Source organism: Pipistrellus hanaki, assembly GCF_964339955.1.
Source record: "Pipistrellus hanaki genome assembly, chromosome: 17".
Lineage (NCBI taxonomy): Eukaryota > Metazoa > Chordata > Mammalia > Chiroptera > Vespertilionidae > Pipistrellus > Pipistrellus hanaki.
In genome coordinates this window covers 10,507,869-10,568,816 of record NC_140519.1, presented here as the reverse complement: position 1 = coordinate 10,568,816, position 60,948 = coordinate 10,507,869, and the positions used below count along the sequence as shown (strand labels likewise).

The 60,948-nt window shown below is 47.5% G+C and overlaps 1 protein-coding gene across 1 annotated transcript; it reads right to left on the bottom strand.

Moving 5' to 3' along the window:
• Positions 1-240: 240 nt before the first annotated feature.
• FBXO32 (F-box protein 32) lies at positions 241-39,746 on the bottom strand. Its single transcript, XM_084864869.1, has 9 exons — positions 39,210-39,746; positions 32,249-32,361; positions 31,069-31,118; positions 29,310-29,402; positions 16,406-16,499; positions 14,135-14,319; positions 7,468-7,650; positions 6,168-6,311; positions 241-5,720 (listed from the first exon to the last, which is right to left on the bottom strand). Exons 1-9 carry the CDS (start codon positions 39,323-39,325, stop codon positions 5,631-5,633), a joined length of 1,068 nt encoding a protein of 355 aa, XP_084720995.1. The 5' UTR covers positions 39,326-39,746; the 3' UTR covers positions 241-5,630.
• Between the last annotated feature and the right edge of the window lie 21,202 nt (positions 39,747-60,948).

Below are 60,948 nucleotides of genomic sequence, written 5' to 3'. Positions count from 1 at the left end.
TCCCTAATCTTTGTACGATACACACAGCACGTAGAAATATCCCAGGCAAGCATAATGCTGTATTATTGACTCAGGTTGGCACCCAGCAGCAGGCTTTTTTTTCTATGTATTCCTAGAAATTTTACAACAACGAGAAGTTTCTGGAAGAAGGCATATAAGCCTAGCGAGACAAAAGATAAACACACTCAGTATGATAAAAAGCCAACTTGAATGGATACAAACTAAACATGCACCAGGGTGTGTTGTTGGAAAAACATTTATTGCAATTCAGTGTCAAAAAGTCTTACAAAAATATGCCACCGTCTGGTACAAACTATAAAAAAAGTCAGTTCATCATGCAAGGAAAGGGTGCAAATAATTTATACAGATGGACTCAGCTCACACGATACTAAATGAACATCTCTGCATGTAATCGATCTAACCTTATCCTTTCAGTTACAATGTTCAGCCCCCTGTACTATTTGTCATTAAAAAGGAAAAGTGTCTAAGCTCAAGACATGGACTTGCATACACCCCCTTGAGCCAGGGGATTGGCACTTGGTAGAATAAAGATGGCGCCAAGAGTTCTCGAGTGTAGAACACCGCTTGGAGCCCTCTGCGTAACAGACTTGTGTATCGTTAATTAAGCAAACGTTTCCATACTCGAAGACAGAAAAAGTCACGCTCAAACTCCAGAAGTAATGTTGTCGCAGATGGAGTTTCGGGAAGTTCAGAGTTTTGGAGCAGCCATCCATTTTTGGCCAAATGGAGCAGGGCCCAAGTTTTGAGAGGTTTTTCAGGAAGTTTTGTTTGCTGAGTTGAGTTCAAGGACACTTGGAAAAATGTCCAGCGGACAAAGACTTGACTATTGCGGTTCCTCGCTCCTTGCTGCCTCATGGAGCAATCCCCCTTGCTTAGTAGAGATGAGGTTTAGCAGAGAGCAAACTTCCACGGGGCCAGAGGCTCCCAGGATGGGCTCCACAGCAGGCACCAGAGGACAGGGAGGTGGAGGGGGGTGGACTAAAGGTACCTCTTAGTTTAAGGAGAGAGGAAACGCCTGCTTGGCAATCACCAGAACTTCAGTTTCTAGAAGGCAAGCTGACTTCTCAGCTATGATCTGTCTTAGGGCCACTTTTGCAATTAAAATATAAGTACTCAGGGACAATGAATTTACCGAAACATGCTGCTTACTCGGTGGCCAGCAGGTTGCAATCATTAGAATGCTGTACTCACAACAGAGTGAGAGGTCTGTAAAAATTTCAACCGGCTCCTGAATTTCTCCAGGAAGAACCAGGGACTTAAAATGTTTGGCAAAGTAGCGGCCAGATGCCTGACACTGGACCCTCATGCTTGCCTTCCTCAGTGAAGGTCTTGAGAAGACTCATGTTGGTCTCACGTGTCTCCAGCCACACAGAAAGGTCAAAGCCTCAGGACGACCCAGGTTCATGGTCAGGTCCACCACTGAGGACCAGGGGGCTGAGGCAAAGGGAGGACCAGACTTCCACATCTCTAACCTCCCTCCCAGCGCTGAAGTCTGGGGGAAGGCCTTCCTTCCCTTGGAAAACCATGGAGGGTTTACTTTCCTTAACAAAACAGAGAAGAGAGCATCTACAGAAACATGAATTTGGAGGGATTACAATCTTGTTTGTTGAAGACATCAAGGGCCCAAGATAAAGCAGAGTCCGGGTCTGCATTTGCCTAGAGGTCCAGGGTATCTCTGAGGTCTGTTTAAACGCTAATAGGATTTTAGGCCAGCATCCAGTCAGAGGGATGGTTCACAGACTAGGAGAGTTGGAAACAGATTAAAAACACACACAAAACAACAGATGCCGACATAGAAACCGATGAAATATAATAGTTTAGTTAGAAAAAAAAAATTCACACATAAAATTACAGTTTAAAAAATTCACACGTAAACTAGAGTATTTGCGTAGCAGGACATTTTGCCCCACAGCCTGGCAGAAAAATATAAACTCGGGTGCATATTTTATGATGAACTCTGCATTGAACGCTAAGGATGATATACTGTTGAACGCGTCTTGAAATGATTGATCTTCTTGTACATCCTATCCCTTGCTCAGACAAATAAATTCCCAACCTCTTTCTCTTCATCCACAAAAACAACGGAACAAGGAGCTGGTGTTGATAGCAAGCTCGTGAAAAAGTTTTTGAATCACAAAAGATGACAGCTGTGGTGAGAACCGGTTTGGCTCAGTGGATAGAGCATTGGTCTGCGGACTGAAAGGTCCCAGGTTTGATTCTGTTCAAGGGCGTGTACCTTGGTTGTGGGCACATCCCCAGTAGGGGGTGTGCAAGAGGCAGCTGATCGATGATTCTCTCTCATCGATGTTTCTAACTCTCTATCCCTCTCTCTTCCTCTCTGTAAAAAATCAATAAAATATATTTACAAAAAAAAAAAAAAAAAAAAGAGTACAGCTGTGGCAATAATGCAATGCACACTCGTTGCCTTACTTCACCACCGCTAAGCAAAGCCCGCGCTTGTGTTGAGTTTTGCAGTACGAACCCAGCTCATCTAAAGTACCTGCTCCGAGCCACTTCAATATAAAATGACCACCATGAAACTAATGTCACCACACAATGGACACCGGGAAATTCCTGCCACTGGCCCTGGAGACGGATCCTTCTGCTCAAAGGAACAGCGTTGAGTAAGAACCCAGTCTAGTTTCAGGTGTCATTACACTTTTTTCTGGATCTTGCTATAAAGTGAACACGCCTAAGCTTCGCAGTCTCCTCTCCTCAAATGCTGTTCTTTAGTCTCCAGAAAGCCCAGGCTCTTGCTCACAGACTTTTGAGTTGGACCAAATGATGCCATCCCTGTGGATGTGCTCACACTACTCTGACCAAAACTCTTTCCTGTTCTGCAAGCCCAAATGACTTCATATTTGCCATCAATGCCAAATGGTACTCCACAAGGTTGGGGTGTACAGCAAAGAGAGTATATTTCCATTGTCATGTCCCTTCTGGCTTTTAGGCCAGCGGTTCTGAGACAGGGATTCCTCGTTTTCGTCTTTTAGGTGGGGTTGTCCTAGGAGGGTTTGCCTAGACATTCTGTAGATGATTAGTGCCCAGGGAACACGAATGTTCTTTTTATCTCACTTTGCTTACATGTGAGGCTCTGACCACGCTTCATGCTATCAACATGTGCTCTGTGACAGCTATGCTCATTCCATTACCCTCACACAAACCACAGCTTCCAAGAGATGCCATTTCTATTCCTTTCCCTCTCCCTCTGCACCTGCCATTTCCTTTTTATTCTCCTCTTCCACTGAAAGAGAACCATGAATGTCGCGTTCTCCTTTTTTTCCTTAAAAATTTCCTCTTGACTGTCACACACCACCTCCAGTGATGCCAGAGATGGGAGAGCCCAGGGACACTTTCTAGGCAAACATCCCAGAAAACCATTTCCGTGTCACTTGTGGTAGGGGTTGCCTTGCACCCATGCACCTTGCCTTGAGCAAGCATAAGCATTGCGGACAGTCCCCTGGAGGCTGGTTCGCCAGCTTAGTGCTGGTAGTCCAGAGCAGGTGACATTTCTGGGACTGTAAACCTGAAGGTGCCCAACAGCTGCCACCTCCTGGATCAACATGGTCAGAGGTCACAAGTAGGGCATGAACACCTAACCCTAAAATTATAGACAGTCAAAGGTTGCAAAGCTCTGACCCTGCATCTTTAAGGAAGCCGTGACATTTGAGAAAAGCTGTCCAAATTATGGAAGCTCTTAAGTTCCTCAGTGTAGACCCTGAATTCTCAGTGTGACCTTGACTCAGCGGAGAAGGGAGAGCAAGCAATACCTCTCGGTTTTACAATGGTTTGTGCCACTCCAGAACTCAATATCACCCAACAAGATTTTGTTTAATGTTTAATTTTTCTCATTAAGGAGAATTTAAATTCAATTTAATTTTTTCTTCTTGGAGAGTGATCATGAAAAAATTACTGAGAAACCCTGGTGTGGGCATAAACATTGCAAAGTGAGGAGCATCAGTTAACAACTGGCTTCTCTCCCAAATGCTGGTAACGTGTGTTGCATGTTGAGGGAAGGGCATGCGATGGCCTTGCATCACTCGCGGGTCCCGGGCTTGCTTCTGTACATGCCTAGCCATCTTTCCCCTCTCAGGTCACCCCAAGTTCAACCCCTAAGGATTCGCTGATTCTCAGAGTGAATGTGAACCACGTTCCTATTTTGCTTCACTTATTTTCCAAGCACATGCAGGGTGGCAACTTTATTTACAAGAAAAAAAATAAAATAAAGGCAAAGCAAATACAATGGCAAAAATATGTTCATTATTGTAGAAAAGCAAAGTTCTATAAAAAGTAAAAAACAAAATACACTCCCCCACCCTATCCCAGGAATATCTGATAACGAACTCATGATATCCTGAGACTTTTCTCCCACGCAGTTACCTACTGGTATTGGCCTAGCAAGACCAAAGCATGCTTAGGTTGAACCCTAAGCATCTCTGTTCCCTATTTGGCTGGAACTCCAGGCTTTCTTTTATCCTCCTGCCAGAAGCCCTCGCTCAGGTCGACCACATTTAGACGTGGGGTGTAACGAAAAGAAAGCTCCTCGGCTCATCACCCTTCAAGAGGAAGGCATTTGCTGACACGTCAATCCTGCTTCACAGGCCTTTATCAGCCCTCTGGCTCCAACGAGTCCCCAGAGACACGCTGAGGCTTATCTGAGAAGATGCCCCAGGAAGCAGACATGCCGAGAAATTAAACAGGAATAAGAAAGCCTTCACAGCAGGGAGCGACTGATTCTACCTTTTCTGTGATGGGACATCCTCTGGGCTGGCTTTTCACTGGCCCTCTGTTGCCCTGAAGGAGCTATGACACAAAAGGATGAAAGGCCTGTGTGTTCTGAGGTGGTTCTAGGAGAGAGGCAACTCTGAAGACTGCCCCTTCCCCCTCCCTCCCAAGGAGCATCGTGAGGATTGTCTCCAAGACCCCTCCCTGCCCATTTCCAATCACTTTTTATCGGATGAGAAAACGAGACGAACTGACACTGCCTACTGGACGGCGCACGGTGTCAGAGAGATCGCGGTATGCTTTCCGAGGTAGACTATTGTGTGATATCTTCATAGATAAGGCCCTGCGGGTGCCCGTGAGGGGTTACGATGGGTGGGACTTCTGTTGCCTCTTCAGAGCTAACCCAAAATCTAACCCCAAAGCCCGGGGATTTCTCATCTGCAGTTTTTTCTTCTTTCTTTTTTCAAACACATTTTCACATTGTAAACAAAGCGTGTTCTACTCTTGTATTCGAGTTTTGCCCTCTTCTTCCGCCATCTCTGAGGAACTCCACCTACAGGAGTTCCCGTGACCATCAAGAGAATTCCACTTTCCCCGATGCCACGGAACTCCTGTCCTCAGAGTCCTGCTAGCAAATTGTTAGGGAAGATAAAGTTTATTTACAGTATTTCTGCTTTCCATACCAATTCTAACGAGGAGTCCATGTTCTTAAGTTCCCAGCCAGGGACTGTCTCTCTCCCCTCCAAAGTCCTCTCCGTGACTTCATCTCAGAAGCTTCGAGCCAATGTTGAACATGTACACTATTTACAAACGAAGGGTCCAGACTGTATTCCCAGCACCCACTCAGTGGGGAGCCCTCCGGAAGTGCTGTCAGGGGCTGTGATTCAGAACTTGAACAAGTTGATAAAGTCCTGGGGAGAGAGGGACACGGAGCAGCTCTCGGGGTTGTTGGCTGTGCACGGGTGGTCGGTGCCCTGCAAAGGAACAGCAAGGTCGGATTTGAGTTCTCAGAAGCATCTCGTTGGCTTGGAGCACCACAAGGCATTGCCCCACTCAAAACAACACCCCTCTGCCGAGAACGCCATAAATTCTGCAAACACTAAAGAGGTGTGTGTGTGTGTGTGTGTGCATGTATGTGTGTGTTAGTATTTGTGTGCGCATGTGTGTGAGCGAGTGCATGTGCACTTGTGTGCAGAGATGGGAGAATTTGAGGGTGGGTGGGTTGCAGAAAAAAAAATAAATAAAGGGGAGGTTAAGGAAATTATGGTCTTTGAAAATTTTTCCCCCAGGGACAGAACTGGTTTTATCTTCACCTTCAGCTGGAGGTTGCAATCAGGAAAGGAGTTGGTGTTAATGGCTGGTATTATTAGCTCTTAGGGGCTGGGCAAGGGGTCTGTGGCTGCCACCTCCGAGGAACATACCTTCCAGGAAAGAATGTGACAGTGTTTGCAAAGCTGTAGGGTGTCTCCGTACTGCTCTTTCCGTGGGTAGCATCGCACGAGTTTAAAATACATCCTCTTCCAATCCAGCTGTCCTTTGTCCGACAGGATCAACCGCTTGCGGATCTAAATATCAAATAAAAGTCATTGCAGGAGAGTTCGGCAAGGAGAGGGCTTGTGGTTTTCTGGTCCTGAAAGTCCTGCTCCCACCCACTTCCCTCCTCTTTCATCTCTATCTTATAAAAGCCAGGGGGAAATAGCCAAGATAGAAAGAAGTAGCTTTGACAAACATTAGCTTTCAATCAGTCTTTAAAGAAAACAGGTGGTTGGTGACATCTTCCTAGTGACCTCCCCTGAACTGCATTTGGCTAGTACTGGCCAGTAGCTCAGTTGGTTAGAGCCAACGTTGTGGGTTCGATCTCTGGTCAGGGCACATAAAAGGAACAACCAATGAGTGCATAAGTAGGCGAAACAATAAATCAATGTCTCTCTCTCTCTCTCTCTCTCTCTCTCTCTCTCTCTCTCTCTCTCAATAAATTAAAACAATTAAAGTTTAGGTGATTTCAATGAACAAAGTCAATCTTTTCTTTGCTCTAGCTTGAGTGATCATTTCCAGGGACATGCAGTGACTGCCTGGCACAGTGGCTCTATTTTATATAAAAATATTACAGGCTTCATGAGCAGAACTAGGTGACCTCACACTTCTATAGAAAGAAGTCGGAAAGCAAGACTGAGGCAGCATGAGGCGGGGGAAGAGCCTAGAGTTGGCGTCAGGAGGCCCAAACTCAAATCCAAGGCCAGTTTCTTCAACTAGAGAACCGCTTCACTAACATGGATGTTTCATAGCCATAGCCATTTGTGGCCGGAGCCTCCTCATCTGTTTAAAGTGGAGATCACGATACCCCCCCTTCCTGGGGTCCTTAATATAAAATGAAATAACACCTGTAAAAGTACTTCAGCTGCAATACAGTATATCAGAAAAATATAAGTTACTTTGTTCTAGAAAATAAGGACTGGGGTCAATTTGTGATTTTTTTTAGAAAGTTGTAAAATGCAGATGGTTATGAAGGTGTGTTTTCCCCCCCCCCCCCCATCAAAACCACCTAAACAATACCAAAATCTCACACAATTTAGAAAGTCCTTGGACTGTTGTTTTCCCAGTCAAACCAGGAAGCCCTGGAAGGTGGGCACCCACACTACAAGCTTGAAAAGATGCCATGGAAGCTTGAGGGCGGGGACAAAGGAGAGAGGAGAAGGAAGGCATGTCCGCGGTCGCACCCACCTGCCGCTCGGAGAAGTGGTACAGGCAGAGCCTCTTCCACAGCAGCCGGTCCTCGCTGAGCACGTGCAGGTTGGGGCCCACCAGGCCCAGGCTGACCAGGTCACGCCCGTCGCTCAGCCTCTGCATGATGTTCAGTTGCAGGCACAGAGGCAGGTCGGTGAACGTGAGGCCTTTGAAGGCAGGCTGCGGGGAGAAGAAGGGGGATGCTAAGTCTCGGGGAGGAGAGCAGCAGGTCACCAGGCGACACACCCCCTTCCAAGATGCAGCTGTCCCCTCGCCCTCCATCTTCAAGCTGGTTTATTGATCAGACATCAGAGCAGCCATTCTCCCAGTCCTGAGCACAGACACAGCACCCGTGGCTAAGACCACAAAGAAGATCCTGGACCGGCTAGAGCTGATCCAGGTGCCAGGAGATTCTCCTGCTTCACAAAGCCTCAGGCGTGGACTCAAGATTTCCCCAGCAGCACATGTTGGATTCTCCTGCTTGAGTCAGTTCACTCCATTACAAGATTCGCTACCTTCCGTAAGAACTCACTGTCCTGGACGGAGTACCCCCTGCCCCGCCCCAGCCTCCTGTTTCACTGGCCCCTGGCGACCCCTGACACCCCCCGCCTCACCAGCACCCAAACACGCTGCCCATGAGGCCTCCACTCCCTCTGCCCCCCCCCCACCCCCCCCCGGCCCATCCAAATGGTACGCCTCCTCCGAAAGGCCTTTCTGGCTCTTGCTACTCCCTCCGGCCTTACTCTCTGCATCTCTCCAGAATCCCTAGGATCTCTTTCGGGTGCTTTTGGCTGCAAGCCCCATTTTTTTTTTTTAAATATATTTTATTGATTTTTTACAGAGAGGAAGAGAGAGGGATAGAGAGTTAGAAACATCGATGAGCGAGAATCATCGATCAGTTGCCTCTTGCACACCCCCTACTGGGGATGTGCCCACAACCAAGGTACATGCCCTTGACCGGAATCGAACCTGGGACCCTTCAGTCCGCAGGCCGATGCTCTATCCACTGAGCCGAACCGGCTTTGGCTCCCCTTTGGTTTTATAATGCAGCCTTCTACAAAAGGAGGCTGGGGTACGACATTGCTGTTAGGATGGAAGCTCCAAGGAGGCAGGAAGTTTGATCCTTTTTTCTTTGCTGTGCCCCCAATGTCTAGAAGAGCGCCTAGCACATAGTAGGCACTCAAAAAATATTTGTGGAGTGAATGACACCCGAATCATTAAATAGGTCAACAACAACAGCAAAACGACCCTGCACTGGTTGGGGTGTGTGTGTGTGTGTGTGTGTGTGTGCACACATGTACTCGCACTGTGCAAATGGCATCCAGAACCCTGGTAGCCTAAATGCTACCATCCACGAAGGCATCTCTATTTAAACCTAGGGCCCCATGGAACATTTTGAAAGCTGTTTGTCTGTGGATAATGCCTTGGTAATTGATCACGACCTTCTCAACTATATTCCTGGATGTTTATTTAAGCCCCTTGCTGCTTATATTGGATGAGCTCGTGGTATTCCGCCCAGACCGCCATCCCTGAAGCCAGGGTCTAACTTAGAATTCTTTGCAGACTAGCCCAGCCAGGCAACACCTTTTGAGGGCTTACTGTGGGCTGGCCCTGGAGCTGCTGCAGTGGCTCATTAGGCAGGCGAGGGAGCCAGAAACAAGCAAGTACTTCTAGAACCATCTGTTAAACGCGACCTAGGAGGCGTGCGGAAAGTGCTCTGCGAGCCATCGCTACATAGACAGTCCTCAGTATTTGCTGGCAGGTCTTGAGCATCAACTGGATGCTGCCATCTGGATAAGAAGTCAGCACTGATCTCCGGAGACTGCGGTTCTGGATTCCTGGTGGGCTTTCTGAGAGTGTACGACTGACATCCTTAGCTCAGTGTTCTGTCACCTCTGTGGGTCACAGGAAAGAAGTACAGAAGGAAGACACCCTTCCTTAGCTCAGGGGAGAATATCCTGGGAATGGGTATCGCATTTCCTTCTTGAATTTCCAGGGAACTGGACTCCATAGGGAGCACATCAAAGCCCGACCACACAGGACTCCTGGGGGACATGCAATTAGCAACTCCATCCCGTGTCCCCTGCAAAGCAGGACAGGCGTGCGGAGGGAAGGTGGCAGTGGCGGGGGGCCTGGGAGGATGGCCTACGAAGAAGAAGGGGAAGTGACATGGGAGGGACACGGGAGGGATATGCAATAGATCGGGGTCCCAGGTACCCTTGGGAAGTCTGGGTCTCAGTCTTCCCGTGTCTATAGGAATTGGTTTAGAAGGTTCTGAAGATCCCTTCTAGCTCCAACAAGCTGAGCTCTGGAGCCGCTTCAGCCTCCTAACTCATCAGAAGTGCCTATGACTTGGCAATTTTTATGGCTCAGGCTGCGGGCTGAACTTTCGATTGTTTGTAAAACTCAGGGCTTTGCCCGGCTGCAGAGGGCCGGGACCTGTTTGCCGTTTATCATCTGCTGCTGATCATGTGAGCCAATAAAACTGCCAGGAGCTTTTCTTTTTGTTCCCAGCACTTCAAAGCATCTACTTTTTTGGTTAAAACTCCCAGGCCAATTATTACATGGACTCCTATTAAAATCTGCTTGGCAGCGTTCACCCTCAAATTTTCAAACCTGAACTTTCCCAAAATTCTTGCCCAGACCCCATGCTGAGCCCTTACTCCTGATACGCGGTTAACTGCTTGTGTGCCTTTTTCTTTCTGAATATAGACATTTAAGAGAGAAATAAGTTACTCTTGCTCCTTTGATCGAGCATTTGGCTAAAATCCTCTCGGTCCACCCTGCCCGCAGACTTCAACACGATGCCTTGCTCACAGTGATTCTATTTAACCTCCCTCCTCCAGCCCAGTTCTTCTCATTTTCCATCCTTTATTGTACTAATTAGTTTGCCAATAGAAATCTGACTCCATATTGTTAGACATAAAATTTTTATGGAAACAAAGTTAATGATAGAACTTTGACAATTAGAAAGCAATTCATATAAATGTCACCTGTTCATATTTTTGTGTAATGAAGTACTTTTCTTTTGTCCAAACAGTTAAAAAGTAAGCTTTTTAAATACAGTCCAGCCCTAACAGGTTTGGCTCAGTGGATGGAGCGTCGGCCTGCGGACTGAAAGGTCCCAGGTTAGATTCCGGTCAAGAGCATGCACCTTGGTTGCGGGCAGATCCCCAGTGGGAGGTGTGCAGGAGGCGGCTGATCGATGTTTCTCTCTCATCTATCTCTCACCCTTCCTCTCTGTAAAAAAATCAATAAAACATATTTAAAAAAAATAATTAAGTACAGTCCAGACTGAACTAATTAAACTCCTCTCTTTCTCTTCTCTCTCTCCCTCCCTCTCTCTTTCTCTATCCATTTGCATGAAAAGCTCCTCAGGACTCTGAGGGTTTCCTGCTCTCAAAATCTTGCAGCTCACAGCCACGGAAGGTCATGAAGGAGGGCCTGAGGGCAGAGAGAGCATTGAATAAAAGCACAGCCTCTGTGGACAGGCTTGGGTTCAGCCCCCATGCTCTGTCTTAAAGGTGGTGCGACCCTGGCCAGCTTGTTCCTAACTGCTCAGTCACATACAAAACGAGGAAATGTGTATCTCAGAGTGTTGCTGGGAGGAATGGATGAGAAGAAACACAGAAGTCCTTAGCACAGTGCCCAGGAACTATTTGCTATTATGATGACTCCTACTTATAGTTAGTTATTCACCAGATGGGTTAACACACAGGGCGGGGCAAACGTGGGTTTACAGCTGTTCATATAGAAAGTGATACAATGAAGAATAATACAAAAATAAACTCTGTTTCACATACAACTATAAACCTACTTCCTGCTGTATGTCAAGGACTTAGGAGAGCCTCTGCCACAGAGTGAGCTTTTAATAATAATAGCTGATGCATTTACAATACTTACTGCACAGCAGGCACAGTTCCAAGTGCTTTCCATGTATTAACTTCTTAAAAAATATATATATATTATTGATTTTTTACAGAGAGGGAGAGGGATAGAGAGTCAGAGACATTGATCAGCTGCCTCCTGCACATGCCCTTGATCGGAATCAAACCTAGGACCCTTCAGTCTGCAGGCTGACGCTCTATCCACTAAGCCAAACCGGTTTCGGCTCCATGTATTAACTTCTTAAATCTCACACCAGCGCTATTGGATACACTTTATTGCCCTATTTTCCAAATGAGGGAATTGAGACACGAAGTGGCTGAATAACTTGCCCAGAACCTTGCAGTTGGCAAATCGTCACCATCATCCATAACACAGGGCATTATTTTCCAATTGTAAACCTCTGACCTTTGACCAGGTCCTTCAGGCAGGCGGTGGGAGGAAACTTGCCTCCAATCATTCATTCATTCAACTACATTTACTGGCTGCCTTCCGCTCTGCGCCAGGTGGAGGGGGCAGAGCAGGGACCATGATGGCAACGCCCTTTCCTTGTGGAGGTGATGAGACAGTGGATGGAGACCACAGAGTGAGTCCACGGATGAGGGCACTTCAGATGGTAGTAACTGCTCTGAAGGAGGTGAGACGATAGTGGCTCCCCTGGGTGGCCGGGGAGGTGACCAGTGAAAAGGCCCACGCCAGGACCCAGCTCAGAGTGTGCAGAGAACAGCCTGGCCTAGGGGAGCACCATAAGCAGGATGAGATGAACTTCAGTGTTTAATCGGCTCTGTGTGGGATTTCATTGGACTTAAAAGATTTGCAAAAAGCTGAATCACTGAGTAAATAGTTGGAAGGAAGCTGGATGGAAAGCAAGTTTGGAAAGCACTGATGTTAAGAACGTTTTGCCATTTTAGGAATAAGGAGTCCAGGGTTCTGGCCTGGGCACTGTCTCTAATTGCTGAGTTACTTGGGGAAAGTCGCTGGACTTCTCTGGTCCTCCCCCGACCCTCCGTGAAGAAATAGTAGCTACAGTGCTACTTCCCGAGAGCGTGCGTGGGTCAAGTGAGAGGGGCCCTGGGGAGGTCGGCCCATGGAAGTGCAAGGTACGCGGGTGGATGTGGCCAAGGGGCTCCTGAGAGGTGGACAGAGGGCACAGAGGCCCGCTGTGGGCAAGGAGGACACCAATGGGTGCCCCATCGTTGCTGGAGGGAAGATGGCTTTGGGACAAATGGGACTTGATCATTTGTATCACTGGCTGGGCAATTCTCTTCTGGGCTCAGAAAAAAAAACACACAAAAACACGGAGTATGAAGTCCAGGCTAAGGAGAATGCCAGAGATTAGATAGAAAGTGTAAGTGGGTTTTCCAGAGATAAGCTGGAAACTTGGGTCTCAAATTTACATTGTCAAACTATGCCTACCCTTGAGAGATGGGAATGGAATAAATTATTAAAATAAATCAGATAAATGCTCATAAGAAAGTCTTGTATTCTCTTATAATAGTCAAAGAATTGAGATCGCTTTTGATAGATTCCTTGGGCTTGTGCTCTGCCTTGTGTGTGTGTGAGAATGTGTGTGCATGTGTGCACATGTATGTGGTTCTAAGGAAGTCACATACTATGAGGTCTCTGTTTCAGAGTTTAAGAAACTAAGGTACAGAGAGGTTTATAACAGTATCGTCAAGGGCACTGCACTGGGAAAACTTCAAATAGCAAAAGAATCCTTTAAAAGAGGTCAAAGAGGTTTTTCATGGTATTCTCTTGAGAGGTGGGGCAGGCCCAAACCTTATCAGCGTGGGTCCCGGAACCACTTAAGGCAGCCGCGGCCAGTGGTCAGATAAGCAAGCCGAGTGCTATGTGAGCCGCCTGAGTGCGCCTGTCCATTAGTGAGCTCAGGAGATGACCCCAGCATCTCTCTCCCAGCTCTTGTGGGCCTTGGTCCTCCTGCTCCCCAGACAGAGGAGGAGAGCCAAGGGCCAAGTTAAAAACCTAAAAGAAACTACTCATCATAGTTAAGCTGGTAATATAGGACTCTTCTTTCTTTTTTCAAAAATTTTTTTTGGGGGGTTTGAGTTAGAATTGCTCATGTGTTTTCTCACATGTATGTTCATAGTCTTTAACCAAACGCTTCCTTTGTCATAACCCTTGAGACTCAGAACTAGAATTTTAGCCGAAACCGGTGTGACTCAGTGGATAGAGCGTCGGCCTGCGGACTGAAAGGTCCCAGGTTCGATTCCGGTCAAGGGCATGTACCTTGGTTGCGGGCACATCCCCAGTGGGGGGTGTGCAAGAGGCAGCTGATTGATGACTCTCATCGATGCTTCTAACTCTCTATCCCTCTCTCTTCCTCTCTGTAAAAAATCAATAAAATATTAAAAAAAACACACAAAACTAGAATTTTAAAAGGTTGGGACCAGTTCTCCAAGCCACGGCCACCACAGCTCTCTTGTAACCAAGGCAGCATCCCAAAGCTGCAAACAACGCAGGCCTTAGGAAGACAAGGCCGGAGAGGAGAGACCTCTACATTGCATTGGCGATTTCAGCGGCTGAGCCAGCGTCTTCCCCAGAGCCGACCTGCCGGGTTTCCCACCGCGTTTCATCGTTCACACGCTCTGATCCTGTCTCGCCAAGCTCTTCTTCCCAGCCGCCCTGTATCAGGAAGCCCCCCTCCAGCACTCAGCAGACAGCCTCCAAGGAGAGCGGTCCAGGCTCTCCACCACCAGAGCGGCGATAAGGAGCCGCCGGCAGCTCTCCCTGCCGGGCCGGAGCGGGGCGCCCCGCTTACCCTGGTGATCTGAATGTTGTTCAGCTGCTGCTGCCAGTGCAGGATGGTCTCCATCCGGTACACCCACATGTTGATGTTCCCGACCAGCACGCACTTGCCGACCCTCTGCACCAGCGTGCACAAGGACGTGTAGAGGGTCTGGAGCAGTTCCCTGATTAGTCTAATGTTCTGCTGGTCTTCAAGGACTGGGGTGGGGAGGGGAAAAGAAAAAGAAAGAATAGTCAGGGCTACTGGAACACCCTATGTTGTATAAGTGGGCCTTTCTTTCTTTTCTTTTTTCTTTTTCTTCCTTCCTTCCTTCCTTCCTTCCTTCCTTCCTTCCTTCCTTCCTTCCTTCCTTCCTTCCTTCCTTTCTTTTCTTTTTGTTTTTAAGGATTTGCTTCTATTTTTTTTTTAAGAGTAAACCTCTAAGACTTTAAATCTGTTTAATGATTTATAGACAAGGGTAGAAAATTGGAATTCAAGGAGTACAAAGACATTAACAACATAGATAGTGGCTATTATAACCAGTGTATGCTCTGTATACTAAAGGAAGTGGGGCGTTTGGAAGGTAATTAAGTCCTGAGGACAAGGGCTCATGAGCGGAATTAGTACCCATACAAAGGAGGTTCCAGAGAGAACCCTTGCCCATTTCACCACATGAAGATATACACTTGATCTTAGCCAAAAGGCTGACCAGCGATCACCGCATGAGCTTATAAGGAACCAGGACTGATTCTTCACCAGACACCTTGATCTTGAACTTCTAAGCTTCTAGAGCAGTGAGAAGTACACTGACAAAAATAAGTGGTATTTTGTTATGAGAGCCAAAATGTGCTAAGACAATCTAAAAATTAGGTTTTAATGATCCCAAATAGATTTTTATTTATTTTTATTTTATTTTATTTTATTTTTTAATTAAATTATTATCTGTGCTCGTATTTTACCATTGCCCCCCCTTCCCATATATACCCTCCCTCCCCAGAGTTTTGTGTCCATTGGTTGTACTTATATGCATGTATACAAGTCCTTCGGTTGATCTCTTACCTCCCCCATGCTTCTATTTTAAAAAAAATATATTTTATTGATTTTTTTACAGAAGAAATAGAAGAGAGAGGGATAGAGAGTTAGAAACATCGATCAGAGAGAATCATCGATCAGCTGCTTCTTGCACACCCCCCACTGGGGATGTGACCGCAACCAAGATACATGCCCTTGACCGGAATCAAACCCGGGACCCTTCAGTCCGCAAGCCGACGCTCTATCCACTGAGCCAAACCAGTTTCGGCAGGTGGGCCTTTCTTCTTCTCTATTCTGCTTGTGTTACCAGGGCCTGGCCTCCGGGGATATGGCTTTCTTTCTACTTGGCCACGCTTCTGCACTCGAGGTTACGGGGTAGAGTTTCCATTATCTAGGTCCCTCTTTGTTCCTGTCTCCCTAGTTTCCCACAAAGACTCTTTCTTTTGCATTGTTCCGCCCGCACCAGTGGTGCACCTGACCCGAAAGCAGCTGCTTTGGCCTGGCTGTGCCATCCCTTTTAGGCGGTTGTTGGTAGGATCGTGTTGGCGTTAGAGCACGGGTTTTAATCCTGTATGGATGATTCTTGGTGTGATACGGATAAATCACTCCTCCTCATGGGCCTCCGTTTCCCCGTTATGGACAGTGACTCAGTGGATCCAAAAACCTAAGATTCCTTTTAGGGCCAGGAGCCCAGGAATCTCTTCTGCCCTGCGCACTGCTCAATTTCCCAAGGAGCTGGGCTCCAGAGGCTTGGGATCCAAGCTGGGGACATGGGTTGACCCTGAGAAAACCGGGAGGCTGATGGCAGGACGGATGCTTTCAGTAAAAGGACAGGCGGGTTCTGAAACCGGCTTGGCTCAGTGGATAGAGTATCAATCTGTGGACTGAAGGGTCCCAGGTTCGATTCCGGTCAAGGGCATGTACCTTGGTTGTGGGCACATCCCCAGTGGGGAGTGTGCAAGAGGCAGCTGTTCGATGTTTCTCTCTCATTTATGTTTCTAGCTCTCTATCTCTCTCCCTTCCTCTCTGTAAAAAAAATCAATAAAATATATATTTTTTTTTTAAAAAAAGGACAGGAGGGTGATGCTCTTACTCTCTGCCATGGCCACGAGGGGTGTCTTTTTCTCATTTGGGATCTGAGCCGTATCCAGAGTTATTCATGTCCATCCACTCACATTCCCCTGAACCTAACGACAGGTCCGCTCTGCTGGAAAATCCACCCGTCCATCCCCAGGCCTATAAAAAGGGGTGAGAGAGTGCGAGAGAGCTCACCTTTCAGTACCACTTTTTCCAAAATGTTCATGAAGTTCTTCTGGGCAATGCCACTCAGGGACGTGAGCTGTGACTTCGCTATCAGCTCCAACAGCTGTGGGTAAAAATAGAAGTTGCCAGGCTTAGAATACAGAGATAATTTTCTCCTCTAATCTCTGCCTTTGAGTCACATGACACGCAGATACAGACCGACGGGAGAGATAAACGGCGGGCAGGGCCACGGCGCAGTAAAAAGCAGATGCTCAGAGGGAAAGACAAACGGGGGTAATTCAAAACCGGAGAATCAGACTGAATATTTAATTGCTCTTTTTTCTTTTACATATAAAGAGTTTGGCTGCCGCCGGCGATAACTCATTCTGCGTGTCCTACTTCAGCAAGTGGAGCTGAGGTACTCTGAAGGGAACACAACCTCCTTTGACCCGCGAATGTCTGAGCTCCGCCTCATCCCTCCACGCAGGAATTCTCTGCCCGCACTTGAACTTCCTCCCTCCTGGCACTGACTGCTCGCGAGGCACCTACATGCTCGTGTCCACCTTTCCCGGGCACTTTCCACGGAAGTGTCCATCTTACCGGGATATCTCCTGCGTATGCAGCATCCAATGAAAATGCCTATTAATTAGGCTCTTTCATTGCACTTAACTTTTAAACAATATATTTTACTGATTTTTTTACAGAGAGGAAGGGAAAGGGATAGAGAGTTAGAAACATCGATGAGAGAGAAACATCAACCAGCTGCCTCCTGCACATCCCATGGATGTGCCCGCAACCAATGTACATGCCCTTGACCGGAATTGAACCTGGGACCTTTCAGTCCGCAGACCGACGCTCTACCACTGAGCCAAACCGGTTTCGGCTGCACTTAACTTTTTGTAGAAAGAGCCCAATCACTGGAAGAGAGGGAAATTCGGGGATATAGAGTATCTGTTGCTAAGCGGCTAGGATCTTTGCAGCTCTGGGTTTAGGTTCAAGTCTTGGTTTGACTCCTTATTGTCTCTGTGACTGTGAGAAAATTACTGAATTTCTTGGTGCCTCAGTTTCCTCATCTCTTCTACTAATACTTAGACCCCCCAAGGTTGTTGAGAGCTTTTCACGAGGGCATGCACATACAGCTCCGAGCAGAGTGGCTGGCATTATTAGGTGGGAAGTAAAGGTGAGTTTGTTCATTGAAGAAGTATGTCTCATTTCCAACCAATTAAGAATAGAGATAATAACTTAAATTGGCCCACCCTCAGCACAATCTTCCTTCCTTTCCATAGCAAGATTCTTTACAGATGTGGAAAGATTTAAAAAATATATATTGTATGGATTTTTTGCAGAGAGGAAGGGAGAGGGATAGAGAGCTAGAAACATCGATGAGAGAGAAACAATGAGAGTTAGAAACATCAGTGAGAGAGAATCAGCTGCCTCTTGCACACCTCCTACTGGGGATATGCCCTCAACCAAGGTACATGCCCCTGACTGGAATCGAACCTAGGACCCTTCAGTCCGCAGGCTGACGCTCTATCCACTGAGCCAAACCGGTTAGGGCTGGAAAGATTTTTTTTGAAAATTCAAAGATTTTATTGTTGAAAAGTGAAACTGCAGACTGGAGTGACCCATTTCACAGATGAGCAAAGGGAGGCTTGAGAAACTAAACCTTACCAATTACTCTACACGCAGTGAGAGGCGCTGGCAGAATCGTCGTCACACTTCGTGCTTTCACAGAGCCATCCACAAAGGAGGTCGATGTAGAGTGAAAATAATTTTACCGGAACCCAACAGGCCTCAGGAAAAACTAACCAGCCTTAGTCTTAAAAAGTAAACTAGACCCAGAGAACCAAGATCTCGGCTTTATTTGAAAGCTGGAATCTCTGCTCCTCGGAGACTTTCCAGGGGAGTCTCATCTCCTGGCCGGGCCCCAGCCGAACTTTCCTTCAGACCAGTAAACACTGGCTGTGACACGGCGCTGGGTGCTGGAGTCGAGGCTGAGGAACCAGCTCAGTGACATCCTAAAAACCGGGCCGCAGAGGAGAACTGAAACACTTGGATCCGAGCCCCCGGGGGAGCCAAAGAACCTCTGCTTCCAAAGCATTTGTTTAAAAATTCTGTCCCCATGGAGCCCCTTGGGAGCCTGTCAAACCACAGACGGGCTTTTAGTTTCCCGAGCATAACTTTAAGTTCAAAAATAAAAACACCCCCAAAACAAAAAGAACCATCCCCCAACGCTTTCCTTCCCTGCCTGGCACCTCTCTCTCTCACATTCAGGCACAGACACCGTCGCCTGACTGGGAGAAGGCGCCTGGGAAAGGCAGAGGCTGGCTGGTTAAGATTAGCACTGGGGACCCAAGGTCGGAAGTCAGGAGATGGCCAAGGGGCCACTGAGAGAGGCAAGAATTCAAAACGTCATGGGCAGTGGCCACCCCGGATGCCCTCTGCCTGTCTGGCTCAGCTCTGTCACCAACCAGCACGTGACAGGCAGGAGAGGAGTGAAAAATGGCACAGAGAGCCTGGCCAAACCTCCATTTGTCTCCCGGCCCAACAACAAGATTCAGAAGGCCAGGCGATGGTCTATTAATACCCCGGGGGCTCACATGACCCACACAGAGCACGATGAAAGAAAACAAAGCCCTGGGCGTTCTTGGAAGGGCAGTCGGCTGTGTGACTCACTGGGGTGAGGGGGTGGGAGGTGGGTCAAGGGGGTGGGAGGAGGGCGGGCAGAGCTCGGTCTGGAAGCCATCCCAAACCGAGTCCATGTGACTCCCATCTCATGAGGGTGTCACTTTTAGTTTTGTCTAAAAATGTGCCAATCACAAGGGCAAGAATGATCTCAGAGCTATGACTGTGCATCTGAGGGAAAAGAAAAAACCCTTTGGTCTGGCTGATCTGATCTCTCAGGAGGAGAAGGAACAGAGCAGCCAAAATCTGTCCATCGACAGCAGAATGACATGTTCTCTACCCTGTGTTCCATCCTACTTTTTTTTTTTTTAATAATATATTTTATTGATTTTTTTTACAGAGAAAGGGAGAGAGATAGAGAGCTAGAAACATCGAAGAGAGAGAAACATCGACCAGCTGCCTCTTGCACACCCCCAAACGGGGATGTGCCCACAACCAACGTACATGCCCTTGACCGGAATCGAATCTGGGACCTTTCAGACCGCAGGCTGACGCTCTACCACTGAGCCAAACCGGTTTCGGCTGTTCCATCCTATCTTAATGGAAAGCCCTTTTTAGCTCCAGGGCAGCTGTGGGGTCAGGAGGAGACCTAGATTCTCTAGCTGGACGACCTTTCCATCTGTCATCCGTTTAGCAAGTGCTTTTTGAGTGGCAACTCTATCCTGGTGTTGGGTAGGTGATGTGGACATGCGGATACAGACGCATGATCCTTACACTAATGGAGTTTACTGTTGAGTCTATGATTCAAGTCATTTAACCTCTCAGAACCCGTTTCTTCATTTCTAAAATGGAACTAGAAGGACTACTTACATCACAGGGTTGTTATGAGAATTAAATGAGATGAATTTGTAAAAAAAACCCGCACTGTATACGAAATATAAGACAGTATTAGTATTATAAGTTATTATTTCTTCCCCTTCCAAACCCCAATCTTTTAGTGAAGTTTAAAGTTGATGTCAGGATTAGCAAACTTTTTCTGTAAAGGGCTGGATAGTAAATATTATAGTCTTTCTGGGCCATATGGTCTTTATTGCAACGACTCAGCTCAGCAGTTGCATAGAAAGCAGCTGTGGGCAATATGTAAATGAGCAGGTGTGGCTGTGTTCCAATAAAACTTTATTTACAAAAACAGGTGGGGGACCACATTTGGCCCTTGTGTGCTAGTTTGCCAACTTCTGCCGTTTATATCATGGAGTCCAAGAGTGAGGGCTGCAGAGACAAACTGCCTGCCTCAGTTTCCCCATCTGCAAAACATGCATAATACTATTTCCTATCTCAGAGCTATTGTGAAGATAAAATGTATTCATAAAGCACTTATAATAGTGCCTGGTACCAAGAATATACTCAATAAATTATTATTATAATACAGAGAATATTACTAGGTAAAATTATTGTTGGCTTAAAGACTTTTAGAACTCCTCTATTTCAATTTTATGTATTGTCAACCAACGGCTTAAATGCTTTCAAAATTTTAATATTCCTTTATGTCATTTTTTATTTTGTATGTGATACATTTGATATCTCCCTCTCTGTTACTAAAAGTTAATGTTGATACATTTTATGACTTACATAGGTGCACCACCCATGAAGTCTTATGTAGCCAATAATAGTAAAGGATGTTTATTACATGACAGTAACTGTGCTGAGCACTCTACATGTGTGATCTCCTTTAAGCTTCAATGGATGGGTTCTCCATTTGACAACAGAGGCTACCGCAGCTCAGAGAAGTTATGCAGCTCACTTAAGACGTACCAGCAGTAATAAATGACGGAGCCAGCACTTGAGCCCAGATATATATAACAGAGACATGTATTTTGATAGCTTAAAAACTTCAGTTTCTCAAGGCCAATCAAATTTGCATCTAAACTTTAAAATCAGTAGCAATGCCATGTATGGTTATGTTCTGGGAAACAGAATCTGGGAATTTTATATCAATATGACCTTGTGACAGGTAATCAGCTTTTAACATTAAGGGGGAAATAGTACCCAGAAAGTGTTAATAACACCTTTATTAGCCTTGGGTATATATTTTAGACCCATTTTTTCACGTGAAAAATGGACCCAGAACCAACAAGTAGGTTAGTACTGTGTGAAATTCGTGGTCAAGAGGACAGGATTTATTAATCTCTCTGTCAAGGGAGCTGTGTGCCTAGGAGAGGAGAATTGTATTTGGCCATTGATTTACCAAGATGGCTTAGCCAATTGGATTCTTTGCCACAGAGAAAAGGAGAGTGGAGGAGAAGGTCTTGTTTGGAAGAGGCTGTTGGTTTCTGCTGGGCAGACTTTAGCCCAGGTGCCGGGAATTTGTGGCCGTGTTTAAGGAGAGGCAGGAGGGCGGAGGGGGAGGAGGAGGACGGTTCTCGGCTCCTCCTGAATTCCATGGTGTCACCACCGTGTGGGTTGTGTGGCATGTAGCATGATTGCAGCGACTAGCTGTGCAGTACCGGGGATGGTTCTGGGCCACCGGAGGAAGGGAGGGTGGTCACCGCATACCGAAACCACATCCTGCCTCTGTGCTTTGGCTCATGCTCGTTTGGACACGTAGGAGAAAAAAAAACTAGTTGCAAGCAACAGCATCTGGCGAATCTCAGAGTGGGTATCACCCACACGTTGAAGATAAATGGGCAGAAAAGAGATTTCCCTCCTACCTCACTTTACCCACACAAAAAGCAGGTTCCTCTCTTCTCTTCCCTTCAATTTATCTTTAACCAGTAAATCAGCTCATGTCACTTCTCTGCTTGACACCCTCAAAGGGCTTCCCTTTGCATTAAAAAAAAAAAAAAAAAAAATCCAATCTCCTTCCCATGAATGGCAAGGTCCTCCCTGAACTGGTTCTTTTCTTTTTCTTTCTTTCTTTTCTTCTTCTTTTTTTAATATATTTTATTGATTTTTTTTTTTTTTTTTTTTACAGAGAGGAAGAGAGAGGGACAGAGAGTTAGAAATATCAATGAGAGAGAAACATCGATCAGCTTCCTCCTGCACGCCCCCTACTGGGGATGCACCCACAACCAAGATACATGCCCTTGACCGGAATCGAACCCGGGACCCCTCAGTCTGCAGGACGACGCTCTATCCACTGAGCCAAACTGGTCTTGGCCTGAACTGGTTCTTGCTCCTTCTCCAGCCTCTTTTTGCTTCTCCAGTTGGTTCCGCTCCGGCCACACAGCCTGCCACAGGTTCCCCGAACAGGCTCATTCCCACCTCCCAGCCTTCGTCCTTGCCCGTCTTCACGTGCTGGCTCCATCCCATCTCCCAGGTCTCAGTCCAAATGTCACCTGCCCAGAGCCGCCTTCCCCAACCATCCTCTATGGAAACCTCCCAGGAGCCATCTTTGTCTTACTATGGTTTCATTGTTCGTCATTGTTCCTTCTTATACCTATCTGGCATGATCTTGTTTACTTACTTACTAATTGTTTAGTTGGGATCTGAATCTCAAGGCAGCATGGATTGTTTTGTTTATCCCTCTACCCCAACCTGGCACACCCAATATTCATTTGTTGATACATTAGATTAGAATCAAGGAGTGTTATAGCTGGAAGGGACCTGGGAAACAGTATGCCCGAATTCCTCCTGTTCTAGAGGAGGTGGCTCCTCACGATGGTCAAGTGACATAATCAATGTCAACGGCAGATGGTCTGACTTGTCAGGCGGGTATCCATATGGAGGTCTGGTCCCAGACTGATGCCCCATATCACAGGTCCTTTCTAGCAGGGCAAGGAGCTGAGCTCTAGAGGGACACTAAAGAACTGGGGCTTCAGAAGCATCAATAAAAAAATAGCAGCTGCCTGTTAGTTTGAAACAAAACCACACCAAGCTTAACCACCAGGCTATTGCCCGAGGACAGTCCATTTTGCATAGACTGTTAAGAACATAATTTATCCCCAAGTCCCTTCATCTCCTATGACGGTGTGCTCTGCGCTTTGAATCCTAAGTCTGATTGGAAAACACGCCACAGGATTATCCAAGGTAGAAAAGTAGCTTCCAGAAAGCCCCTGCCATTTCTCACATGCCCAGTGCCCATGCCGGCTGCCCACAGGAAGATAATGTTTCTTGCAATAAACTCCTGGTTACATCAGGCACTGCCTCTGCCTGCACCGAGTGCTCTGTACTTTACTTAATGGATAAATAAAATTTAAAACAAGTTAAAAACCTGGAAAGGTTTGTCCTGACTTTGAGCTTGAACACTGACAAGCTGGAAGAGGGAAACTTTTCGGCTACATTAATAATCTGCAGGCATGTCAAGCCTGGGTAAATATTATTTGCAAGTGAAACATCTCTCTAACTGAGGGCGTGGAGATCCTAAGAAGGAGGGCCAAGTTTACACGGATTAATTGTCTTCTCCGCCGAGAGAAACTCGTCTCTGCCTTCCATCGTCCAGATATTTTTGAACTTGCAGTGGCATCCTGCTTTCTGTTGCATCAGTCTGAACAGCTCTGCTTGACTCCATGTCCCTGCTTAAGTTGGACTCCCCTTCTCTTCCAGCGCCCCCACCTCTACACTCTGATGCTATGAGGTTGGATGTCACGTGGCCCTCAGCCCCTGGCCCACTATCACTCCCTTCCTCTTCCGTCCTTTCCCATCTCAGGTTTCTCCTCGGGACATTTGTCCTTGCAAAGCCTCCCACCTTCCTCTGCACCTGGCCATCCTTCAAGGAAGGAGACACTCAGGTTCTACCTCTTCCGCGATGCTGTCTCCAGTGCTCCCCCCTCCACGCTCCAAACAGAACCAGACTCAACGTGCCACGTCAGTACCTTGTTCCCCAGAGAGGCCCAGAAGCTCCTGACAAGCAGGGGCCAGGCCTTACATGATTCTCAAATGGCTATGGCAATGCTAGGGTTATGGTTATGGGTTTAATACAGGTTAGGGAGTTGAAAGCATTCGCCCCAAACTATTAGCTAGGTAGGGGGACCTAGCAGGAGGTTGCTGCTAAAGTCTGGCCAGTGGAGAGCTCTTTCTTTAGTGGACTCCAGGGGCCTTCGGGTCCTGGGTCACAGATGCGTAAAATAACCCTCTGTCCTACCCTCAATCACAGCAACTCAGAACAAATGCTCTCAGGGGCCTCCCGCCATGAGTGGGAGAAAAGTGCTGAACCGGCACTTAAAACTCTGCTCACCTGCCTGCTGTAGTATAACCCCTGTATTGAGCATCTGGAGTAGCCTAGAAACCTAGGTACTTTTAGTCTAAAATGTATTTCTGGACCTGTGGTGGGATGTGTTTAGATGCTGAGTCCTCAAGAAAAATGTCATATAAAAAACGGGCACACCTTTGGTCCAGCAGTCTCCAAAGTAGGATGGGAAAGAATTTTTAAAAATCAATCTGTATATTTTATTTCATCTTTAATTTCCACTTTTGAGAGTTTTCTGATGCCTGTAATTAGGACCCTAAAGATAATAGAAAAAGCAACCACGGATACTGTTGAATGCACCAGGCACTGTTTAAATGCCTTTTACTTATTTGTAGTCAGTTTAATCCTCACAGCAGCACAACGGCAAATACACGACCAGCACTGTCTAAAGGTATGTGATTTGAAAGCTGAATTCATGAGTGTACGTACATTGACAGCACATGTTTCCATTACTTATTTACTCTTAAGAGTCCATGGTCAAAGGTACCGCCATCTCGTCTGTCAGCCTCCCCCTCTTTCTTTGGGTGCCCCCACTTCTGTGGGAACCCTCCTACTCCTGCAGTGACCCTGTGGTTGTGTGGGCACCCTCACTTCTTCAGGCAGCCCCCACTTCTCCACACGCTTCCTCACTTCTGTGGTCACATCCTCCTGCCGGTGAGTGTCCCCACCTCTGTGGGCTCCCAGACACAGCAGGTTCTGCTCATCTCAACGCTTACTCCGACCGAGGCGGCCAAGAGTTCCAAGAGAGGCAGACGTTGTCCTGGGAAATCGCTAGCAGTCTGATGGGCATTCACGGCCGGACAGCCCTGTGCCCTCACGGATGGTGCCCTGCAGCGGGTCCTCACGATTCCCTACCGTTTCTGTGAGCAGTTTTTAAATGGGCTCATGGCTCTTTGATCTTGACCCTGTTGACCCCTTCCCTTCATCCCTTCATCCCAGCTTCTCAGTCGCAACGGAAAAAGATACCATCAGTTTTAAGATCCAAGAGGCAGAGGCCACCCCCCCTCCCGGGGAGGCCGGCCACCGAGTGTGTGCAGCACTAAATCCAAGGTCACGGTGGCAGAGGGGCTGGCTGCCCCTGCACATCATGCCCCACCAGGGGCTTGGCAACAGCACAGCCTTAATGAAAGGCATTGGGTTTGCATCTGAGTCATGGTGCCCTGTTTCAGCCTGTGTTTGCCAAACCGCCAGTCGACTTAAACTAAAACATGTTTTTGGAAGAGGCTTTTAGGAGGGGGTAGGAATGCATAAGTTGCTGGAAATATCCAAATGGACCTGGGGTGGTGATGCAGGGACAAAGCAGGAACAAGTACGGGTGTAGGTTGTGATTCTCTGCTGCAGAGGGACTGAGGGAGTGGACAGCGTTCGCTTGTCCTTCCTGACCCGCTAGCTATGGGGCTTAGTTCATCCCGTCAGGACACTGGGAGGCAGGGCTCTCCAGGACCTTCCTGGTCTGCACATGGCATCTGTGGTGACCATCGACGTGGCCACACTCTCTTTCCATAGAGAGAGCCGGGAGGACCAGGTCAAAGGCCATCCTGGCAATAAAGCATCCTATGTGCCTGCCTCACTGTCTATTTATCTATTTATTTACAAATGTATTTTATTGATTTTTTTTATTTTTTTTTTTTTTTACAGAGAGGAAGAGAGAGGGACAGAGAGCTAGAAACATCGATGAGAGAGAAACATCAATCAACTGCCTCCTGCACACCTCCCATTGGGGATGTGCCCACAACCAAAGTACATGCCCTTGACTGGAATCGAACCTGGGACCCTTCAGTCCGCAGGCTGACGCTCTATCCACTGAGCCAAACCGGTTTCCGCTTCACTATCTATTTAAAAACCTAGTGTGAAAAATATACCATTGGGGCCCCCAAGGAGTTCCTGAGCTGGTCTGCAAACTTGAAAACACCCTGGGATCACTTGGTGGATGCATTTTCATAGCATGAGGTGGCCTTCTGTAGACCAGCTTCGCAGGTGATTATAACACGCAGCCAGGGTCGGGGCCACGGTCACAGCAGGCTCACCTCATGGAGCCACAAGCAGTGTGTGGTCTCTGAGCCCCGCCCAGTTCACTGGGTCCTCACTTTCTCTGGGTCCTGGTGAGTCAGTCAGCACTTCCCTCCTGTGGTTACCCCAGTTTGAGCCCCACCACCAGCCCAGCTCCTGGGATCCTCTCCAGTCACGCCCCACACAAGGGGAATTTCCAAAATGTGTTGGTCTTGAGGCATGGTGTAAACCATTTTTTTATAAAGTGACCATTCATAAATGAGTAAGTTGCTGCTTCTAAAGACTTCAAGTCATCTTTAAAACTCACAGTCAAAATAGCATTCAAGCCATTGGGTGTGTGCGGGGAAGGGGATAATGTCAACAGGTGTCGCTTGAAGTCAGTTCGGGTACAAATGCCATTTCTATAATATTAAAAAATATAAAACCTCTGCAATTTGTATTCAAAATGTTTGGTTCCAAAATTTCCACAAATTCCGGTGCTGACTGATAAAAATGCTAACATTCTGAGATAGCAGCGCTGGCCATCTCTTTGCTTCCCTCTGCGTCTCTTTTTCTGGAGATGACAGCCAGCAGGAACACATCGTGTTTAAGAAATGGACTTTGCCTTTAAAGAGAATAAAACCATTTTTTTTAAAGGCCTTCAAAGTTGGTTCAGCTTCTTACTGGAACTAAGAAATTGCTGCAGCATCAAGAAACCATTAGGTCGAAGTAGTAAGTGGGGAGAAGGTACTGGCAAGCCACTTTGCAAAGTTGGTTTAAGGATAAGAAGAATGTATGAGATGTGTATTGAGTTCCCCAGAAGAAAGCCTCAAAACGCAGTGCCTGTCATTAAATTGTTTTAAGCTCTTCATAAAAATAACATATTATTTCTCAAATTACAGAGGGCTCTGACAGGGAAGGGGAAAAAAAGATTGTTCTTTCCAAAACAGTAATATTTTTCCACTATTTCGGAACCTAACAACGCTGAACGTATTGGGCAGTCTCTCTAACTTCAAAATTATTTAGGAGAAAGTGCTCATGAGACAGTTTGCAATTAGACACTATCAGACACAGGTTCTTCCTGCTGAGTCCTAGTCAACTGCAAGATCTCCTAGTTAACTATTATTTTTAAAGCAGAAAAAACATTTTTTATCAACTTAACAATGAATATCAGCAGCTGACTTTGCATAAAAGTTTCTGGCCTGCAGAGCATTTCCATATATAATGCGTTACTGAGTTTCACAGCCACCCTGTGCAGCTGAGGTTATTCTGAGTCCCTCTTACGGAGGGGGAAACTGAGTCTAGAGAGAGGCTGAAACAGTGAAGGTGGTAGGAGCTTTCAATCCTCTGACCCCGGGCCATTTTACTGACAGTCCTCCGCTTGCATAAAACTTACTGTGGACTGCGCTGGTTTCAGATCCTCCTTTTGTACTTATATAACTTCATGACCTTAGAAAACTCGTTTTATCTTGCTACACCTCCATTTGTTTATTTTTTAAAATATATTTTTATTAATTTCTGAGAGGGAAGGAGGTGAGAGAAAGAGATGAAAACATCAAGGATGACAGAGACTCATGGATTGGCTGCCTCCTGCACACCCCACCCTGGGGATCGAGCCCGAAACCTGGGCATGTGCCCTGACCACAAATTGCACTGTGACCTCCTGGTTCATAGGTCCATGCTCAGCCACTGAGCCACGCCTGCTGGGCTACACCTCCCTTTGTTAAAACAGAGGTCATAAAAGCACCTGCACGCCGTAGGATTATTGAAAGGATAAAGGAGGACAATGCACGATTGCATGAAACAGAGTTTCCCTGTTGCGATCCTGGCTCCTTTCTGTAATTCTATTTCTTGCGAAAGGAATAACAGGTGGGAAGGAGAACCGTCTGAAAACCGGCCACGTTGCTGACCAGTCTGTAATGAAGACATCAGATCTGGCTCCAACACTGAGGGGATGGAAACTATTCATATTCTTAGCAACAGTGTCCAGACCTTCCTGGCCTGTCTCCAGCCAGCCTGCTCCGGGCTGCAGGCCGCCGTGACCTCCCTGAAGTGACAGAGTCACACCGAGTGACACGAACGTTATCGAGATGGGCTCCTATTTCCAACACCTTTGGATTGGCATAAGGGCTCAGCTGAAGAGTGGACAGATCTGCTCACGTGGCCCCTTAGGGTGTCCCTGAGATTGGGCCCGATGGAACCAGGACTTCCTGGTTTTCATCAGGTCAGCTGGGCCGACAGCCCTGCATCTGCCCAGATGACAGGTGAACGAGCCGGGCCTCCAGGGGGCCTGAATGTCACCGCGCTGGCCGAGCCTTCGCGATCATCTGACTCAGTGACATGGCACGAAGGAGCACAACAACCCCGGGGAGAAGAAAATAAAAACCAAACCTACCCACGCCCACGCTCCCTCCTACTCCAGAGCCTAAAACCCAAACAGCTGCTCCCTCCGGGGCGGCACCACCGACAAAAACACACAATCATAAACCAATGAAGAAGAGCCCTGACTTGGAGGTCGAGGTTAGACTCACTAGTACTTGCTTTTCTATCATCATCGTTGGCATTTCGAGACAGCTCATTAAAAACTAAGGAAAAGCAACTGACCCCCGCAGGTGGTTTCGGGTAAACACAGGCCTGACTCCTGCTCTCATATGAGGGTGGAGGTGAGAGGGAGTCGTGGGAAGAAAGCCCTGAGGTGCTCTGACCTCACCCAGGGTTGTGGTGGGAACCCAGAAAGCCTTGGGCTCACCTGCGGCAGCCGCAGTGGGACAGGGACGTGGACAGTGGGAGCAGGCAGAGGTGCAGAAGGTTTCTGAAACCAGCCAAGGTGCTCTGTGGCTAGCTGCAACCCGCTCCCTTTTACCCACGGGGGCCGGGAGTGGCTCACTGAGCATCCTGGCATCCCATCTGTCCCCTGTCCTCTGTTGGGGCCACTCTCAGGGACACCCCAACAACCCACAGACAACCTTGAAGTACGTCGGGAAGGGGGACGTTGAGGGGTCCATGTCTGCTTTCCTCCAAGTTCTCAGGGTCTTAACGAGTTACGTCCTTGGGGGGAACTCCTTGTAGACAACCCGAAAAGGCAATTCCACTTGAGAGAGAGGCTGGGTCAGCCTTCGGGGTCCCGGGACTTACCCGGACGACGTAGTTAAATCTCCTGGAGTCCAGGATGGCGGTGGAGAAGTCCAGCCTGTTGAAAGCTTCCCCCAACGTGCAATAACCGTGGCGCTGGACGTGAGAAGAGGGATGCGGAGGTTATTCCGGAACAATCCACCCAGAGCGGACGGAATACACTTGGTGCCTGTCCTAGGTAACCACGACCATTTCCTTCCTTCTTGTGCCATGACATGCCTTTCCTGGGAACCCCCCGAGAGCCACAGATATGGGGGTAGTGGAGCTGGCAGCTGCTCCGGTCAGTGACTCACAGGTGAACACCCCTCTTCGTGACTTGAACCATTTGGGCCCTTGTGCCCTGCACGGAGAAGCCGGGGAAATTCAAACGTGGCTGCCCACCAGGGAGAGGCGAGGAGCTGGTGTGTGATGTGTGAGGTGGTGGCAGGTGCTTCACGGTAACACACTCCTGAGAGGGGCAGACCTACCTGCCAGCTCTGCCCGCTACCTTGCCTCGCATCGTCGGCACTTCTCTCAGTACTTCTCTGACCATCAGAAGGGTTTTTAAAAATATATATATTTTATTGATTTTTTACAGAGAGGAAGAGAGAGAGAGAGCTAGAAATGTCGATGAGAGAGAAACATCGACCAGTTGCCTCTTGCACACCCCCCACCGGGGATGTGCCTGCAACCAACGCACATGCCCCTGACCGGAATCAAACCTGGGACCCTTTAGTCCGAAGGCCGATGCTCTACCACTGAGCCAAACCGGTTTTGGCCAGAAGGGTTTTTAAGGCTCCATGAAGAAGCAAACAGTTTTGGCCCAGCAGGTGTGGCTCAGTGGTTGAGCACTGACCCGTGAACCAGGAAGTCATGGTTCCATTCTCCATCAGGGCGCATGCCAGGCTATGCGCTCAATCCCCAGTAAGGGGGAGTGACAGGAAGCAGCCGGTCGATGTCTCTCTTTCATCAGTTTTTGATCTCTCTATCCCTCTTCCTCCCTCTCTCTCTAAAATCAATGAAAACATATTATTATTATTATTATTATTATTATTATTATTAAAAAAGAAGTTTTGATCTTTGACTATGAACCCATAAGGAACTGGGAGTAGAGAGCCCTGACTCACAGTCCCAGCTCAGGGCTGGGGATCTGGGTATCTGGGTACATCCCTGACCCTTCGGGGTCTCTATCACAGAGGGAACCAGATGTTCTCCACTGACAGAAAGCCTGTCACCCGCTCCTACTGCCTGTATCCTAGTTGTCTGAGCACATGATGCCTGTGCAGAGAAAGTATGCCCAAAGCTTATGTAAAGTGTCATGCAAGCGTGTCAACTATAGTCTTGTTTCCTTCGACATCCAGCTGGGTGCCTCTCATGGATCAGGCAAAAATCAGTCTTCTCTATTCAGTGATTAGCTCTCCCAGGGCTAAAACATAACTGAGTTGGAATCTAAAGAGATCTTAGAACAAAAAGGAGGCACTGTCTTGAGGCAGAAAGGCCTGAGCTTCATAATAATAAATTTGAGGTGGGCATCTTTATACATATTTTTACATATGTTATCTTACTGAGTGATGGGGGCGGGGCGGACTAGTGGCTTTTGCTTCTCTCTCTCTGGAGCTCTAGATTCTCATGGCCGGCTGCTCAGTGGGCTGCTCCTCGCCATCACCCACCCCCCAGAAGACAGCCATGATTTGAAATAACATTGCTGCTCCATTTCCCCCCTCCGCCGGGGAAGGGAAAGGTGTAAAGCTAAGCGTCCTCTTTAATAACAGATGATGCTCACCTCTTTAGTACTTCCTTTGTGAACATAGATCCATTTTTCTTGGTGAAAATCTACAGAGACAACAAGAAAACATACTCAGTTTGAACGTGCCCAAGATTTTAAGCTTGTTTCTTTTTCTTTTTTTAATGTTTATTTTTTTTCTTTTTTAATATATTTTATTGATCCTACACAGAGAATTGAGAGGGATAGAGAGTTAGAAACGTCGATGAGAGAGAAACATCGACCAGCTGCCTCTTGCACACCCCACACTGGGGATGTGCCCTCAACCAAGGTACGTGCCCTTGACCAGAATCGAACCCGGGACCTTTCGGTCAGCAGGTCGACGCTCTATCCACTGAGCCAAACCGGTTTCGGCTAAACTTGTTTCTTTTTCATTTATCCCAAAGTGTAAAAAGTTTCAACAAAAATAAATAAATAAATAATAAATAAAATACAAAAACTCTACCGATAACCTAAGAGGCTGCAAATGCCCTATTTCTGTAGTGTTTAGATACCAGAGTTACAATTTACTTTGTCTGAAGCACTCCAAATCTTTGATACTTAAATTCAATGTCTCATAGTTCCAAATTAAAAAAAAAAAAAAAAAAAAAATCTAACACCCAAGTACAAGTTCGTTTTATATGCCAAGCCTACAACTTGTGCAAGGTCATAAGAAGTAGAAATAAAGCAGATAACACAAGGGAACCCTGCGGTGCAGGTGGATTAAACTAAAGACCTGTCATTCCTGCTTATGAACAGAACTTTCTGCTCTCCTTTGATACTCACGTACAGCATCCAGAAGAGTTACTAATATTTACACAAGGAAAGAGGGAGAAACAAATCCATTTTCGGAGCATCAGAACAGTTCAAAACAACAGCCTGCGCTGGAATTGATTCAGCTGACTGTATCGCTGTATCATAACTAAGTTAACTATGTCAAATATTAAGTGACAAGCAGAAAAAAAACACACAAAACACCTCAGCTAGCAACGGGCTTTATAAACAAGGCTATAAAGAGCACATCAATCTCGCTCGTAAAGGCACAGCCAGGTTTCTGAGTGCGAAGGTCCCAGTATCCTCCGTCGATGACACAGTAAACATCGAGGCGATGTCTCACACGAACTGCTAGATTCCCTTCGCCCTCCCCACGCCAACCGTGACATCTCCAGACAGGGTTCTCAGGCCCCAGCGGAGCGCTTACACTGAGTTTTGGTTTTGCAGTTCAGCATGTCCTTCTTTCTCTTCTTGGCCGCCACGTCATAGTTGAGGCTGTTGAAAAGATTCTCCTTGTTGTAGACTTCCTTGTTGCAGTAGCTAGGAAAAACAAGACAAGAGAGGAAGTGCTCTAACAGCTTTACTTTAACACGAGCTGTTTTCCCTAAGTAGCTTACTGGTGATAAAACACGCCTCTCAAACACAACAACAAAACCCCCTCCAAAGAGGCTTACCCCGGCACAGACATCTCTCTTTCAGGATCAGATAGTGTCACGGCTCAGTGGAAGGCAGGGATGGGGGCTTCTGCTGCTTTTGAATTCCCTACAGTGCCTGCCATTGTATTGGACTCACAGCCCTGCACCCTCCGCACAGGGAGCACAATATTACTTTAAGCAGAAAGGATGAATGGAGGGAGCGGGAGAGGGGAACCTCCCGGTATCCCTGTAACGCACAATGCCCTCATTTTGCAAAAGCACCCGCCCCAAGCTGCTTTTCAAAAAGACAAAATTCACCTGCCACACAATTCTCCCGTTGAAAGGGCACCCAAGCTGCTTTAAACCAGCCAGGCCTCTGTAAGCCTGTAACACGTGATCACATTTACAAAAATCCTGCAGAAATGTCCTCACTCGGAGGTACTTTCTCCCGAAGCCGAGGGTGAGTGTTTTGGGCCAGCTTTGTGTCACCCACGAGTGTGTGTTTGTCCACTTGCAGCAGGAGAGGGGCAGAACAAAGGGAGGGCAGAACTCTGAGTCCTGAAAGCTAACTCAAGAATTCCAATCAAGGTTGAGGAGAAGGGGAAAATGGAAAGTCATCTGACTGATCCACGATGCACTAAGGCCGACTCCATTTCTAGGCGATGATCTGTGAACGGAGCTAGCTGTTTAGTTTCATGTAATGGACTAATCCCCGGCGTCAGCTTGCGAGGTGAGGACCTTGGATCCTAAAGGAAACAAGCGGAGTTCACAGCTCACACATTCTAAGGGCTGAACAGACAGAACTGCCCAACCCCCAGGTCACCGGAGGAATCGCAGGGTCAGCCTGGGCCACGTGGATCGTTCTCTCCGAGGCTGAGCCACCACTCGGGAGGGCTGGACCGAGTGCTGACCTGCGAAACAATGTCCCTTCAAGGCCAATCTCTGCAGCGTTTCCACAGAAGGGAAGCAGGAGAAATGCTGAGGTAGAATGGGAGGGTAGTTCCCAGCTCTCCAACCCCCCTGGGGTATGTAGGTATATGCAAGCTGGGTTTTAGAATGCCAAGGAGTAAAACATAAATTAGGTGTTAAAAAAAAACGACACCACCACTTGCCGAAACCAGTTTGGCTCAGTGGATAGAGCGTTAGCCTGTGGACTGAAGGGTCCCAGGTTCGATTCCGGTCAAGGGCACATACCTTGGTTGCGGGCACATCCCCAGTAGGGGGTGTGCAAGAGGCAGCTGATCGATGATTCTTTCTCATCGACGTTTCTAACTCTCTATCCCTCTCTCTTCCTCTCTATAAAAAAATAAAATATTTAAAAAAAATGATACCACCAATATATTAAGAGTCCTTTACAATTCCCTGAATTCTTCTGCTAAATTTAAAACGTGATTTGATTTATATCTTTTTTTTTTTTTTTTGGACAAACACCGATTGAGTCAAATCAGACACATCTGTATTTTCTCCAATCTGTGGACGTTGTGTAAATGGTAGAAAAGAGGGTTTAAAGCAAGTCCCAGTACCCTGTTGCTACAATGGTCTCTCAAACAGCACTTCAATGAGTACAATGAGTAACTTGCTAAAATGCTTGCACGTGACAATTCCAACAATATACTCAGTGTGTCTAGTCTCATTGGGATAAGCTTGATGGATAACCAATCGTTTGTTAATCTTCCCTTGCAAGGCCCTGCTAATACCATGTACTGAGCTTCCTAATATCTTTAGCCTTCTCCTTCTCATTCTGAGAGTCTGGGTGTTTTTAGGTTTCAGAGAGATTGCTGCAGGAATGTCCTCGCTCGGAGGTACTTTCTCCCGAAGCCGAGGGCGAGTGCTTTGGGCCAGCTTTGTGTCACCATGAGTGTGTGTTTGTCCACTTGCAGCAGGAGAGGGGCAGAACAAAGGGAGGGCAGAACTCTGAGTCCTTAGAGCTAACTCACGAATTCCAATCAAGGTTGAGGAGAAGGGGAAAATGGAAAGTCATCTGACTGATCCACGATGTACCAAGGCCGAGAACAGCTTTAGAAAGCAGGCAGGCCGCTCTGTGTGCTTCTTTTTAAAGGAAGTGCGCGTGCGCGCACACACACACACACACACACACACACACACACACACACACAAGCACCACAGAGAAAACCCTGGGGCTTAAATCCCACATGTAAACCAAAGCTGTGCTATTCTGAATCACACATGGAAGGTAGAGCAGAAACGTTTCAGAGCCCGGGCCGTAGACTGGGACCTTTCCTCGGAAGTTTTAAATATTTATATTTCACCTTATTCTCTTCTCGTTGAAAACATTCCTGAAAAAAAAAAAAAAAATGCAAGCCCTTGCTTTCCTCAAGGAAACGACAATAACCTGCGCTAAGCCCGAGTGATTCATTCCCAAGGCTCATTTCAGAAGACTCTGACATAATTGATGATGCTCTCACTGCAGAATGTGGAGAAGCTTGAACCAAAGCGGACGCTGTGTCCTTTTCTCTTGGGTATTAGGTGCTGGGACCCCCCTCAGGAAGGTCTAGAAAGTATGCTTATGGGGTTTATGTATGCTGCCTGCTTATATGTTTTCTTTTAAGCAATAATATACTCAGAGACTATTTTGAGAGTTCAATTATGTCCATTTCAAGGATATGCAAAGCCAATGGGAAATTACAACAGAATCATTTATTTATTTACTTAACAAGAATAGCCACCACCATTCTGGAACCCATTACATTTATTTATTTATTTATTTATTTATTTATTTATTTATTTATTTATTTATTTAAAAGCCAAACCATTGAAGGAGGTTGCCTGCTTCAATCACAGCCTGTCAGTTGCTGTTTTGTAGTCACTTCTCACTATTGCTGATTTGTACAGGCACAGGCCTGGAATAAGAGAGAAGGCCTCTCTCAGCCCTATGACATCATCACACATTCCAAGATACTTGAAGACAAGTTCAGAAAAGGTGGGAAGATTTCAAAGTAAGATTGTTTTGGCAGCAGAGATAAAGGGAGGGGCAGAAAAGTAAAAGCCTTATTTCTCTTTGTTTGCAACCACAGGCCATTTAAGAAAGCGCTGGCTGCTCTGACGGGCTCAGTGGTAGAGGAAGGCCAATGAGATTTCTATGCTCATTTGCCGTGTTACATACCCAAACTGTCCAATGTATATGGTGAGTACAGGGATTGCATGGTAAAAAAAAACCCACCACCTGCTTAGTGTATAAAGCTCTCAGAACAGAGCCTTGCTCACAGTAAACACTCATAAAATCTCAACTATTATTTTTCTCTTCTTTATGCCCTACTCATCCAGGGCACCATGGTACACTTCCTGCTTCCTGGTTCAGCCTCAGCTATACTGGAAAGCAACGTTGAACTTTTCACCTGCAGGCCTGGAGGCCTGGAGAGGGCGGATGCGGCTCCACTGAGACTGCTCACCTGGGGGGCAGTGCGGGGTAGGGAGGGGGGTTGTTGGTGAGAATGGCTGTCTCAGGTGCCTCTACCAGCACTTCTTTGGATCACCCAACTCAATCTGAGCTCTTTTCTTGAATTTTAAATGTGTCCCACCAAAATTTTTGTTTTGTTTTGAGGTTTTATGATTTATATATTGATACTTAATCCTCACCCGCGGATATTTTTACGTTGATTTTTTAGAGAGAGGGGGAGAGACAGAGAAACATCGGTGTGACAGAGACACATTGGTTGCCTTCCGCACTCGCCCTGACCGGGGCCGGGGATGAGCCTGCGACCATAGTACATGCCCTTGACTGGAATAGAACCCGGGACCCTTCAGTCTGTGGCCCGACGCTCTATCCACTGAACCAAACCGGCTAGGGCTGTCTCACCAAATGTAACACTTGTCATTCCTCCTCTGTCTTGCGTGGTTTCAGCTTTTTGAGAAGGGGCCCTGCGTCAGGCCTATCTGAAATCCTCCGTGATCTCATTTCAGGGCACTTGGCAGCAGTGGGTCTTGTGACCTTCTGCGGCTGGAGGAGGCCAGAGCCTCGGGTCACAGAGAGCATGGCCAGCGGAGCCCAGGGAAGGTGCACTGGGCCGAGGACTAAACACTAGCCCCAGGCAGGAACACTCCCAGGGCACACCTCACCCCCGTCTTGTTGGGGCAGGCCGCTGAATGGGCCCCAGAATAAGAGAAGTTACCCCGTCTCTGTAGTCCTCTGTGCTACAATGCCCCCTCCCCCCCACCTCCCCTTTCCTTTCTGAAAGGGACTGCCTTTTGTTCCCTCCTAACAGGAGAGGCATTCAGCCTCCCTCACCTGGGGAGGCGGGCGCTCAGCCCAAACCTGACATCACAGGGAAACATCACGAAGACCGAAAAAACAGTGAGGATATTTGAGACGTTAAACTCGGGTCTCAGAAGGCCAGCCTCTTTTCAGAAGTTGGCAGACTTCTCATGCTAAGCAAGGAAGGGATTGTTTACAGTCGCTGGGGGGAAAAGTACAGGGCTCCACAAACAAACAGCCAGCTGCTTTGCTAGGAGCTACCGAGAGGGATTCCTGCCCTCTGACTCAGCCCAGAGCCATAGGCAGTCGCTGTATGGATCACCGGTTGTGATGGTGCAGCGAGGGCCAGCTGGGGCTCAGAGGGAGTGGAGTGGGAGGAAGGAAAGGAGACTCGGGAAGGGCCCTCCGTCTGGGTGTAAGTTTGTGCTAAGCTAGAACCATCTTCAGGTCTCCCATGTGATGGAGAGAGAGGCACCCTGCTTACTGGGAAAGGCAGTGATGCCACCTCATCTCCTGGAGCAGGGACAGAGGGAGCGTTTCTATGAACCAGAGGCTCTATTCTGAACCCTCTCCTGCTGAACCCAGTGGTCTGCTTCCCACCAATTGGGTGAGTCACTGAGACATGGCTCTCTAGAAAGAATCTGGACTGTTATGCAGAAATAAAGTACCAAATATTAGGTCATCATTCTGAGGCATGAGGAAGAAGGAAGGAATCTTCTCTGCAGGACAGAATAATTTAGGCATAATTGGTAACCGGAGTTCCCAAAAGACACAGTCTGGTGAGAACAGGTGATCTTTGTGTTTCTCTCTCTCTCTCTCTCTCTCTCTCTCTCTCTCTCTCTCTCTCCCCCTCCCTCCCTCTCTCTTTTAAAAAAATATTTTTATTGACTTCAGAGAGGGAGAGGGAGAGAGACAGAAACATCAATGATGAGAGAGAATCATTGATCAGCTGCCTCCTGCGCGCCCCCTACTGGGGATGGAACTGGCAACTAGGGCATGTGCCCTTGACCGGAATCGAATCCGGGACCCTTCAGTCCACAGGCCGAGGCTCTATCCACTGAGCCAAACCAGCTAGGGCCACAGTGTTTTTCTGAAAGTAAATATCTGATTTTATATAAATAAAGTTTCTGTGCAATGCTCCCCAACCTGTCTAGGATCTGCCCACAGGCATCTTCAACATAGAGGTCAATATGTCTTTTCTCTTCCAGACAGGCCTTCAATATCAAATACTGTTTGTTTTTTGTTTTCCCCCATTGGGAGACAAAGAGTGTGATGCTTTACAAATCACATGCAGATGGGGAGCTCTGGAGGCCAAGCTGTCAAAATCACCTGTTATTTTCTTGGTAGTTTTCTTAAAATGAAGTGTCAAGAGGCCAGCCAAACAACCACGGGTTTCTGTAAGTGGGAACCTGACCCTTACAAAACTGCCCATTGAGGTCAAGTCAAGGAGGGAGGGCAGGGGTTTTAACCAGAGTGGGGGGGATAAGGCACCCAAAGGTGACCAGGCTGCAGAGACCCCCCCCCCCGACCCCCCCCCCTCCCCCCGACCCACTTTCATTGCTCTCCTCGCCTGGGCCAAATGCCAGGGATCTGAGAGTCAACGGCTAAGAACCAGACCTCAGTCAGTGCTTCTGTGCTGTTAGCCACGCAGAACTCCCGGTTCAGCGGGCCTCGCATTTCCCACCAGACAGGGCTGACCTCGAGGCGCTCAGCTGAGCCAGGCGGGCTTTCTGCATTTGGCAAGCACCTCTGGCACAGGGGTGCACACCCTGTGCAAAGAACAGCAACCCACAGCGCCACGGCGGAAACAGGTGCAAATGGCTGGTCGTCTCAGCAGCAGGAGACTTGTGGATTTCACCTTCCTCCCCCCTCCTCCTGCTCAGCTCTGCAGCCCCCACTCCTGACCACCCGCCTGCCCTGCAAGCCGGCGCCCCCGGGGCCATCTGGCCGCCCCTTCCTGGTTACTCATCCGCCCACCAGCCCTCTCTGGTCGCCTCTGCGTGGGAAGAGCCTGGCGGCGCTCGGGCCGGAACCCTCATCCAATGCCGTCACCTGATGCACCCACCGCGCTGGGGCTCCGGGAGCCCCGCCACCCCAGCCCCCCGGGGTGCACGGGGGCGGGGGGGGGGGAGAGGGAGAGCGTGTCCCACTCGCCCGCGCCCCCACACTTGCAAACTGCGCCACTCCGCTGTCCTTAAGGCAGGGCACCCCTCCAGTTGTGTGCTTACATTTGAGTGTGTGTGGACCGTATCTGCGTTCGCCCTCCCATGCACAGGGTCCTGTAAGAGATGCCCGCTTGCAGACGCTGACCTTGAACCGCAAGGAACATCCCATCCCGGGATCCCGTGCTCTCACGGCCTCTGCACACACCAGACACCCCCCTCCCATCTCCGGGCCGGGGTCTCCTCCTCCTCACCCTATTCCAAGCCTGCCTGACCCCCATGCACCCCCTCCCACTCCCCCGCCCGCGTGTCCCCCGAAACCAGCCGGGGGGCCGTGTCGCGGGGCTGGGAGGAGGCGGTGGCGGCACATCCGCTCACCTGCTGAGGTCGCTCACGAAGCCGCCGCTCTTCTCGTCCAGGAAGCGCTTCCAGCCGTCGGCCGTCTTCACCCAGCTCTGCCCGGGGGACCGCCAGTCCTGCCCGAGGAACGGCATGGCCCCGCGCGGCAGCCCGGGGTCGCACCGGCCCGCGGCCTCGGGTTCGCGTCGCCTGGGCGGATCTGGGCGCTCGGGGTGCGGGGATCCCCGCGGGGACCGGGCTGCAGGGACCGGGGTCGCGGCGGCGGGTGTCGGGTGCGGAGCGGAGCGGGGTGCGGCGCGGGCGGAGGGCGCGGGGCGCTGCAGCCGGGGAGGGTCGCGGGGCTGGCGGACTGCGGCGCGCGGTCCCGGCCGCGCTATTTATCCGGGCCGCGGGCTGGCTGCGGCTTTGTTGCCGGAAGAGCCGCCCGCCTTAGCCCGGCCCCCGGCGCGGGGCCACGTGGCTGTGTTTATGGGCTCGGCTTGTTTTCCGCGGCGCCCGCGGCTCGGGCTCCGCGGCTGTTGCACAACCGCGCGCGGGTGGAAACTTGCAGCCGGGCTGCCAGGCCCGGGCGCCCGCGGCCGCCCCTCCGCCCGGTGCCCGCACCGCCCCCCCCCCCCCCCCCCGCCTCTCCCCGGGCGCAGCCCCCGCCGCCCCGGGAGCAGCACCCCATCCTCCCGCCGCTCACAGTGCAGATCGGAGGAGGCCGGAGAGGCGGCTGGGTCGCTGCGGGGCGGGACGAGGAGGAGGCGCAGCTCCCTTCCACCCCGAGCTGTCAGGGGCGAAGCGGCAGGCTGAGCCGGGCCGGGCGCGGCGCCGCCGGGAGCCGGGGAGCATGGGGGGGAGCAGCCTCCTGACCCCTTGCAGCCTAGACCCCGCTCTTGGACCCAGGAGGGCCAGCCCCGCATCCCACCCTGCCCCAAGAACTGGTTAATGGGGTCCCAGGTCGGTTCTCAGGCTTGTTTCCCGGGTGTCAAGGGAATGAGGAGAGGAAAGGAGGCCGAGGGGCATCCGCTCCCTGTGGGCTGGGGGTGGAGAGGAGTGACAGTCCCCGAGCCCACCCTGAGCACCCTGAGCCCGCACAGCCGCCAGGGAGCAGGTTAGGGGTGTCCTGGCCTCCTACAGGGCGCCGGGGCTGGGCTTTGGTCTTGAAGAACCGCCGTACCCTCCTCCCCTTCCCACTGTCCCGCATCCGTTGGGCTATTACGTTCTCTCTGGGAAATAACATGGCAAGAGTTTTTGTCTTGGTGAGGGTTAAGGGAGAGGGCTCAGAAACGAACTGTGAATGCAGAGTGAGGCCCCCAGAGAAGGTTAAGCCAATGGCTTACCCAGGTCACAAGGCTATTTGTTCACCGCCCTTAGTAGGATCTGAAATTAAACTGTTTGCTTTCACTTTCGGGGGTGGGTGGGTAACCATCTGTCCCTCTCTGCGGAATGTCAACTCCACGAGAGCTAGTCCGTTCCGTCCGAGATGCAGCCCAGCACCTGGCCAGGCCCAGAGCGTGAACAGGGGGATGGATGTGAGAGGCTGCTGGCGTCAGAGCAGCCTCCTGCCCTTCATGGCTTGTAGTTGCGGTGCTTCACAGTCTGAGCCACTTGGTGATTAGATCGCACAGAGCAGTCACAGCAGAGTGGAAAGCCCCTCTGCTAGCTTCCCACGTGATTCATCCAGATCCCTTCCTCTGCAGCCATCCGTACCTTCCACTCCACCAACTCTGTGCACCTTGCAAAGATCGTTTTGTGTAACACTCCTCACAAAGTCCTGGGAGCTGCGATTATCGTCTCCACTTTACAGATGAGAAAACTGAGACTCAGGAAAGTTAAATAGCCTATTTAAGAACCCCCCAGCTAGCCGAAACAGGTTTGGCTCAGTGGATAGAGCGTTGGTCTGCGGACTGAAAGGTCCCAGGTTCGATTCTGGTCAAGGGCATGTATCTTGGTTGTGGGCACATCCCCAGTAGGGGGTGTGCAGGAGGCAGCTGGTCTATGTTTCTAGCTCTCTATCCCTCTCCCTCCCTCTCTGTAAAAAATAAATTAAAAAAAAATACACATAGTCCCCCACTTAAATAGCTGTGTGACCTTGGGCAAGTTACTTAACCTCTCTGTGCCACATTTCTCTCATTTTTAAAATAGGAATAGTGATAGTAGCTACCTTAAAGGGTGTTGTGAATATTTATTGAGATAATATTATATGTATAGAGCACCCATGATGGTGTTGACATCAAAGGTAGTCATAATTATTATTTTTATGCAAAGTTGTCACCTCCATCTTTGACGTCCCTTAAGGCCCTATCTATCTTCCCCACCATATTTTAACTTTTGGGGTCATGGAGCATAGCTCACCCAGCTAATTTCCAGCTATAGGAAAATGTGTTGATTGGAGCAAATTGTACAACGAAATGATAGTTTTCATTTCATTAGTTATTGTTTATTTCACTTGGACTATGGAAACAGGTCTTATTTGGTTCAGAACTCTAGATTATTCCAAGGTAGACCTGGTACAAGTTTAGCTTATTCACTGCCTCACGAAGGCAGATTAGAGAAATTGTGAAAAGGACTGAAAAACTTGGATACATAGGAAATGCTCTGTTGTTTCTAACCAAAATGACATTCGTTTACAGCTTTGACCCAGGAACTGGCCACTTGTCACTGAAATCTAATGATGTTTGTTTTTTCTGAGTTTCTCTGTCTGAAAGGGTGTGTGTGTGTGTGTGTGTGTGTGTGATTGAAAAATACTTATCAACAGTAGCTGTAAGTTAAAAATAACTTTAGCTGTTGGGTGGGGCAGGGTCTGGAAACAGCCAAATTGTTGGCTCGCTCTGTCCCAGTGAGAGCGACATTTTTGAAGGAAGAGCTGGAGGAACTCGGCATATTAAATCCGACTTGTCAGTATTGTCACGAGGAATGCATGTTCAACGCCACAGCCATTAGCATGTGACCTCCCACCCAGTCTGTCTAGGGTGGAGCATCCTCGAAACAGTGTGAAGTGCGTCTGTGAGGTGTGTTTGAGGAGGAACTGCCGGCTGTGTGTTATTTTTGGGTCTCTGGCTGCCATGAATCTGTCAGACACATGTCACCTAAAAAATTCGTATTACTTTAATGAGAATCATTTGGTATTCCTCAAATGTGGCCCTGGTTCTGTTTTTGAGAGAGGGTTAAGGACATTTTGCTATAATCCTCCTTCTTTCATAGCCCAGTTGTTCAATTTGAATGAAAGTTCTCATTTTCATTTGCAGCCAAGACTGCTAACTTTTGTATACTACAGGGAAGTGATTGAAACCACAGCATTTACACCAGCAACCCGGATTTTCAGTGTCTTTTTAAAAAGCACAGTTTTAAAAATGAGGATGTTAAATTTGTCATGATGAGTTTGTTACATTTATTATGGATGTAAAGCTTTAAAAACTGTGTTAGTGCCTGAAATTGAGTAAAACAAACCTATCTACAACCCTTCAAATGGTGTCTTGAATGGTTTAATAGCACATTTTAGTGCTGAGATTTCTCCTATGCAACAAAAACTCAGGCTAAACCTCACCCAGACATTGTACCTGGTAGTTTATTTACTTTCATCACTAATGTTCACAGAACTTTGCAAAGTATAATAGGTATTTTTAGCCCCATTTTACAGATGCAGAGACCGAAGCTCAGCTATGTGTAACCACTTACTCAAAAGTCTGCTTGAAATCAAACCAAACTTTTAGAGGTTACCTACTCCAATTCCCTCCCTTTCCCCAAGAGCAGGCTAAGGCCCAAAGAAGAGAAACTCACTCAAACACAGAGCCAGTTAGCAGCAGTCCTGGTGAGTGGGCACCATGAGATCAAACCCAAAGGTTAGAATATTCCGTGAATCTTGCTGGACTGGCCGATGCCCCAAGAAATGTAAATTTCAGAGTAAAATTCAAATCCTATGATTTACACATTTCAGGGATTGGATAGTATCAGGACTTCTCATCAACGGGTTTGTCCAAAGGGTACAAGAAAAGCAGTAAAGGTTTCTGTGCCCTTAAAGAGGCTCCTCTTCAGTGTCAGCCAGGATCCCAGAGAAAGAGCTGACTCGAACAATCGGGTGCTTTGTGCATCCTTACCTGGCCATCAGATAAATGCAGATCCTCAGCTTGTTATATTTTCACAAACTGTAGGCACTGCATGTTGGGACTTGTCAAGCCTAGTGATTGGAGAAGAGGTTTCTGAGTCACGTTAAATGTGTTTCCTCATATGAGTCAGCTACTGATGTGTCAGATTCTGGAGAAGTCACTTAACCTGTTCAGTTTTAACATGTATTTACACACATGTGTTATAGAGATGCTTGTATGCTTCTGTGACATCATTGGTAGAAGGGCAATCATGAACAATAATTACAGATTTTCATTGGGAAATAGAAAAATACAATCTCTCATCCCCCCCCCCCCCCCCCCGCCTTTGGGTGCTTTGTATATCTCTATCTGCCTTAAACCCATCATTTCCCCCCAGAAAGCAAAAGTCTGCAGACGTACTGTGTTCACTGCTGTATGTATGCTGGATGCCTGGCACATATGAGGTGTCAGTGCATGTGGAATTGAATGTCTAAGTTGTGGGCCATGGGCTGAAAACCATCTTATTGTTTGTCTCAGCTGATTCCATAGCAATAAAAATAAAAAAGAGCCCATGATTTCTTTGAGACAGCGGTTTATTCATTTCAGGAAGAAGAAAGTAATTTAACAAGAAGGACAGAATGTTCATCTTCTTTCCCGTCCTGACTACTGCCTGAGAAACTCAGTCCCCACGGGGCATAATATTTTCAATCAGGGTTTACTGCTGATAGTAGTTTAAGAAATAATTTAGTCTTTAAAATGTCTGCTTGGCCAAAAATGGTATTCCATAAAAGTCTTTGCTCAAGGTCTTCAAATTGTGTATGTTTTTAAGAGCTGGTACATAAATTAGATTTTCCTCCTCCTCTGTCAACTAAACAAAAGGAGTGGTGATCTTTTTTTTTTTTTTTAAAGCATCTTAAAGGCTGTAAAATTTACTTATTTTTCTTCAAAGAGAGAGAGAGAGAGAGAGAGAGAGAGAGAGAGACTGATCAGCTGCCTCCTGCACACCCCACACCAGGGATCCAGCCCACAACCTAGGCATGTACCCTGACCAGGAATCGAACCAGCAACCTTTCAGTGCACAGGACAAACCGGTTTGGCTCAGTGGATAGAGCATTGGCCTGCGGACTGGAAGGTCCCAGGTTTGATTCCGGTCAAGGGCATGTACCTTGGTTGCAGGCACATCCTCAGTGGGGGGTGTGCAGAAGGCAGCTGATCGATGTTTCTCTCTCATCATCGATGTTTTTAACTTTCTATCCCTCTCCCTTCCTCTCTGTAAAAAATCAATAAAATCAGTGCACAGGACAGTGTCCAACCAACTAAGCCACACTGGCCAGGGCCAGGCTGTAAAATTTATTATGGAATATCATTTATTCATCTTCTCAACAGGGATACATCAGACCTTTGCTAGGTTTCTGGAACTCTTCTAAAGCATCTCAGGAAACACAAACATGAACATTTACTCTCAGAGCGTATAGGCCACAGGGAGACAGAGGGACGTAAGTAAGGATTTCCAAATCTGTGACGCGTGCAGCGATAGAGATTTGCACATGGGTCGTTGGGACACCCATGAGGATGAGGCACCTGGCCCAGCCTGGCTGGAGTCGTCAGGCCAGGCTCCCTGGAGTTGGTCTTCAGCCGGTTCTTGAAGGAGGAGGAGGAGGAGCTCCATTTGGAACAATGTGTAGAAGGATCTTCGCTTTTGCGCTCACTGATCTGACCCATCTTGAAGGAGATGGTTTTCCTCTGCCAGTGGTCACAGCACACGGTCCTGCACCAGGAAATGAAATGTTCCATTTTCACATCCTGAAAACATGTTGTAAATACATAGAGTGCTATTTCTCACTACAAATCAGTCACGGAACACTTTTAAACAAATAAGCAAAAGATGAAATTGCCTAAAAGTAACAGATGAATGGGTGAGTGCTGAAAATGTGTGTGTGTGTATCTATAATAATAAAAGAGTAATATGCAAATCTTCTGAATGACCGAACAGCAGAATGACCATCCGGATGACCTTCTGGATGACCACACTATGACTCACACTGGTGCCAGGCCAGCCAAGGCTGGTTCGATGCAATTGGTGGTGGTGGGGCCCTGCCCAGGCCACCCTTTGCCAGGCGATCGATTGGAGGGTAGGGGGCTCCACAACCAATTGCCCCAAAGAAGGAGGTTCAGGTCATCAGCCAACCAGGCGATCTATGGGGGAGGGGAGCCTCCACAAATGCAGAGCCTCAGTCAGGTGGGTGGGGCTTCCCTGTGCTGGGCAATTGATCGCAGAGCCCTGCAATCAACTGCCCCAAAGAGGGAGGCCCAGGCCACCAGACAGGGATGTTGTGGCAGGTGTGGGGCTGGCCAATGATTGACCTAAAGATGGAGGCCCAGGCCAGTCAAGTGATCGCACCCCACGCCTGTTGCCCACAGAGGGAGGCAACTGGTGGTAGGGGTGAGGGGGTGAGAGACCACACATATGGCAATCAGTGGCAGTGGTGGGGCGGGGCCAGCTGCCAGCAGCAGGGGGAAGGAAAGCCCTAATAGGTCCTGATCATCAGCCAGGCCTAGGGACTCTACCTGAGGGGTCCTGGATTGCAAGAGGGCACATGCTAGCCTGAGGGACACCCCCTGCCCTCGTGCAGGAATTTTGTGCACCCAGACTCTACTCCTATATAATAAAAGGCTAATATGCAAATTGACTGAATGGTAGAAGGGCCAGTCACTATGATGTGCACTGACCAACAGGGGGCAGACACTCAATGCAGGAGCTGCCCCCTGGTGGCCAGTGTGCTCCTACATGGGGAGCGCTGCTCAGCCAGAAGCCAGGTTGGAGTGCAGTGGTGGTGGCGAAAGTCTCTCCCAGCTCTGAGGCAACATTAAGGATGTCTTACTGGCTTAGGCCATTCAATTATTGTAGAACCTCCTGTTAGCCTCCTGATTCAGAGGGATGCATTCCCGTGTGGTGGTTGAAGGTTGTGCTTACTTTCTTTTTTTTTTTTTGTTCTTCTTTTTAAAAAAATGTATTTTATTGATTTTTTACAGAGAGGAAGAGAGAAGGATAGAGAGAAACATCGATGAGAGAGAATCATTGATCAGCTGCCTCTTGCACACCCCCAGTGGGAATGTGCCCACAACCAAGATACATGCCCTTGCCCAGAATCGAACCCGAGACCCTTCAGTCCGCAGGCCGACGCTCTATCCACTGAGTCAAACCGGTTTCGGCTCCTTTATTTTTTATTAAGGTATTATATGTGTACAGTATCTAACGGGACCAGATCTTCTCGCTCCCTGCTGTGGTCTAGCCAGAGGCAGGCATGTGGCAAGCTTAAGGGATCACACACTCTCGGGGTGGGAGTGACAGGAGGTTGGTGGCTCTTCGTTGGAGGGGGTTTGTGGCCAGCATGGGATGGAGGGGTATCTGCTGCAGCAGATTTGCCCTGGTCCTTGCTGTCTGGTCTTCTTAGGGTCTCTTAGCTTCCACCTCGGTTTTCCACGCCTATTTCTTTAACCTCGTGATGATGCTATGGACCCTGATAGTCTTCCTATAAAATATTTGTGCTTAGGAGAGTCAGGGCCGATTTCTGTTGCTTGTAAACACTAATCCTGACAGTGTGGAACTTCGATGTAGGAGAAGTATTCAGGGACTGGGTCACACATGAGACACACAATGTCTCCTCCACCCATCACTCCTCTAAGCCCCTGAGTCTCATGTGCTTATGTGTGCGCTTGGGCCAAGAGTTGAATTAGAACAGAGAGGATGATTTGTAAGTATTAGGACTTACCAAAGAAATCATCTGCTGAGAAGATTGGACTCAAGCCCAGACAGGGGATTTTAGCTTACACAAAATTGGCAGATTTAGAAATATTGAGACAGAAAAGAATGTTGAGCTGTCCATATGCGAAAGCAAAAGATGAGGAATTGAGAAGCTTAGAGCTGTAGATTTTGCTTATAAAACCATGGAATGAGCATCATCAGGGCAGCGAGGCTAAGCCCAGAGAAAGTTCAACTGGTGATATTTTTATAAATTTCCCTAAGGTACCCCCTTTGTTATAAACTGTTTCTGAGATGGATGTTTCAGATGTGGAATTTAGCTGGAAGGCAGTCCTATTTATTGAGTGCCTATTGGTTTATTTAATTCACTCCCAAACCTTACATGGTATATATATCTCCATTTTATTCACAAGGAAGCTGCATAGTTAGAATCATCCAGCTCCCGAGAGGCAGAGCTGGAATCCGAATCCAGGACTTTTGACTCCAAACCTGGGCAGGCTCTTCCTATGACACATTCTGCCCCCTGGAAGTTACACGAGGGCAACAGGGAGAGTAAGGGCAGAGAAGGGGGTGGTTAGGAAGAAAATTCTTCCATATACGTGACTCAGGTCCGGAGATATTATAGCTGATAGTTATTAACATAGCTGCCATCGCGTAGTGTGAATGGACCTTGATTGTCTTGCTGTCTTACATAACATAAGCTCTAAGTAACCAAGGAACTCACTAATGGCAAAAGAAATTCAGTGCTGGGTTCATGCTGACATTAGTTGATTAAAAAAATATATATATTTATTGATTTCAGAGAGGAATGGAGAAGGAGAGAGAGACAGAAATATCAATGATAAGAGAGAATCATTGATTGGCTGCCTCCTGCATGCCCCCCACTGGGGATCAAGCCCACAACCAGAACATGTGCCACCCTTGACCACAATCGAACCCGGGACCCTCTAATCTGGAGGCTGACACTCTATCCACTGAGCCCAAACCAGCAAGGGCTAGCTGATTTTACTGTGTAACCCATCAGTCAGAAGCTTGACAGAACCTGGAATGACCAGCTAAAGACTGCTGGGAAATAACATCCTCAGAGTTTGGGGCTCCTGTCCTACAGAATTCAGTAAACATAGTGTCTCTCCCGTTTCCAGAATGCATGGACTTAGAAGCAAGGAAGGAGATGGGAGTAGCCCCACCGCACGGTTAGACTATTTCACCTAACAATTCACTTAGAGCATTTTGGCTTCCCACCCCTGAAATCTTGGCATGGTTTCATTAAGGTTGAAATTGTCCTCGATTATTTAGACTAGGGGTGTCGAACTCAATCAGAGAAGGGGCCAAAATCTAAAATCCAGCCTAAATTGCGGGCCGAATGGTTTACTGAACAGTCATAAACTGACAATGTCATAAACTGACAGCGGAGTGCAGTGATGACAGCGAGGTGCGGGCCACATTGCAAGGCCTGGCGGGCTGGATTTGGCCCGCGGGCCTTGTGTTTGACACATGTGATTTAGACCATTCGTGTCACTGAAACAACAAGCAGACAGAAGGTTACTGTATTAAATAGAGCAACTGATCCTCATTAATAGGAGAAATTAGGTTACTGCTACCCAGTGAAGGCAAGAAGAACCATATCCAGAGCCTAGAAGACTCACTGGGTCCCATCTTACTACTCTCATATACAATAATAATGGTTAGTGGAAAAGTGTGACAACTTAGCACATACAGGGTCACTAAGAGCTCTGATCCCAAGGTTGACTTTATCCTATCAGACAACAAAATTCCAGGCCTTTGAGGTGCTGAGGGTAGGGAGAAGGTGGAATGGTGGTGAAGAAGGACTTTTGATTTTTGCTGCATGACCGGCAGCTGAGGTGTGGATGGTAGCACGTCTTCTCTAATTGATTATACTTTTATTTCTCTGCTTGCCTCTCTGCTACCTGGTGTGGGGGTATGTTACAGTCTAGGTTGTGAGAGTGCGACTGTATGGCCATCTCCTTACCATGACATGGCAGTTAATGGGACTTCGTGTCTCAGTGACGTTGGGGATAGGAGTCTCTTCATCTGAATGAGGGACACAGTAGATGTCGAGTGGACGCGGAAGTGGTGGATCCTGCAGGTTCCTCTCAGTATTCTCCAAGTAGGCAGAGCCCCCCGCCCCCCTTCCCGCAACCTCCCCCAGCCTCCTTGTCCTCTGGTTTCCTGTTGGGTTTGGTCAGTGAAAGTTACCTGCAAAAGATTAAACCGTGAGAGGAGACAAGTCCGAGTATTTCTTCCCCTCTTTCCCCTTGTTTTAGCACTCGAGGCTTAGCCCTACCACGATTCTGGTTCCTGCCAGCCGCTCCCATGGCCTGATTTCAGCTCTCATTGGATTCTGCAAAATCACTTTCCTCCTCTTTCCCCTAAGACACAGAGGCAGCAACCGCTTCCTGCTGCCCTCACCTCTTGCAAGATCCCTTAACTCTGTCCACACCTCTGTAACCAATCCCTTCTTTAAACTTCGTAAGTTAAACTATTTGAGCAGAATTTTATAACCCATTGGGCCCCTGTGGGAAACAAATTAGGAGCTGATTTCATTTTATTGAAGCATAAAATGATCGTTTTATTTATTCTACTGAAGCAGCCTTAATTTTCCCCAAGGATAGGCAGTGGTGTTTCTTGAAAAAGCAAGGGTTCCTGTAATATTTAAATAAATTTCAAATAAATGTTTGATTCATATGCAGCCTTCCAGGGAGAAGTCACGTCAGGAATAATACAAAATTAGAGAAAGGGGCTATTTTAAAAGTCTTTTTTTTAATCCAAGAAACTTAGGCAAATATACTTTCCTTCTAGCATTATTATGGCAAGATACATTATTTCTATGTCATATATGAGAACGTTGATTTCTACAGGTATGCAGTAGAATTCTGTCATCAAGTTATAATCCTTTAGGATATGCACTCACCGAACATTTATTTATTCCTCTCCAAGTTTTTAGCCGATCCAGCCCCGCCTGTGGGTTTTTCACTGGCTTCTCTCCTTTGCAGCCAATTGGGTCCTGACTGAGCCAAACACAGACAGCTTAGGGGACAGGAGCATCTGTGTGGCTTTGACCGAGGCACTAACGTCTTCCAGAATTCCTTGATTTCCTCATCTTTGAGATGAGTGGGTAGATGACTTTTATGCTCTCCTTCAGTCCTGTAAAAACTAGGCATCTGTATCAGTCCAGTCTTGCAAACTCCTCCTCTCCCCTTTTCAAATGAAAATAAAACAAACCTGCTTTGCAAGGTGCTCCAAAATGCACGCGATGTGCTTGGGCTGATGTTATCGTCTCTGAGCACAGTCAGACCTCGATGAAAACGAGGACTGTGACATAGCTGCTTGCCACTTTATGGGGAGCTTCTTCCTTTGGGAGATGGGTGGAACACCAGGCCTAAGCTAGGATAGTCATGCGCTGCTTAACGATGGGGATACCTTCCGAGAAATTCATCGTTAGGTGATGTTATTGTATGAACTTCATAGTGAACCTACACAAACCTAGATGGTGTAGCCTACCATGCACCCGGGCCATAAAGTAGCAGTGGTCGGCAAACTCATTAGTCAACGGAGCCAAATATCAAACAGTACAATGATCGAAATTTCTTTTGAGAGCCAAATTTTTTAAACTTAAACTTCTTCTAACGCCACTTCTTCAAAATAGACTCGCCCAGACGGTGGTATTTTGTGGAAGAGCCACACTCAAGGGGCCAAAGAGCCGCATGTGGCTCGCGAGCCGCAGTTTGCTGACCGTGGGTATAGCCTATTGTCCCTAGACTACAGCCTGTACAGCACGGTACTGTACTGGATACTGTAGGCAATTGTAATACAAGGGTAAGTATTTGGGAACCTACACATATCTAGACTTAGAGAAGGTACAGTAAAAGCATGGTATAAACGATAAAACATAGTACTCCTATAGAGTGCACTTACGGGACCAGAAGTTGCTGTGGGTGAGTCAGTGAGCGAGGGATGAGAGAACGTGAAGGCCTAGGACCTCCCTGGGCACTATTGAACTTGATGCACACGGTCCGCTTAGGATACACGAAACTTCTAGAACAGCACGAGCTTAAGTCCAGCACAAAACAGTGCATTTAAAAGACGCAGTAAACAGCCGAAACCAGTTTGGCTCAGTGGATAGAGCATTGGCCTGCGGACTGAAAGGTCCCGGGTCCGATTCCGGTCGGGGATATGTGCCTTGGTTGCAGGCATATCCCCAGGGGCGGGGTGTGCAGGAGGCAGCTGATCAATGATTCTCTCTTATGGATGTTTCTAACTCTCTATCCCTCTCTCTTCCTCTCTGTAAGAAATCAATAAAATATATTAAAAAAAAAAAAAAAAAAAGAGAGACACAGTAAACACAAGAAGGACGAGGCTGCTGCCAGCGGTAGGCATACCGTTTTGCATCAGTTTTTTTTTATAAGTAGATAGAATCGTTTATCATCCTGATGTGCTGCCTATGCTCGTGTGTAGGATAGTTCACACCAGCATCACCACCACGAACACGTGAGTAATGCGTTGCTCTGGGATGTCAGGTGGGACGGCAGGTGGCTGTGACGTCACCACGGCTGGACGTCATGACCAGGAAGTAGGTATGTCCCAGCTGCATTGAATTCTTATGGGACCCCGTTGGCCTGAAGATCATTTTGGGTGCAAGACTGTAGCTATTTTGCTCGTGACAGAAGCAGCTGGAGAGTCTTCAGGAACCGGGTGAGGTGCTCCGCAGTGATGGCCCGCAGGGGGCGCTCCCGCGGGCGAGCTGAGGGCGGGGTTCTAGTCCCAGCTCTCCAGGGAGGGCACAGGGGACCTAATCTGAGGGGTGTGTGTGTGTGTGTGTGTGTGTGTGTGGGGTGTGTGTGTGTGTGGGGTGTGTGTGTGTGTGTGTGTGTGTGTGTGTGTGTGTGTGTGTGTCAGAATTCCCGGGCCCTAGAAGAGTAACTCAATTACCTAGCGGTTTAGAGTTGATGCATTTTAACATATATTATCCCTTGTGAGCTATTCCCTCCGCCTGTAGCATTCTTCCTCAGGGACTGGGTTTTAGTTCACTAGTTTACACTTACTCTTTTTAAAAAAATATGTGTTTTTGTTGATTTCAGAGAGAGGAAGGGAGAGGGATATATAGAGAGAAGCATACATCATGAGAAGGAATCACCGACGGGCTGCCTCCTGCACGCCCCACACTGGGGACGGAGCCTGTAACGGGGCATGTGATCTGATGGGGAATCAGTCGGACTGTGACCTGGCTCCTGGGTTGATGCTCGACCACTGAGCAGCACTGGCCGGGCTCCACTTACTCTTTAGGTCTTATCTTGGATGTTCTTTAGGGAGGGTTTCTGGCACCCCCGGACAGCTGGTTCCTGTAGGGATCACAGGGAGGCAGGGTAGGTGTGGGTTGTCAAGCATACCGTCTCACCCCTTCACCCCTTTTTATAACAGCCCCTCCTTTGGGGGGAAATTGCTTCCTTTCTGTGTGGTTCCGGTGGGTTGTTAGTCGCAGTTCCAGCCTCCTTCCCCACAGGGGTTGCAGGTAACTAGGCTGAGCCAATCAGAGTCCCTCCTTGGCCCAGCGATTAATCCATAGATAGGCGTGTGGCCTTCTCTGAAATTCATCTGGGGAGACCGTGAGAGAGGGAAGGTCTTCCTGAGGGGGCTGCTGAGCCGGAGCATGTGCACCTCAGGGTACCAGAGCTATCTTTCTTAGCAGCATTGAGCAGAACTATCAGCATTAGGAGAGAAAGAAGGCCCAGCACCAAGGGAAGCGGTGATGACTAACAGAATAAGAATGAGAGCCCTTTTTAGAAATGTACGCCATATACCATAAATGGACCCTTTTCCAGGGTACAATTCAGTGGTTCTTACTTTATTCACAGATTTATACAGCCATCATTATTATCTAATCCCAGAGCATTTTCATCACAGTTAAGAAACGCTGTAACCTTTAACGAGTCACTCCCAATTCTCCCTTCCTCCCAACCCTTGGAAGCCACAAGCCTACTTTCTGTCTCTACACATTTGTCTCTTCTGGACATTACATATAAATGGAATAATATAATAGATGGCCTTTTGTGCCTGCCTTCTTTTGCCTAGTATAATTTTTTCAAGGTTCACCATATTGAAGCATGTAACAGTATTTCAGTCCTTTTTATGGTTCAACTAGAGGCCCAGTGCACGAAATTTGTGCACAGGGGTGTGTGTGTGTGTGTGTGTGTGTGTGTGTGTGTCCCTCAACCCAGCTTGCACCCTCTCCAATCTGGGACCCCTCGAGGGATGTCTGACTGCTCGGGCCTAAATGGCAGTTGGACATCCCTCTCACAATCCAGGACTGCTGGCTCCCAACTGCTTGTCTGCCTGCCAGCCTGATCACCCTAATCACGCCCATGGCAGCCTGATTGATGTCTAACTGCTCCTCTGCCAGCCTGTTTGCCCCGACTTCCCTCCTCTGCCGGCCTGGTCACCCCTAACTGCCCTCCCCTGCAGGGTTGATTGTTTCTAGCTGCCCTCCCTTGCAAGCCTGGTCCCTCCCAACTGCCCTCCCCTGATGGCCATCTTGTGGTGGCCATCTTGTGTCCATGGGGGCAGCTATATTGTCTGTTGGAGTGATGGTCAATCTGCATATTACTCTTTTATTAGATAGGATAGAAGCCTGGTGCATGGGTGGAGGCCAGCTGGTTTGCCCGGAAGGGTTTCCCAGATCAGGTTGGGATTCCCTTCGGGTGTGGGGTGGCCTGGGCAAGGGGCCTGTGGTGGTTTGCAGGCCAGCCATGCCCCCCTGGCAACCCAAGCGAAGGTCTTGGTATCTGGAATTTATTTACCTTCTACAATTGAAACTTTGTATCCTGGAGCGGAGCCAAGCCTCCTGCTTACTCATTGGCTGCCACCATTTCTGTTTAGATTTGTTTACCTTCTATGATTGAAACTTTGTAGCCTTGAGAGGAGGCCTGGGCCCGCCAGGGTGTGTGGAAAGCTTGGCTTCCTCTGTTGCTGGGGAAACCCAAGTCTCCCTCCTGGTAGCCATCTTGGTTGGATTTATTTGCATACTTTCTCTGATTGGCTGGTGGGCGTGGCTGGTGGGCATGGCTTGTGAGTGTAGCAGAGTGATGGTTAATTTGCATATTACTCTTTTATTAGATAGGATAATATTCTATTGTAGGACTATACCACATTTTCTCCATCAGTTGATAGACATTTGCCTTGTGTGTTTTTTTTGCTATTATAAATAATGTTGCTATGAATTTTTCATAGAATCTTACACAATTATAATGTTATTTCTATGATAATTTCTTAGTATCTGTCTTTCCCAGGAGAGTTTAGACAGTGCCTAACAGCTAGTATAATAGATGTTCAATGATTACACATTTACTGAGTAAATAAATTAAAAACCTGGGAGTATGACCCCCATTTTACACACAGGGAAGCTAAGAGTCAGGGAGATGAAGCAACTTGCCCAATTCTTGTAAGTAACTAGTTTATCTACCAGACTTTCTTATTACAAACAATGGAAACCAACTTTGGCTGATTAAAGAAGAAAAGTACTTTAAGGAAAGGCTTTTGGGAAATTCACAGAATCACCAGGAAGACCCAGGCTTAGAAAGTGAGCTGGAACAAGGAGGCAAGGTGGCTGGCAGGATGGAGGGCAGAATCGTGTCTAAAAGCAGACTAGTGAGGACACTGCTGATGTTTCTCCTGACCAGAGGACACTGCCGCCATCATGTCCCTGGGTATCAGACATTACCGCTACTGCTGTGGCCTCACCAGAATGCCTTTCCATTGGCCTCCTTTCTTGTATCACCAGCTTCTGATGGAAAGCCTAGGGGACCCTCTAATTGGCTGTGAGTTGTTGCAAAGGAAGGTGGGAAAGTGGGTATCCGGTCTTTTAGACTTCTGTAGTGGTGGTGGGCTCTGCCTTACCCAGCATTCTTAGTGGGGAGTGCTCTAGACTAGGGAGATTTAGTATTGGGTAGAAAAATTTTTCACTTTTGTAATAGGTAGAAAGTCAGTTTTCTAAACTGAATATATATGTTATTGATTTTTTTTACAGAGAGGAAGGGAGAGGGATAGAGAACCAGAAACATCAATGAGAGAGAAACATCGATCAGCTGCCTCCTGCACACCTCCTACTGAGGATGTGCCCACAACCAAGGTACATGCCTTGAGAATCCAATGCCGATGCTCTATCCACTGAGCCAAACCGGTTAGGGCTTGAATACATTTTAATTGTTTGATCGCTTCTGAAAAGTGCCCAGTTCCATGAAACGTTTGAGTCAGTGAAAGCCTTGCTGTAAGCAGAAAGCCTTGCTGAAAGCCTTGCTGTAAGCCTTTTTAAATGTAAGCAGAGTTGAATGCTTTACAAAATAATTTTAAACATCACAAAGATATTCAGAAAAACTTGAGGGCTCCAGCCTCTGATCTTGCCGTGCATGTGTGATTGTTGCTATAAACCTTGAGAGAAGTGGCCTGGTAGCAGCCCCACCTCTCCCTTTTGTACTAAAGGGGAATACATGGAGAAACGCGTGGCTTTTTCCTTGATGTTTCCAGGACTTTTCATGGCTGAACTCCCTCAACAAGAATCTCAAGGGAAGCTGGCCCCACGCAGACCATCCATCTGGTGCTCATGGAAAGAGCTATTGCACCACCAGAGAGGCTCCATCCTGAATTCAGCAGTCGTTGATTAGATCTGTGTAAAAATGCACCCTCCCTCCTCTGCCCTTGGGCACATGGGTAATTAAGCTGCATGATTATTCAGAACCGCTAAGGAGATGCCAAGCTCCCTACACTTAGGCCAAAAGATCTCAGGGTTGTTGGCTGTAGAGAAGGACATTCCAGAGAACAAGGCCACCTCTCTTTATCTTGGATGTTCCAGCTGGGGGTTTCTTAGAGAGAATCCAGTTTCACGCCAAACCATTTTGTAGGCCCCCAATTTGGGGCCACGAGTGGTCAGGAGCCTGCTCATAGTTCAAGCTTAATAGGGGCAGGGTCCAGGCAAAATTTTGGTTCTCCAGCCTGGCTGGTGTGGCTCAGTGGTTGAGAGTCGGCCTATGAATCAGGAGGTCACAGTTCAACTCTGGGTCAGGGCACAGGCCTGGGTTTTGGGCTCAGTCCCTAATGTGGGGCATGCAGGAGGCAGCTGATTAATGATTCACTCTCATCATTGATGTTTCTCTCTCTCTCTTCCTCTTCCTTCCTCTCTGAAGTCGATTAAACACACACACACACACACACACACACACACACACAAACACATATACACACACACCCCTCTTGGTTCTCCATATCTAAAATAGAGGTGATAAAAATAATAAAATTTGCCTGAGTTATAAGCTCGTTCTGACATCAAATGAGAAAATATATGTGGAAGCACTATTGTACAAATATTTAGTAAATTCAGCAGAGTGCTTAATCTCTCTGTGCCTCAATTTTATCACCTGTGAAATGGGAATAATATTGTCAGTCCCATGTCATCAAGTTGTATGAGGATTAACTAAGTTAAAACATGTAAATTACTTGGGATAGAACTTGGCACCTTATGTGTGCTTATTGAATGCTAGCTATTATGTTGGTTATGGACTCTAACTTCCAAAGGAAACTTCAATTAGGTCCTGCTACTTGACTGATAAATTAAAAAGTTAATCAAGTGACTAACTTACCCCCCTCCAAATTTTCTTCTTGGAAATTTGTCCCAAAGCCAAGGTCTCACTGTCTTGCTTTAATGAGCTCCAGGAAGAATAGAGAGGTTTGTTCTGGGAACTGAAGAACTTGGCTGTCATCTTTCTGAATGTGCAACCTCTGGGTGCTGTCCTGCAGGTGAACTTGTCTCAAATTCTGGCTCTGCCAGTTGCTGGTTGGGAGCCCACAGGCCAACCCCTTTCTTTTCTTGGGAATTTATTTTCTCAACTATAGTTCTAGATGCCTCTGTAAAATATGGAGTCATTGGACCTGAATTTATTGATTCCTACCATAAGGTGGTATAAGCCAAGCCTGTATATTCTAGAGTTAGAGTGTTGGGTTCAACACTGGGCAAGTTATTTAACTACTTTAAGCCTGGGCAAGTTATTTAACTACTTTAAGCCTCAGTTTTTGATCTTTATAATGGGGATAATAACAGTACTTCCTTCCTTCAAGAGTTATTGAAGGATTAAATTAGATAATATATATAAGCTACTCAGCACAGTGACTGGCACCCTGTAGGCTCCTACTGTTATATTGGCTCGATATAACAGCCACTGGAACATTTGTTTTTATTATTATTATTATTATTATTATTATTATTATTTTAAATGGTTATAAGGATGTTTATTTTTTATTTTTATTAAATTATTATCTGTGTACATATTTTAACATTGCCCCCCCCATATATACCCTCCCTCCCCAGAGTTTTGTGTGAACATTTGTTTTTAAAGCTAACCTCCCAGTATCAGCTTCTTTCTTCCATGTTCTTAGTCTTTTTCTTTGAAGCCAAGTACACAGGTTTGGTTAACTGAGAGTTCTGGTTGATTGAAGGCTGGTTAATCAAGAGTTGGCTCCCATCCCTTTTTGTGGTTTATGCATATTTATGATAGAGGCCCAAAGCACGAAATTCGTGCAAAGGGCTAGGCCCTCGCAGCTGCAGCTTCGTCCGGAAGGTCATTCAGAAGGTCGTCCGGAAGACCATCTGTTCATCTAATACTGTGACATTAAATGGCATGAATTTTTTTTGCAATATTTACAAAATTAGTACACACATACAGAAAAGAAGAATATAGAGCCTGATTTTGTCAAGCAATGGAAGTGTGGCTTCATCACTCAAAATGGGCTAAGTGAGCTGGCAGAGGGAAAGTGCCAGGTTCTGCTCAACAGCTCAAGAGAGACTGCAGTACCAACAGCACTCTGTTCATGGGTCTACGTCACAGGAGTGAGAGAGAAAACACCATGGACCTTGTCCTGCTTGTCATGGCTTCAGAAGGCATTCTGGATGTGCTGTGAAGGTTACTCTAACAAAATACTGAAGGAAATGTGCCACTTCAGGCGGAGCAACCACCGGACACCAAGATTGGGTACGCTCTTATTTAGAACTAAATAGAATAGTAGAAGGAATTTTATACTGAATATTGTAAACCAAAGAATTTAAAGCACAATTTAAATCTAGAAATTGTTCTGGCAGAAAAAAAAAGAAGAACATCTGGAAGGTCATTCAGCTGTCCAGTCTAATTAGCATATTATGCTTTTATTATTATAGATTTGCAAGGGGGTGTGCTGGACTTCAGATGGCACTTGTCCTGAGTACATTCATTCTAAGGGAAGGAAATTGATGTAGCTTCCCACGCAATAGACACCATTCTGAATTGCTTAAGGCAAACTGACCTTTGGGAGATTTAGTTTAGACAATATCACACTTCTGCAGAAAAGTAAAAATATATCTAATATTACAGTTTATCTGGGTGCAACAGGGAATATATTTTTATTGGAGGTAAATAAAAAAGAAGCAACCGCCCTGTTGACAAAAAAGTAATAAAATCTCCTGTGAACAGCCACTTCTTAGTAATTTGGACCCAGAAGATGTGGGTTCAAAGTCAAGGGTGGAACAATATTCGATGCATCAATAAAAACATAAAGAATGTGGAGAACTGATTATGGATTTATGACATGATTTATGAGGCCAAGTTTTTGCTTTTAAGAGCCTCCTTCCCATGGTTTTGCAAGCAGAGGTAACTCTAGAGAGTGTTTCTATTCGGCCTCCTGGAGAGAGATGAGGGAGGCCGAAGGTGGGAGGCAGAGAGGTTGCTTATCTAGTGATGGAAGAGCAGAGCAGGTGAACTTGCTTAAGAGCCTCAGCCCTTTGCATAGGAAGTCAACCCAAGGGTCTTGGTGTTAGGTCAGCATCCGGGCAAATGTTCCCTCTGGGAGAAAGGTCTTAGAGACAGTTCTTACTCCAGCCAGCCCTTGGGTTCTAGGCCATGGGGTCCTTGGCACCATTGGTAATGGAACCATTTGTCTTTGTGGCTCTCAGTACTCTTTCCTCAGCCCCTGGTTCATGCTATAACCTCCCAGTACCTCTAACCTTGCTGTCTGGTGACCTCTGCTCATACAGTCCTCTAACAACCCCTCACCCAGGTCTCTTTCAAGAGGTTTTCTGCTCTTACCATCCTCCCACTCATAGAGACTATTTTTCTGTCTCAGATAAACTAATTATAGTTCCTAAATACTATCAATACCATCCATTGAGCATTGACTATAAACTCATTGCTAGGTGCTTCAACAAGATTCTCCAAAATTCTTACGACACTCCATAGAAATGGGTATTTGTAGCTCCAATTTTCATTAAACTGAAGCTCAGCTTGGTTACTTGACTTATCCAAAGGTACATAGCTAGTTAGCAGCAGAGCCAGAATTTAATCCCACACCCTTTGTCTCCAAGATCTGGACCCTCTACAATCCCAGTGGTCTTCCAACTCTGTGTCACTATGGGACTTTTCTCATAACAGAGTCACATAGAAAATAGAGGTTGAGCTGTCCCATCGGGAGCACAGATGGGTACTCTTGTCATATGTTGACAAGTCACTCATTTTGAGTTAACTGTTAGGTCAAACTTATGTATTAATTAGTTCAGTGGGATTGAGTTCTTTCTGAGCACATGCTTTCTTTCTTTAAAAAAAAATATATTTTATTGATTTTTTACAGAGAAGAAGATAGAGGGATAGAGAGATAAAGAGAGAATCATCGATCAGCTGCCTCTTGCACACCCCCTACTGGGGATGTGCCCACAACCAAGGTACATGCCCTTGACTGGAATAGAACCTGGGACCTCCAGTCCACAGGCTGACGCTCTATCCACTGAGCCAAACCGGTTTCGGCTGAGCACATGCTTTCTTATTGTAAGAAAGTCCCTGGCAATTAACTCACCCTCTGTGGGTCTGTATTGTAAATTGGGGATGATAAGTTGTAGTTAGGTTTAGAGGAGATAATGATGTAAAGTGTCTGGTACATGGGAGGCGCTCTGTAACTTGCCATAGTTACTATGATTTCACATTTGATTTTATTCGAAATCCCAAGATTACAAGGGTGAATTTCTCATTTAATGAATGACCAAAGAGGGTGCTGCTTTCTTCAAAAAGACCTTGCAATCCACATAGGTCTTACAGGCTCTCCAGCCCTGCGCAGCAGAGAAGGTTCCATCCACCCGGGAAAATGGAAAGAGTGCTGGTGGATGTTTAAGTCTGGGGACAGACGCACACCACTGTTTTCACGACCTGGGCATGCTACTGGCAGGACATTTTGAAAGGAGATCATTATTTCCAAAATTCTAGCCCAGGAATGACACAATAGACCTGGCTTGGGTGACATGCCCATTTCCTGAAGCAATTGCAGTGTGTAGGAGAATTCACATTGGCACCACCAGCAGCCGAGAGGATGGGCCTGCCCCACCAGAACCAACTGGACTACACATAGGGGAGGAGCATCCTTCAGAGACGCTGGGCAGACAAGAAGGCTTACCTCCTCCACCATGGGCACATCGTTATGGTGGCACTGGGGGGTGCGGTGGGCCGGGACACCCACTTTCTGAGATCATAACCTTGCTGGGGAGTGTGGCATGTGCCTTTCTTCTATAGTGATAGAACTTTTGCCATGGTTGCCTGTGATAGACAGAATAATGCCCCCCAAAGATGCCCATGTCCTAATCCCCAGAACCTATGAATTTGTTATGTTACATGGCAAGGGGCATTGAGGTTACAGATTAAATTAAAGATGCCAATCAGATGGCCTTAAAATAAGGAGATTAGTCTGAATGATCCAGATAGGTCTAATGTAATCACATGAATCACTAGATGGGGAAGAAGGTGGCAGAAGAATCAGAACCAGAGAGATGGCATTGGGAGAAAGACTCACCTGGCCAGTGCTGGCTTCGAACAGGGGAGGAAGTTGTGATCTAAAGAACACAGGTGGCCTG

Excerpts from the sequence above, each read along its gene's own strand:
- FBXO32 (XM_084864869.1), bottom strand. The coding sequence starts at position 39,325 with ATGCCGTTCCTCGGGCAGGACTGGCGGTCCCCCGGGCAGAGCTGGGTG. Across the intron at positions 16,500-29,309 it reads GATTTAACTACGTCGTCCGG|CTGTTGGAGCTGATAGCGAA; the intron begins GTAAGTCCCGGG and ends TTTTACCCACAG. Across the intron at positions 5,721-6,167 it reads GTCACATTCTTTCCTGGAAG|GGCACCGACCACCCGTGCAC; the intron begins GTATGTTCCTCG and ends GTTCCTTTGCAG.